A 72,089-nucleotide genomic window follows, 5' to 3' on the forward strand; every position below is an offset into this window, starting at 1 on the left:
TCCGAAACGAAGGCTAAACCGAGTGATGGATGCTATAGGTTTTGAATATCCTGACTACGAGCGGCTGCACAAGGGTGCCGAAGGCCAAAAAAGGAAAAGAGTAGCTAGTGCTCTGAATAAGGACGGTGAAGATCAACCAAAGAAGAAAAAACAAGAGTCTGAAGCGAAAACAGTTGCTCCGAAGAAAAGAAAGGCTTCTATTCCGAAGCAAAAATCAATTGATGAAAAAGAAAGGACTTCTGCGACATCCTCTGCTACTGAAATAGAGGAAATTTTAAAGGTAATGACTAAAACTTTGCCTGTCAAACTAAGTCCATTGGGGCTACATCTGACGAAGGTTTTTCAGAAGGAAAAGGAGCCCACAAAAATGAAGGCACCTAGGACAAAGAGGCAAAGAATCGTTACTGTGACAGAAGTCATTGAAGCAACACCACCAGTAGCTTCAGCTCCGAAGGTGCTGGCTATTGAAAGCATGAAAGCTACTGAAGCTGTACCTTCGGAGGCTGCCGCAGAAGAGGCCAGAGCCGAAGATGCCAAATCCGAAGATATTAATTTAGAAAGCATGGCTACTGATATAGACAAAATGCTACTAAACATGGCCGAGGAAGAAGCTGCCGCAGCCACCGAAGAGACTACGGCCGCAAAACCCGAGAAAGAAGAAATGACCGAAGGTACTTCGGAAGATGAAGCTTTTGACTTTCAAAACTTAGTTGGCCAAGAGCTGACAAAAGCTGAAAAAGAAGAACTAAAAGAATATGCTATATCTTGCGGGTATCGGCCGGGAGCGCTTCTCTTCGGTGGCATTGATGATGAAAGGTTGGGCTGCATACGAGATCAGACCGGCGCGAAAGTTATCGGTACTCTATCAAAGAGTATCGATTTCCCGAAGCTCGAAGCAGATATCAGTCGCTACCGACGACAACACATTGTCGGTAGCTTATTTTATTCCAATTTTAAGGTAAACAACTTTTGTCTAACTTTTATTATTTGTAATAACATAAATTTTTTCTAACGAAGATTATTTGCCCGCAGAGTATGCTGTTGAGCAAGGCTTTAAAAATGCAGCAGGACTTAGAGGATAAAAAGCACGAAGTTATAATTGAGAACTTAGAGAACAAGATAAAAGAGCAATCAGTTGCCATCGAAAAGAAAGACTTCGAGCTTCAAACAACTAAAGGCTTATTAGCGGATGCTGAAGCCAAAATAACAGAATTAAATTCGAAGCTTCTTTCTCAATCAGAAAATTTCGAACAAGAAAAGCTGGAGCTTGATGCAAAACTTGAGGCCGAAGTGCAAAAAAGTTCGGAGCTGAAAGAATCTTTGACAAGCCTTCAAAATAAATGCCTGGAGTTCAGCAATCGATGCATTCAACGACTGAAGCAGGTGTTATATTTTGTTGGAGCCAGCAGCGAGAAGTTCATTCCTTCGGCTGAAGACCTGCCTGGTGCCTTTGAGCATATTGAAGGTGAAATTAATGATCTTGACGAAGTTATAGCCGGGCATGGTGACTTCTGTGCCCTGGTAGCTTCTCGGGGCACAGTTGTTGCCTTTCTGAAGTCTGGCTGTGAACACGAAAAAGTTGTCAATAGACCCAACTTCAGCTTGTCACCAGCAGACTTAGATAACATTCCCAACCTGGCCCGAAGTATTGCGAATAGATTTATAAAATTAGTATGGACAAAGGGTGGACGGAGCAAAGCTGGTGACGAAGCTCGAAGCCACCTTAAGCCGGTAACAAAATCATACCTTATGCTTACCTTTTCCTTTGAATTTTGAATTTAGCTTATAATACTTACATATAGGATGACCAAGCCGAAGCTAAAGCTGCGGAGTAAAAAGACGAAGCTCGAGTAGTCTGTAGAAATAGCTCAAAAAACTCTTGTGTAAAGTATGATGTAATTAAATTTCACTTTGTGGACTTTATCCATACCTTGTATTATAATCTTACCTTTCCGTCAATGTATAAAGTGCTTTGGTGTGGACGAAATTAATATTTTTGAGCCGAACGCGAAAAACCCCTTCCCTTCTTTGCGTACACAGCGAAGCATAAAATCGCCTCTTTTCCCTTTTTTCCGAAGCCTTCTCTTTTAAAGCCGAAGCAAGTATGTATGTTATGATGATGATGATCCTATATATGTCTAAGTGAATGTTTATGAATGCAAATGTATGATGTAATGTATCGTGCAAATGAATGTTCAAAGACACATACGAAACCATAATCACAACTCTTATTCCCTTAGGAATAACAAATCTTTGCCGTTTATTTTTCGATGTATCAGCGCTGACTTTTCGTTGTAAGCCTCCCTTAGGAGCTTCTTCGCCTTTTATTTTGGCGGTATTCGCGTTGACTTTTCGCTATAAGCTCTGCATTCCCTTAGGAACGACTTTTGAGCAGAAAACTTACATTGTGCTCCCTTAGGAACGGCTTTTTGTAGCTTTGTCGTGCTCTGCATCCCCTTAGGGACGTCTTTCAAGCTTCTCCCTGTTTTTCCTTTTTCTCTTTGCACTCTATGGTGCATGCTCAGTTTTTACATTTACATCTTCGGGGGATACTGCTCTTATAGAGCTGATATAAGAAAAAGAGAAATTACATGCTATGGCCCCATTAAAAACCTTTCTCCCCCTTTGGAAAGGAAAAGGGTGTCATAGGAAAGGATAAAAAAGATTACATCAGGCTACACATAATACCGCCGAAGCTCATCCGCATTCCAAGATCTAGAAATGTCGTTGCCGTCCATATCCTTCAACCTATAGGAACCGGGTCTTGACGAAGATACTACCAGAAAAGGTCCTTCCCACTTCAACTGTAGCTTGCCTACTGTATCTGGGTTGGCAACTCTCCGAAGTACCAAGTGTCATGGCTTAATATTTTTTAACCGAACCTTTCTGTCACGCCATTTTATTGTTTTGGCTTGATATTTATTGATATTCTCCATAGCCTGAAGCCTGATCCCTTCTATAGCATCTTTTGCCACAGAATAATCAGCTTCGTCCTCTTCCGAAGCCACTGTTTTTATTGATCCTGCTTTAGCTTCTTATGGGGTTATTGCTTCGTCACTAAACAGCAATTTGAATGGTGTAAAACCTGTTGACCTTGACATTGTTGTGTTGTGGCTCCACACCACCTTGATTAATTCGTTTGGCCACTTCCCTCTGGGCTGGTTGAAGATTAACTTCATTATTCCTGTCATTATAATGCCATTAGCTCTTTCGACAAGTCCATTTGACTCTGGATGCCGAACCGATGCAAAATGGATCTTTGTGCCAATTTGTTCACAAAACTCTCTGAAAGCTTCGGCATCAAACTGTGTTCCATTGTCCACGGTAATAGCCTTCGGCACTCCGAAGCGACACACAATATTTTGCCAGAAAAACTTTTGAACGGTGACCGAAGTTATTGTGGCTAAAGGCTTCGCCTCAATCCACTTAGAAAATATTCTACCGCCACCACAACATATCTTAAATTCCCTTGTGCTGGTGGAAGTGGACCTAGCAAATCAAGGCCCCACCTTTGCAATGGCCAAGTGGGCTGTATTAATTGAGTCAGAGACGAAGGTTGTTTTTGATCTCTTGCACATTTTTGACAACCTTCGCATTTTTGGACTAATTCTGCTGCATCCGAAGCTGCCTTCGGCCAATAAAATCCTTGATGAAAAACTTTACCCAACAAAGGCCTAGATCCGATGTGAGATCCACACAGGCATGCATGTATTTCTTTCATCAGCTCTATACCTTCAGCTCTGGACAAACATTTGAGTAATGGAGAACAGACTCCATGCTTGTATAACTCCCCTTCTATTATTACATATGGACGGGCTCTTGCCGCTATTCTCTTATGGTTAGCTTCGTCATCTGAAAGGAAATTGCCCTGAAGAAAAGACATGATCTCAGTTCTCCAATCTTCGCTATAAACAGGAGATATATTGAGCACTTCTCTTTCGAGAAGGTCAACCGAAGGTGCTTTTATTGTTTCAAAGAATACTTCCGAAGGTAAGGGCAGCCCCTGTGCCGCTGACTTGGCTAGTAGATCAGCGTGCTCATTTTCTCCTCGTGGAATAATCTTGACAGAAAACCCTTCGAAGGAAGCTTCAAGCCTTCGAACTGTATCCAAATATTTCTCAAGCTTCGGATCTCTTGCTTTGCAACTTTTGTCAACATGGCCAAAAATGACTTGGGAATCAGTTTTGAGAACTGCCCTTCTTATCCCCATTGCCTTCAACTTACGAAGCCCCAAAAGCAAAGCTTCATATTCAGCAATATTATTTGTGCAACTGAAATCAAGTTTCACTGCGTAGCATGTTCTGACTTTGGAAGGTGCAATTAAAACGGCAGCTGGACCTGCCCCAAAGGTTCCCCAGGAACCATCGCAGAATAGTGTCCAAGCTTCGGCATATTTACTTGCTTCTTCCTCCTGAGCCCCTGGCGTCCAGTCGGCGATGAAGTCTGCTAGCGCCTGGGACTGAATCGAAGATCTATGCACATAATCAATGCTGAACTTGTTGAGTTCTGTAGCCCACTTTTCAATCCTTCTAGTAGCTTCTCTGTTTCTCATAATATCCTTCAAAGGCTGTGATGAAGGAACAATTATATGGTATGCTTGAAAATAATGTCGAAGCTTCCCGGAGGCCATTAAAACAGCATACAGCACCTTTTCCAATTTTGTATAGTTTTTCTTTGATAAACTGAGAACTTCGGAGACGAAGTATACTGGAGCTTGCTTTTTCAATTGTCCTTCAAGCTTCTCCTGAACAAGCGCCGCACTTACTGCAGAGTGCGAAGCTGCCACATACAACAGTAGAGGAGCCCCTGGCGCTGGTGGAGTTAGAGTTGTTAAATCTATCAAATACTGCTTCAGCTCTTCAAAGGCTTTCTGCTGAGCTGATCCCCATTGAAAAACTTCGGCTGACTTCAGCACTTCAAAGAATGGTAAATTTCTCTCTGCTGATCTGGATATAAATCGATTCAAAGATGCCAGTCTTCCTGTTAGCCGTTGAGCCCCTTTCTTTGTGCTTGGCGGCTCCATCCGAAGGATAGCTTCGATTTTATTTGGATTAGCTTTGATCCCTTTTGTTGAAACCAAACAACCAAGGAATTTCCCCTTCTTTATTCCGAAGACACATTTTTCTGGGTTCAGCTTCAGACCAGCTTGCCTAAAATTATCGAATGTCTCCTGCAGATCAACAATGTGATTTTCTTGCTTCGTGCTTTTTACTATGATATCATCAACATATGCTAGCACGTTTCTGCCTATCTGAGAATGAAGGACCTTTGCTGTCATTCTGCTGAAGCTTCCTCCAGCATTCTTGAGCCCCTCAGGCATCCGAAGGTAACAATATGTACCACTAGGGGTGATGAAGCTGGTTTTTGGCTCATCTTCCTTCTTCATCCAGATTTGATGGTAGCCAGAGTAACAATCTAGTAGACTCATGAGCTCTGACGAAGCTGCTGCATCTACCAGAGAATCTATCCTTGGTAATGGAAATTCATCTTTCGGACAAGCCTTGTTGAGATCAGTAAAATCAATGCACATTCTCCATTTACCATTGGCCTTCTTCACCATAACAGTGTTAGCTAGCCATTCTGGGTAATTTACTTCTCTGATGACTCCAGCGCTGAGGAGCCTTTTCACTTCATTCCGAGCACCTTCGGCTTTGTCATCAGACATCTTCCGAAGCCTCTGCTTTTTGGGTCTGAAGGATGGATCAACATTGAGCGAATGTTCAATAACATCCCTGTTGACACCACAGAGATCATTAGCTGACCATGTGAAGACATCTTTGTTGTTGAACAGAAACCTTATTAGGGTTTTTGTTGGGGGCCTTCGGCTTCCGAAGGTCCTCAAAAACATGATTTGACAATGTTTTCCAAGTGAAATATGTGAACAGGTATCTTCGGAATCGGGCTATGAGTATACAAGAGTATGGTCAGGACGAAGCCTGAGCGAAACGAAAGGCGATTATGACGAAGGATAAGATGATCACGAAGCTGTGCGCAGAAAAGCTTCGGCATGATAGAAGAGAAGGGGAACCGACTTAAAGATGAAAAGGCAAATTAGACCTCGAAGAATTACTATAGAGTTATTGATAAATGTAAAGGGCATTAATGTAATTCTACACGGGTTGCGTCCCTTGCCTATAAATAGATGAACAGTACTCCTGTACTGTTCACGCTGACTTGGCATTCGCTTTTTGCATCACGCCTGTACCTTTAATTTCCGTCAAACCGAAGGTACATTTATAATTTGTTATTCTGGATATGATAATGCAAATAAAAATAAGTTGGTGATAATATCTATATTATTCTTCGTATTTCGCATAATGAATTCTTCCTTATCATCTATTGTGCTTACGAAGGTTTTTTCCTTCATAACCTTCGTCCGGAATTCATTATATCCGAAGGGACATAATGTCTTGAAGGACGAAGGACTTTAATATTTAACACATTTTATGTTGCCTTGTTCTTAACTCTTAGCATTTGAGAACAAGTCCCCAACATTGGCGCCCACCTCCGGTGAACTCACGTCCATTTTTTGAGTTTTGAACACCTTCGGCAAGCATCACCTTCGTCATGCCGCCGAAGAAAGCTTCAGCAACAGGGGCTGCCACTCTGCAGCCGCTGGATCCCAATCAGGACGTCCTTTCTCTTAGGGAGGCCCGAAGCCAGAAGAGGAAGGCTACCAGTCCAACGCCTCCGGAGGACGACTTGGATCAAGAAATCCAAAACTTGGAGATGCTCCATCAACAGGTCCAACGGAAGAAGGAAAAGATGGCTCGTCTAGCTGACCTACAAAGGCAGATAGACGAAGCCTCTGAAGAATTTCGTCATCTTGCTCAAGATGACCAGAACCGAAGGCCTCCGCACAGAGAGCTTCATCAGGAGGGCTTCTACAACGAGGACGACTGGTATGAAGATTTCCATCATGGAAATTTTGCTTTTGATGATACTTCTCCTATGTCAACGGAACTGCAGGCTACACCCTAGCCCTAGTCTTACAAGCCACCCCAGCTCCTCATGTACGACGGTCATTCAGACCCGAAGCAATTCTTGATGAGTTATGAAGCAACCATATCTTCGTATGGTGGCAATACTGCAGTCATGGCAAAGTCTTTCGTCATGGCTGTCAAGAGTGTTGCACAAACCTGGTACTCTTCTCTTCGGCCAGGAACAATCACCTCATGGCAAAAGCTGAAGGACATGCTGATAACCAGCTTCCAAGGGTTTCAAACGAAGCCGGTCACTGCTCAAGCCTTATTCCAGTGCACCCAGGACCACGAAGAATACCTTCAGGCGTATGTCCGAAGGTTCCTGTGTCTGAGGGCACAGGCACCAACAGTGCCTAATGAAATTGTCATTGAGGCCATGATTAAGGGGCTTCGGCCGGGACCTTCAGCTCAATACTTTGCCAGGAAGCCTCCTCAAACTTTGGAGAAGCTGCTCCAAAAGATGGACGAGTATATTCGAGCTGACAATGACTTCCGCCAAAGAAGGGAGGAAGCATACAGGTTCTCTGAAATGACCAGGGGCTTCGGAGGAAGATTCCATCCGAGGCACGTCAGGTCAATTCACAACTCTACTCAGAGTGATGATAGAGGGAATCAACAGCAAAGGCCACAGTACTCCTCGCAAGCTTCGGGGCAGCAGCAAAGCTCTTTCTGGCTGCCAGCTCCAAGGGGCAGAGGCGCCAGGGGCTTCGAAGGAAGATTTGGGGATCAGCCAAGGAAAATTTATTGTCTATTCTGTGGTGAGGACAAGGGCCACACCACCAAGATGTGCCATGTTACCATCCAGAAGCAAAAGGAGATAGCAGAAGCTGCAGCACAACAGAGTCAGCCAAAGCAAGTCATGCATACTGCTTCGTACCATTCGCCTTACATTCCAGAATATGTAGGCAACCACCCTGCAGCTTCTGTTGCTTCGGCAAGCCAACCCCAAGCATCTTGGCAACAGCTTCCACCCCCACCACCAACGCAACGAGGCCAGCAGCCAGAAGGGAGTCAGCACACTCACCTTCAACGGGACTTCAGAGAGGAGTCCGAAGCTCGCACAGTCAATAGCACTATGCCAGAGTCGAAGCATATTTATTGACAAATATACTACCCCGACAGCAGTTTTTCGCATTCAGTATTATTTTCTTTTTAATAAGGAACACTTATGAGAGGCTTAAGTACTTTTTGTCGTTTTTAATCTCTTGTAATAATTTCGCTTTTTACCATAATGAAAATATATCTTCTCCATAGGCTTAAGTTGCCGAAGCATAAGAATTTATGGTGGCAAGGAGGACCTTCGAATTATCAAAAATTTTGTTCTAAGGAACGCAGCATAATTTCTTCAAAGCAGCAAAAAGTCGTTCCTAAGGGAGCGCAGTGTAAGTTTTCTGCTCAAAAGTCGTTCCGAAGGGAATGCAGAGCTTACAGCGAAAAATAAATGCTGATTCCGCTGAAAGTAAAAGGCGAAGAAGCTCCTAAGGGAGGCTTACAGCGAAAAATAAACGTTGATTCCACTGAAAGTAAAAGGCAAAGAAGCTCCTAAGGGAGGCTTACAGCGAAAAATAAACGCTGATTCCGCTGAAGTAAAAGGCGAAGAAGCTCCTAAGGGAGGCTTACAGCGAAAAATAAACGCTGATTCCGCTGAAGTAAAAGGCGAAGAAGCTCCTAAGGGAGGCTTGCAGTGAAAAAACGTCGACCTTCGGCAAATATCATTTTGCATAGCATCACATCATTACATCATTCGCATAGCATAACATCATACATCATATTGCATCAATAACGCAAGAAGGGGGTCTCAGTATTGATATTCGAAAATTGTTTCGTAGAAATAGTGACAAGGCACAAAAAATAGATATTGAAAAGTCATACCTTCGTCAAACTCTGAAATGGAAAGATCTATTGGTTATTGATTTTACGGGGATTGGTTACTGATCTTATGAGAACACGGATATTATTTACGAAGCATGAAAAGAAGGGAAGGTGTTTTTTCGCCAAAGGCTCAAAAACGGTATGTATATGAAGTTTCATGCATCATAAAGAATAGAACCATAAATAGTTAATATATTACATTCAAAATTACAAAATATTACACATGTTTCTCAACAAACATTACATTCTAAATGTTTTTACAACAGCATCTAATCTTCTCTCAGAACTACTTCTGCAGCTTCGTTTAGTAGCTGATCAACAACTTTATCCATGATGGCTTCGGCCATTTTCCTAATTTCGTCATCCCCCTTCGCGTGGGGGCCCGCAGATGGCTCAGCAGCTTCTGAGGGAGGAGAAGATACGGCTATATTACTATTACAATCCGTAAACAAGTTCGAAATCAAAAAATTACAACAGAGCCAAAAACCACTAGTTAGTACCTATTTGCCCTTCGAGCTCCGCACTTTTCTCAGCGGCCTCTGCTACTTTTCTAGCGTCATGGATGCCTTTTTCGCTCTTTCATATAATTTCTTGGGCCATTTCCCGGCCACCGTTGTCCCAGATGTCGGTGAAAAATTTTCCACCGACCAGGCTCGCTTCGGCCGAGGGGTCTTTTATATCTTCGGAGGATAAGGCGGCTTCGGATTGTGCCAAACATTTCACATGGTCACAGCCTTTCCTCTCCAAAATGGTAGCAATCCCCCTGGCACCCGAAAAGGCACATATGTCTCCGCGGCTATTCAAAATTTCTTCAAAGGCTTCAGCTTCGGGGCTGATCCATTCGACTCGGCCTTCGGGGTCACCCCTTATGAAGTTCTCTTCACTCGAAAAAGCGCCAACGCTGGCGAAGCTGGTTCTTACTTTCTTAACACATTCTATAGATTTTTCATAGCATCTTTTCTTAGATGCACGAAGCTCTTCAAGGCTTTTTTCCAAATGGTTTGCCCATTGTTCACTGATTTCTCGTTTTGTTTCTTCAAGTGTGCGTTCCTCTTTAGCTCTGGCTAGTTGTTTTCGGAGATCTTCAATTTCACGCCTCTGAGCCTCAGCTTGAACTTTAAAAGTAGCTTCGTCTTCTTTTATTCTATTTATCAATGAATGCAATATTTTATCTTTTTGGAGACCTTCATTCCTTAGTTCAATTACTTCGGAACGAAGGTTGCTCAGGGCCATAACACACCCTTCATCTTCGGCATCTTTTTGGGCCCTGAGGGCATTACTAAGTATAAGGACCTGCAAAGAAAAATGTGTGTGCGTCAATAAATTTAAGCAAACGAAAAATTTTGGTTTCAAGAAAAAATACAAAAACCTCATTTTTTTCACCTTTAAGCTATTATACGCCAAGCTGTCGACTAGCTCGTTTTTCGATAGCACCGAGAGCCCGTCTTCTAGTATTGGGAATCTGAAGCTCTTGCTCATCTCCTGACAGACAGAAATCTCCTTGCTGTCAGGGAGACAATACAAAAAGTCTTCTTCTCCACTGCCGTTGAATATCAACGCCCCCTTTGGATATTTCAATTTTTGGGCGTAAAACTGGGCCTCTTGCTTTTCTTTTTTAGTCAATTTTTTCCCCGAAGCATGACGTAAAATATAATCGAAGGCTTTGGAGGATGCTTCGGGGGCGGTAGTACCAGTTTCTTCAGCCGAAATTTGTTCTGCTATTTCTGTTTCTTCGGTTTCCAAGGATTTCACCTTGGTGGGCTCTGAAGGCCCAGCTTCAGTCTCAGATTGATGTTTTGAAGCTTCGTCATCGAATGCTTCAATATGCACTTCGGAAGTTTCAACAATTTTCTTCGGAGTTGTGCTTGAAGATTTTATTGTCTCCAAAACATCCAGCACATTAACCATTCTTTTTCTCTTTGGGGTCGTCATTGGCATTGGCATTGGCACCTCAATTTTTGCTGAAGGACTTAGGATTTCCGATGTCTTTGTTTCTTCAGCCCTCGGTTCTTCTACTTTTTCCGTCGCCGACACTTCGGCCAGCCCTTCAATATTCGGCAGGGGAGTTGGTTCTTTAGCTTCAGTGGTCGAAGAGGTCTCACCGGCAAACTCAGGCACTGTGGCCGGTTCAATATAACGTGGCCGGTGTGTGAGAACCTTTACCCTTTTGCTCTTTGGCGCTGGCTCGCTAGGAGCGGCTGAAGCAACTTCCTTCGCAGAAGATATATTCTTTCTTTTTTGACCCCGCGTTGGATAACGGTAGTCGGGGTAGAAAAACCCAATTGCATCAAATACTCGGTTGAGTCTCTTCTTCTTTCGGCCTCCGAAGGCCGCTGATAGTGCAGTGTCTTCAGCCTTCGAGTATAATCCAAGCAATTCATCACTTATGGCTTCAATACTTTTTAGCCAGTCATCATCTGGCTCGACGAATTTATCTCCATATTGGAATGTATATTTTAGCCTAACTAATCCACCTTCGTCAGTTTCTCTAACGGTCTCCTTCGGCATTTCCCACTTTTCTACAAGTGGCCATATTCTGAAGGCAATGTGTTCTTGGACCAAATCCCTTGTCCCAATAAAAGAGCAAACCACGCCGAAGGCTCTCTGGCATTCTTCGGCTGCTTCATTCATTTCCACCTTCGGCCTCCGAAGGCCGAAGCATTGCCAGATAGGGCGCATAATGATATCTTTAATATCTTCCTGTGTTTTCAAGTCATTCTTCACATAAAACCATTCCGTCATCCAATCGCCGGGCCACCTCTTTCGAAAGGTTGGCACGGGACATCTTGACCCAGACCGAGCGCCGAAGCTGTAGCAGCCAAAATTATTGTGATACTGCTCTTTACCCCAGGGTTTTGTCTCATACAATAGCTCATGTATGTTGCAGAAACTTTTTGCATTTGGTTCTAAACCTTGGCTCCTCACGGCCTAGACGAAGATGCCCATCCTTATGATTGCTTCGGAAGTAAGTTGATGAAGGCAGATTTCAAACATCTTCAGTACTTCCACGACAAAACTGCTCAAGGGAAACCACAGTCCAGCCTTTAAGAAGCTTTGGAATATCACGACTTCATTCTCCTCGAGAGTCGGACAAGTTTTCTCTCCTTCGTCAGCCCTCACAATAGACAAGTGCCAAAAATATCTACCCCTCATATTTGACAAGATGGCTTTGTTTAATACTTGATTTACCAAAAACTGCATGGCTTGGTCGCCAAGGTCGATCTTCGGAATCTTCACCACCGCTATCCACATCATAACTGTCACTGTCACCAGTGTCTTCAGATAAACCCTCCAAAATCTCCCTAGTGATCTTCTCTGTATTGGTCTTCGCTATTGATTGAAGAAAGCCGAGATGCATCTCCTCAGAAAGGCTCAGCTTCGATTCAGCAACAGCTTTCTTATCTTCAGACATCTTCGCAAATGCTGAGAAAATGCTCTCGAAACCGAAGCTTAAAAATTTAAAAAGCCAAGCAAGTGTTGTTGCGCACAGGCTAAAAGTCGAGTGAGCAAGAGCAGATGGCAAGAAAGCGTGCCAAATAAACTCGCGGTGAGCTCTTATTTATACACCTAGTGCGTTGAAAACTGGAGGGTCCCGCTTGTCAATGACTGTTGCTATTCTAGCAAAGGGAAGGTGTTTTTTTAGACCTTCGGTTTAAGGCCTTCGTCCATGTCGCAATATGAATTTATCATTCTAACAAATTAATATTGCGAGGGGCTACTGTTGGGGGCCTTCGACTTCCGAAGGTCCTCAAAAACATGATTTGACAATGTTTTCCAAGTGAAATATGTGAACAGGTATCTTCGGAATCGGGCTATGAGTATACAAGAGTATGGTCAGGATGAAGCCTGAGCGAGACGAAAGGCGATTATGACGAAGGATAAGATGATCACGAAGCTGTGCGCAGAAAAGCTTCGGCATGATAGCAGAGAAGGGGAACCGACTTAAAGATGAAAAGACAAATTAGACCTCGAAGAATTACTATAGAGTTATTGATAAATGTAAAGGGCATTAATGTAATTCTACACGGGCTGCGTCCCTTGCCTATAAATAGATGAACAGTACTCCTGTACTGTTCACGCTGACTTGGCATTCGCTTTTTGCATCACGCATGTACCTTTACTTTTCGTCAAACCGAAGGTACATTTATAATTTGTTATTCTGGATATGATAATGCAAATAAAAATAAGTTGGTGATAATATCTATATTATTCTTCGTATTTCGCATAATGAATTCTTCCTTATCATCTATTGTGCTTACGAAGGTTTTTCCCTTCATAACCTTCGTCCGGAATTCATTATATCCGAAGGGACATAATGCCTTGAAGGACGAAGGACTTTAATATTTAACACATTTTATGTTGCCTTGTTCTTAACTCTTAGCATTTGAGAACAAGTCCCCAACAGTTTTCTCCTGCTCTTCAGACAATTGAGATCCCAATAGCACCTTCTGCTCTGCTATATCATCACATAAAAGCATGGGCTTCGGCTGATCAGCCGAAGCAGCCTTCTCCCTTCTGTACTTGTATTGCTCACAAGCTTCGGCTCCATCTATGTTATGGATTGCTTTTGAATCTGTCCAGTTTCCTTCGGCCTTTCTGGCAGCTTCTTGACTTCCATGAATAGCAATAGGCCCTTGATCCGAAGGTATCTTCATGCAAAGATATGCTAGGTGAAGAATTGCTTCGAAAGCATTGAGTGTCCCATGACCAATGATTGCGTTGTAAGGGTATTCCATGTCAACGATATCAAACACAACTTGTTCAGTCCTTGTATTGTTGATAAATCCGAAAGTCACTGGCATCGTGATCTTGCCAAGTGCTACAATCTGCCTTCCTCTGAAGCCACAAAGGGGATGTGTAGCATCATGGATCTTATCTTCGGGCTCTTGCATCTGTCTGAAGGCCTTAGCAAATATAATATCTGTTGCACTTCATGTGTCAACCAAAACATTGTGGACCAGAAATCCTTTGATAACACAAGAAATAACCATAGCATCGTTGTGAGGGTAATCCTTGAGCTGAAGGTTCTCTTGGGAGAAAGTAATCGGGATGTGGGACCATCTTGACTTGATGAAGGGTCCTTGCACCCTGACATGCTGTACCCTTCTCTGTGCCTCCTTCTTCTGCTTCTTGTTGGCTGGCTCTGAGCATGAACTGCCTGTTATCGGGAGTACCAGCTTCGGAGCCGAAGCAGCTCCAGCGTGGTTGTTGAACGAAGCCATCAGCTCAAACAAGTGGAAGTGAGTTCACCGGAGGTGGGCGCCAATGTTGGGGACTTGTTCTCAAATGCTTCGAATCAAGAACAAGGCAACATAAAATGTTAAATAATAATGTCCTTCGCCCGCTGAAGCATTATCTCCCCAAGGATCTAATGAACTTCGGACGAAGGCTACGGGCAGGATACCACGAAGGTCATACCTTCGTGATCAAATATAAAACAATCCGAGATAAAATATAAAATATTAAACATTAGAGAAAGATCTATTGAAAACAAATGATATTATTCATCTATCTTATAATATGAACCTAAATATTAAAACATAATATTCAGGCACGTTTATACCTTCGCCTTGGCAGAAAGTAATAATTCCAGCGTAATGTGTTAGCGGTTACAGGATTGCCTGAACAGTGTCGGGGTACTGTTCACCTATTTATAGGCACAGGGTGCAGCCTGTGTAAAATTACATTTATATCCTTTACAATCGACTACAATAATGACACAAAACATCATGGGTTTTTAAGTCAATCCATCTTTAAGTCGGTTCGGCCCTTCGTCTTGAAATTTGTCATTGTGCCGAAGCTCTATAGGTGATAGCTTCGGCGCTTGCTCCTGAGAAGATCTTCCGAAGGTGTTCTCTTTCTTTAGGATCTTCGGCTACGAAGCATACCCCCAACAAAGACCTTCGGAGACAACTAGCCAAAGCTAAAGAGAACTGCGCGCTCGCACAGGCTAATCAAGAAATCAACGAATATTGGAAAAAATATCTAGAGAAAAATGTTAAAGAACTTCGCAAATCCAAGGAAAGGTGCTTTGAGAAATCCTTGGATTGCGTGAAGAAATTAAAAGCTAGCTTCGCCAAAGTGGGTGCCTACTCTGCTGAAGGAATCTTCATACGAGGCGACACCGAAGGCGTTATTGAATGGATAAGTGGAGAGGCCGAAGCCTTCGAAGAAATTTTGAGTGATCACGGGGACGTTGCACGTTTTCTGGTGCACGGGGAATTTTAGCCATCTTGGAGAAGGCCGGATGTGATCATATTAAAGCCATAGCCCAGGCTGAAGCTGCCTTCTCCATAGATGACACGTAGGATCCTTCAGCCAAAGCAACCTTAATGGGCGGGAAATTTTACAATGATGTCTGGGTGAATGGTGGCCGAGAGATGGCCCATGAGATTATAAAAAAGAGTGAAAAAGACACCCATGACGCCCGAGGAGAAGCAAAACAAGCTGAAGAGGCTGCAGAACGCGAAAGGCGTATATGTATTATTTTTTGGTTTTTTAGCTTCGGTACTTGTTTTTTGGCTTCGAACTAATCAATTTTACCTACTAGAGCAGAACTATCTCCGCCACCGGAACCGTACAATCCCCTAGCTGATCCGGAAACGAAGGAAGCGCTGGACATTATAAACATGGCGAACTCCATTATTGACGAAGTTGTCAACAAAATTTTAAACAAAGTTGCGGAAAAAGTTCTCAGAGAAGAATAAACTTCATTGTAAAAATATTTTGAAATGGTTGATGTATGAGACAATAGAATGGACATTAAGCTTCTATTGTAACAGGACTGTAATGTTTGATGTATGTAACTTTGAATCGAATATGCAAATTATTGTAATTTATTTCTTTGCGATGCATGAAACTTACATACATACCGTTTTTGAGCCTTCGGCGAAAAAACACCTTCCCTTCTTTTCATGCTTCGTAAAGAAAGAGATCCCTTCTTGTGACAAGGATGATAAAACTGTATTTCCCGAAGCTTACTTCGGGACTTAGCACATTTTCATTTTGACGAAGCATTTGCCGAAGATCGGCTCCGTATTCGATTCTTGTGTCATTGATGCAATATGATGTATGATGTGATGTTATGCGAAATGATGTGATGATATGATGCAAAATGATGAGGATGCCGAAGACACACCCACACGCCCACACTGGAACACACAAGCTCTGCATCCCCTTAGGAACGAATTTTGAGCTTCTTCACCTTCTATTTCGGTGATATAAGTTCTGCATCCCCTTAGGAACGACTTTTGAACTTCTTCGCCTTCTTTTTCTGCGGTATAAGTTCTGCATCCTCTTAGGAACGACTTTTGAACTTCTTCGCCTTATATTTCGGCGGTATTTGGCTCTGCATTCCCTTTGGAACGACTTTTGAGCAGAAAACTTATGCTGCGCTCCCTTAGGAATGGCTTTTTGTAGCTTCGTCAATTTTGGCTCTGCATTCCCTTACGAACGACTTTTGAGCACGAAACTTACGCTACGCTCCCTTAGGAACGACTTTTGTAGCTTCATTTATGTTGGCTATGCATTCCCTTAGGAACGACTTTTGAGCTTCGTAAATCTGTGAAGAATATATATTTCATTCTAATAGAAGCAATATAATTACAAGAAATTAAAACTAACCTTTCATTGCTTATTATTCAAAAAGTAAAATAGCCTAGAAGGTAAAAGTATTTCAGAAGCAGGATATTGCTCAGTATATGTGTTTTGATTCTGGTGCAGTACTATTGACTGTACGAGCTTCGGACTCCTCCCTAAAGTCACGTTGTTGTTGGGAATGCTGGCGCCCTTCTGGCTGCTGGCTTCGAGAATAGGTAGGCTGCAGTGGTGGTGGCGGTGGAAGCTGAGGCCAAGAAGCTTGTGAATGGCTAGCCGAAGCAACAGAAGCTCCAGGTTGGTTGCCCACATATTCTGGTATGTAAGGAGAGTGGCACGAAGCAGTATGTAAAACCTGCTTCGGCTGATTATGTCGAGCTTCTGCTTCGGCAATCTCTTTTTGCTTCAGAATAGTGATCTGGCACGTTTTTGTAGTGTGGCCCTTGTCCTCACCATAGAATAAGCAATAGATTTTCCTGGGTTGATCCCCATATCTTCCTCCGAAGCCCCTACCGCTTCTGCCCCTTGGAGCTGGTGGCCTGAAGAAGCTTTGCTGCTGTCCCGAAGATTGTGAGGTGTGCTGTGGCCTCTGAAGTTGGCTTCCTCTATCATCATTTTGGCTGGAGCTGTGGATTGATCTGACATGCCTAGGGTGGATTCTCCCTCCGAAGCCCCTAGTCATCTCAGAAAATCTATAGGCTTCCTCCCTTCTTTGTCGGAAATCGTTATCATCCCGAATGTACTCATCCATTTTCTGAAGCAGCTTCTCTAGAGTCTGGGGGGTTTCCTGGCGAAGTATTGGGCCGTAGGTCCTGGCTGAAGACCCTTGGTCATGGCCTCAATGACGATTTCATTGGGCACTATGGGCGCTTGTGCTCTCAGTCGCAAGAACCTTCGGACAAACGCCTGAAGGTATTCCTCATGGTCTTGTGTACACTGGAACAAGGCCTGAGCTATGACTGACTTCGTCTAAAAACCTTGAAAACTGGTAACCAGCATGTCCTTGAGCTTCTACCATGACGTGATTGTCCCTGGCTAAAGAGAAGAGTACCTTGTCTAGGCCACATTTCGGACTGCCATGACGAAGGACTTTGCTAGGACAGTTGCGTTGCCTCCATATGAGGATATTGTTGCCTCATAGCTCATCAAGAATTGCTTTGGGTTCGAGTGCCCATCGTACATGGGTAGCTGAGGTGGCTTGTAGGATTGTGGCCATGGGATAGCCTGCAATTCTGCTGCCAGGGGAGAAGCATCATCAAAAGTAAATCTACCATGATTAAAATCATCGTATCATTCATCTTTGTTGAATGAGCCCTCTTGACGAAGCTCCCTGTGTTGGGGCCTTCGGTCATGATCATCTTGAGTAAGATGACACACTTCCTCAGTAGCTTCATCGATCTTCTTCTGAAGGTCGGCCAGCCGAGCCATCTTCTCCTTTTTCCTTTGCACCTGCTGGTGAATGATTTCTAGGTCCCTGATCTCCTGGTCCAACTCCTCCTCCTGAAGTGTTGGACTGGTGGCCTTCCTCTTTTGGCTTCTGCCCTCTCGGAGAGAGAGAGAGTCTCTTGGTTTGTGTCCAGTGGCTGCAGTGCAGCCCCTAGCGCTGTTATCTTCTTCGGCGGCATGACGAAGGTTGATGCTTTGCCGAAGACTATGGAAGTGAGTACACCGGAGGTGGGCACCAATGTTGGGGACTTGTTCTCAAATGCTATGAGTTAAGAACAAGGCAACACAAAAAGAGGTTAATGGTTAATGCCCTTCGTCCTTCGAAACATTATTTCCCTTAGGATATAATGATCTTTGGACGAAGGTCATGAAGGACGTACCTTCATCATCATAGTATATGTTAATGAAAGAAGAAGCATACAAAACATGAGAGATAACATGAATAAACATATGACATCATCAATATCTCTTTATTATATCACCATGGATAAACAAGAACAATATTGAATTACATTTGTACCTTCGGCTTGATAGAAGGCAAAAGTCCAAGCGTGACGCACGAGCGAATACAAGTCAGTGTGAACAGTACGGGGGTAATGTTCATCTATTTATAGGCACAGGGCGCAGCCTGTCTAAAATTACATTCATGCCCTTTATGTTTACTATTGACTTAAGGACAATCCAACGAGGACTAGATAGCCTTTCCCCTTTAAGTCGGTTCCTTTTTCTGCCGCTGAGCCGAAGCTCCCTTGTGCATAGCTTCGGAGCTGCATCAACCTTCGTCTCGACCATGCTTTTCATATTATGTATAGTTTTATTCTGAGTCCGAAGGTACCTGTACATATATTACACTTGGGAAACATTGTTAAATCATGTTTTTGAGGACCTTCGGAAGACGAAGGCCCCCAACAGTTCCCTTGCCGGCTGCGCTAGGGAAAGTGATTACCAGGAAGTGATCATCCTTGTATGTCGATTTGCTCCCATTCTTGCTCCTGGTCCTTCATTTTTTGTCAGATGCTCCCTTCTTTTCTTCTTTCCGTCTAGCACGTATGTGCCGCACAAGTCTGTGAGGGCCCCGACCTTGGTGGTCAGAACGGTGTCTCCATCTCCCTAGGCCTTCGGGTTGCGATTGTCGGGTGTTGCCCCTTCCAGCTCCCAAGGGTGTCCCCTCGGGCGATGAGTCACCTTCCTCCCCCATGGCAGTGGCACCGTTGTCACAGGCGTTCCACGGGCGGCGAGCGCGACCATCCCTAAGGTGGTTCTCATCGACTCATCGTCGTCTGTCTCTGCCCTAGTGGAACTCCTGGCGGTGAGCATAGTTGCCCCTGGTGTGTCCTCACCAGGGGATCGTCTGCTCTGCCCCCGCCTCTTCCTGCTCTTGCACCCCCACCGATCGTCGTCGCAGTCGAGGGCAGCTTAGAGGTGGGGCAGCCAGCCCTTGGGTCCGTCGGCCTTCGAGAGCAAACAACATCGGCCATGGTTGCCAGTTGGGTCGCATTGCCCGCACGGCTTGTGGAGGGTAGCGAAGCGAAGGCGGAGGAGTGGAGGCGACTCAAGTCGGCCTCAGTCCGAGTTAACATGGCCCTAGAAACTGTGAAGCGCATGCTTAGTGGTTTCGGGGATGTGATCTCGACTGCTTGAGCATCGGTGACGGGGGACTTTGACCCCTTAGGGTGGGTAAGTATTTCCTTTGTGGTCGCTCTTTCCATGATCTTTTGTTTATCCATATTGTTTGTATGGTCTCTTTATACAGCGCCTTCTTGCTCAAGCGAAGGCTAAGGTGGTGGCCCTGCGAACGACTCAGGTGGAGGCGAGGCAACTCTGCACGAGTGTCGCCCACGCCAGAGAGGAAGAGCGCGAGCTTTACGACCTCTGCTTCGAGATCTGTTGCCTTCAAGGCAAGGCATCTTCCTTGCACGCGGAGTGCTATAGAGCTCGTGGTGACTTGGATCTCCTTAAGGATGATGGCTCCCGACTCAAGATGGCGCTCCACAGAGTGAAGTTTCACATCGAGCTGGCTGAATCGTCATTGCAGGAGGTGGAGGTTCACCTGGTGCAGGCTGGCTCGGAGCTTGCAAGGGAGCACGATGCGACCGAAGGTCCACCCCTTTCTTACCCTTCATGTCTCGACCATCTGCCGCCCTTGATTGCTTCATGCTTTTCCTCTCGCAGAGCTCCACAAGATGCTCGTTCAAGCGTGGGATGCGAAGGTTGTGGTGGATGAGGTGAGGGCAGTGGCCATAGAGAAAATGCGTGAGCTCTTGCTCGCCTACGAAAATGTCGTTGCTTCTGGGCGCCGGGCGGACACCCTTGTTTCGGAGAGGAACTTCGAACTCCAAGAGCTTCGTATGGTTGCTAGCATGGTGTGCGCCCACCTCTCCCCTCCACCATCGACCAAAGCTCCCCTGATTGATCGCCTGCGGGAGCTGCCCGACCATGTGGAGCGCTTTGTCACCGAAGGCATTTGCCGAGGTGGTGGCATCGCTCTTGGCTGAATGGTTTTTCACTTTGATGAGATCGACGCCTCCATCGTCGCCGAGGGTTACTCCATCGAGGAGCTAGACGTCATCGAGGAGCAAGTCCGCCCCTTCACCTAGTTGATTGCGAGCCGAGTTGACGTTAGGTTCCTCCTGACCGACCCCTGACCAAGGAGCCTCCCACCTGTGGTCCATCTTCCTCTATTAAGATGATGACTCCTATGATTCTTGTACCGAACCTCTATGTGGTGCCTTCGCATTTATAGGAACACCTGTTTTCTATGTTTCTATGTGTCTCGGTGTGGACAAGGTGTAGACAATAGTTTCAATGCACATTCTCAACTTTCATTGATTTTCGTGCGAATGTAAATTACTACGCCTTGCCTAGATGGGGTAGCTTTTTATCGAACTCTATAACTGGGAAGCCCTTGCGCTTCGCACCTGTACCGCCCTATCCGCTGACCCTCACGCTTGGGGACGTTAGTGATGTTTGGGATCATCTTAGAGTCTCCTCCTCACTCCTTGGGTTTGGCAGCATCAAGGCCAACCACAGTCGCGTCGGTGGTGCCCGGACTGTCACCTCCCTAGTATTCAACAAGCGTCGAGACCAGCTCAGAGTTGTAACGCTCATAGGCGTACACCACCTTGAACAAAGAGGTGACTGTGATGACTCCGCGTAGCCATGGTATCTTCAGCTTCAGGTATGTGTAGTTGGGCACAACTATGAACTTGGCGTAGCATGGTCTCCTAAGGATAGCGTTGTAGCATCCTGGGAAATCCACCACTTCAAACTATAGCCTTTTGGTGCGGAAGTTTGCGAGGTCCCTGAATGTGACAGGTAGGGTGATCCGCCCGAGGGGTAGGCCTGATGGCCTGTGATGACGCCATGAAATGACACCAAGATGGGGCCCATCGCTGAGCGTGGGATGCCCAAACCATCAAAAGTCTTGATGTACATGATGTTGAGACCGCTTCCCCCGTCCATCAACACCTTGGTGAGACACTTTGACCCCATGATCAGCTCAACGATGAGGGGGTACATCCCAGGATGTGGGATCATGTTGGGGTGGTCATGGTGGTCGAAGACAATCGAGAATTCTGACCACCATAGGTATCGCGGGACGGCGGGCTCTGCGGCAAATACCTCTTGTCGGGCCACCTTGCGACAGCGTCGATCACCATATGCATCTCCCCCGCCAAAGATCATTAGTCATCCCGTGGTTTCGTGGAACTCTTTTGTGGGGGCTTCTTGTTTGGCCAGCTTTGTCGGCTCTTCCTGCTTCACCTTTTTGGCCGGCGGCTTGGATATGAAGTGCATCAGAAGTTCGCACTCCAAGAGTTTGTTACGGACGGGAAAGTAGTGATTTTCACACGACGAATCCATCAACTTATGGAAATGGTCGTTGTTGTTCTTCGCTGGCGGCCTGAGCGGCCCATCCATGGTAGTGACTTCTCCTTCCCCGATGCGTGTGGGGCAATAATTCCTCCAGCGTCTGTTGGGGTGCCACCGTCGATCCCTTCTCTCACCATTGGGCTCACCGGCGTCGTGTGAGTTTTTTTACTTTTGGAAAATTGCCCCCACCACATCTTCCCCATCAGCAAACTTGGTCACAATGTCAAAGAGGTCGGCGGCTGTCTTCGGTCGCCCCCGTCTGAGCTCATGGAGTAGGGCTCGTTGGTGGTGCTGTAGGTGAAGGCACTCACCACATCAACGTCGGTGGTATCGGGGAGTTTGTTTCCTTTTTTGGAGAACCTGTAGATGTAGTCCCAAAAGCTCCCAGGGCGCTTGTAGCTACCCTAGAAGTTCCCGACGAACACTCTACGGAGGTCGGCCCAATCATGCATGGTGTCGGCCGGCAGGTGCTCGAGACAAGCCCTTGCCCCTTTCACAAGATGGACAAGAAGGAACTGGATGACCAACTAGTTGTCCTTGATCCCCGCCATGCGGCATGTGAGTCAGTAGTTTTCCAGCCACACACGCGGGATTTGTGGAGCCGTCCTACTTGGTGATGTTGGTCGGCGCGTGTACCTTCGGGGGGAAACTGTGCTTTCCGGATCTCGCGCCTGAAGGCGCGTGGTCCCGCCCTAGGTGGGCTGGGGCTACATGAGCGCCTTTTTCGCGTGGCTACTCGACCTCTTCTTGTTCCCGAAGCCTGTTATTGAGGATTTGCCAGGCATCACAAATGCCTCTGTTGCAATGCTTTATGTGGACGCGTGTCGGAGTAGACTGGGAGGCATGTGCCCCCTGCTCTAGGATGAACCCATGTGGGTGCCACGGCTCCTCGTGCCGGAGTGTTGCCACTGATTGACCTTGGCTTGTTGTATCGCTACTCACTCCACCAGGTAGCGGAGGTTCCGATACATCACCTTTGCCTTAGGCTCGCCTGGCTCAGGGATCGACCGGAGCATCATGGCTGCCGCAACCATGTTTTGCCCGGGGTTGAGGAAGTACTGGGCACCATCACTGCTTTATGTGATCTGGTCACAGGTCTTCCTCGCCTGAGGCTTTTTAGCTTCGAGGCATTTCTGCTCAATGTTGTCATAAACCTGGTCGAACCTCTCGATTAGTGTGTCGAGTTCCTCCTGTTGTTGTCGGAGGGTGGCTTCACGGGCGAGGATGCGTGCCTGATGCTGGCGCTGGTATTCCTCCTCTTGGATGGGGGATCCCGAGTTCCCCCTTTGTTGTTGCCTCATGGTGGCTTGGCCATGAAGCAGGCTCTTTCTTGCACCTCGTCAAAGTCCAAGCGGGCTCCGTTGAGGCAATGCTCGAGTCCTCCTCAAGGGTTATGGTGGGACCGCGTCCGCCCGCCATTTAATGGCAATGGCGGATGCATTGTGGCGCCGCTTGAGGGTGGCATCGCGTCTCTTGAGGCACCGTTTCTTCGCCTTGGTTCGGGTGGAACGCCTGGGCCCTGGGCCTGTGGCATTGGCATCGTTGTGGCTAACGAGGCAGAGTTCGCCAGTCTCCTGGGCAAGCAAATCGAGGGAGTCATAGGCGATCTAGATCTCAGGAGAAAAAGTCTCGCTCCTAGTGGATGATGAGTAGCTGGCCATCAGAGTGAAAGAAGTCGCTTTGGCACGTTTGCAGTCCCCTACCTAGCGCGCCAACTGTCGTGGTTTTGGAAACTGAGGGACAATAGATTTGTGTTTGGTGGCAATGCAAGTGTGGACTCACTCTGAATGGTGGATCACGGTTTATACTAGTTCAGGCATTCACCCTATTCAAGTGTACTGCTAATCGTAGTATTGCTCTATGGTGTGTTACAACTGGTGTGCTTGTGTGAAGAAATAAAGTTGCCCAACCCTTTTATAGCACAAGGGTCGACTTCAGAATGGGAACTCGTATTCTACTGGGAGGAAGCTCGGCTTGCTGCCTCTGGATGGCGTAGTCCTCCTGACATCGTCTGTAGGGTCGTGTGTTGTCGTACCCCTAGTATGGTGTTCCATCTTGTCCATTTGGTAGACAAGTCCCTGTAGCTTGCTCGACGTCAGCGTTACGGTACCTAGTGGGTCCCACAAAGTGGGCTTATGGTAAGGTTCAAGGCCGTGTCCGGTACTGCTTCATCTTCCGTCATACTTCTTGCGTCAATATCAAACATGCGTAGGTATCCGCTCGATATGGGGTATTGTCTCGTCCTTTTTGGTGTATGGGTAACTGTAGAGACTCCAGTGCTAAGGTCTCCATGACTGTAGTTGATTGGGCCTACAAGTTAGTGAGGGTATATCCACAGGATCACATGGGGGTGTTCCATCGTGTCTGCTTGAGGCCTTTTGGTACTGTAGGTTCGGTCCAGTCATGGTTTGGTGACATTGCGTCTTGTCACGGAGGTCGTGCGGCGACAGCATTGGCCTGAGTTCATTCCTTGCGGATCCGCTTGGCAGAGGTTTGTTCATTCACCCACCTCGCATACTTGCTCGATGGGGGCTTGGTCATTCGCCCTGCCTTGCAGACTTGCTCAGCAGGGACTGGGTCGGTCGTCCTGCCTCGCAGACTTGCTCGGTGTGGGTTCATTCGTTCGCCCTGCCTCACAGAATTGCTCGGTGGGGGCTCGCTCGTTCATCTCGTCTCGCAGACTTGCTTGGTGGGAGCTTGGTAATTCGCCCAGCCTCGCATACTTGCTCGGTGGGGGCTTGGTCGTTCGCCCCGCCTTGCAGACTTGCTCGGTAGGGGCTCATTCGTTTGCCCTGCCTCACAGAATTGCTTGGCGGGGGCTCGGTCGTTCGCCTCGCAGAATTGCTTGATGGGGGCTTGGTCCTTCGCCCCGCCTCGCAAACTTACTCGGCGGGGACTTGGTCGATAAATGGGCCAGAGAGAGGTTTATGGGCCTCACCTTAGGTACCTCTTTCCTGGGTACCCAACAAGCCCATCTTGAGTCATCGTTGCTGAGCCCAACACAAGGGACAAGGTGCTTCGAGTTCCCAAGACAGGCTGCACACGGCCAAAGGAACTCGACGACGCCTATACCCAAACACCGGCACACAAGGCAGAAGACTATGGTGCTCCATCATTGCTCGCCTCGACACACCTTACGCGAGGCAACTCCGATTCTTCATCAACGAGCTTGGAGCCACAACACCGAGAGCAAGCAGACGCACGGAGTGCCAAGGGCCCAAGCAACCGTGGGCAAATCATCAACACACGCCGCATAACCCTTGAACCAACTAGATCAACAAAAACCAGCCAGTTAGATTCAGACTTCAAAACATGCCACACAACGCTTTTGCTCTACTCCACGCGCACCGCGTCGGCGGTCCCTATAGCCTTGCTCAAGTCATTGTTGCCGAGCTTAGCGCCGAGGCTAAGTAGCTCCGACTTCCTACACCAGACTACAAACCAGCTCCTACAAACAAAACCAACAATACTCGGAAGAGTCCACTAGGCGTCATCATATCATTGCGAAGCCAAGTCGCACCTCGTCAATAAAGCTGCTCCGACTTCGCCGCAGCACACATCACCAAACAAGTCAGACGACGCAATCATCCAAAGCGACGTCTCCAAGGAAGGGTGTGACGTATGACGGCGGCGTCGCCCGACCCGAAGGTCAGGGATTACACCATGGAAGATAGCACGCTATGCAAAGGGATAGGGATAGTTCTTCCAAGAAAGTAAACAGCGCCCCATGGCATCGTCATCATCGGCCTGGAGAGCGAGCAAAGCTTTTGGCCACGGCCACACGTCCCGATGCACATGGATGAGCAGGGTTGTAGATAAAATATACGACACGCATAGGATACTGGAAGTAAATTCCATTAAAACTCTGTGGATGTCTAGTATAGCAGTTTTAGGTGCATGTCTCATTGCTTTGTTGTTACATGCATTTATAACAAATGTATACACCAAACGAGACCTTATTAAAATGGAATTCAATTTCAAGGATCTAACGGTGTGTCACTCGAAATTTCCTTCGGGCTTGGAGCATGAAAACTCTAGATGCTTAAATTACTCACGTATGCCATCCAAGTTCCGTAACTCATAAATTAGCAGTTTCGTATGTGGTTAATAATTCCAGGGAGATGAAATTGTTGGTTTTCGCATTATTTTGTGAAAACAGACTGTTTTGGAATCTAGATCATAAAAATTGTTCTCGGTTCTGCGAAAATGCAAGTATAAATCATCGGCCCCTTCTACTCACTTAACCTAGCCCAGTGGAAACGTACTGTTCTTGCGGCCTATGCCCATCATCGGTCGGCAACGGCAATTAATCGCGTAGAGCAGTTTATCCATGACTGCAGCACACAGGCGAACAACAATATATGCCTGAAGACCAAAGAAACTATGCCGGGCTACAGTTTGTGTCCATGCATTTTAGTTTGTATTAGACGTACAGGTTGTAGCAGGATAAAATATGGGCGATGATGATCCTATCTCATTACATGTAAACAGAACATCAAAATGCATACATCCAAGAACAAGATCCGGTCCTAAAGCACGTGAGAAGGAGGAGGCCGAGAACGATTGAAGCTTGACGAGAGGTCCTAGTCCTACATCCTACTGAGTCTCTCTTCATACGATGGGATGCATGCATCTTCCATTGCTCCTGCTCCAACAGCTTCCCCTCCTCCTCCCTGATGGTTTGGATGTTGCGCCGACGCTTGACTCCATCGGCTTCTTGGTAACTCTCCCGTAGCTTGCGTTTTGTAGCCTCCATCTTCTCGCTCTCGGTGACGGCCGGCTTATTGGTCTCACTCATGTTCTTCTGTTGATTCGATAGAATTGCTGCGGTCGGAAGCGTCTTCGTTGGATGCTGCTTCTTGTGTTCGTCGGCGGTGGGAAGCATCTTTGCTGGTGGTACGTGCGACCTCTTGTTGTGTACCTCGTCGTCGGCGGCGGGAAGCCTCTTCGCTGGTGGTACGTTCGACTTCTTGTCGTGTACCTCGGCGGCGGTGGCGGCGTGAAGCATCTTTGCTGGTGGTACGCGTGGCTTCTTGTTGTCGACGGCAGCAGCGGGAAGCATCTTGGCAGACGGTACGTGCAGCTTCTTCTCGTCGACGGCAGCGCGCGGGAGCGGGATCTTATCAGCACAGAGATTGTCGAGCTTCTTCTTCACCGCTACAGCAGTGGCGCGGGAGGCTTCGATGGCCACCCTCCACCCGCGCACGACGTCGCGCGCGAGGCTCCGGATCCGGAACGACCCGTGGCTGCCGAGGGCGCCGACGGTCCTTGCCAGGTCTGTGGACGCCAGCAGGTCGTGTGGGACGGGCGCGACCAGCAGCGTCTTGAGGGATTCGACCATGACGTCGTCGAGCGCGGCACAGAGCTGCTCGGCCACGCCGTCATCCGTGGCGCCGCGGAGCAGCACGACGATTTCGCCACGCACGTCCCGAAACTCGGAGCGCGGGTAGCCGCATGCCTCAATCACGCCGTCGATCGCCTCGAAAGCGCCGAAGAAAGGCCTCCACCTCCGCAGGGGAAGCCCGCTCTGCTCGTCGGCCATGGTAGCGACGGCGGAAGGCGGATGCGGGCAGGCCGGCGGCGGGTAGGGTCAGCGGATGCGAGCAAGCGCGGCGCGGCGTAAGCGAACGGTGGACGAGCGGAACGGGTGCGCGCAGAACTGCAGACTGGATTGGGAGACTTGGCGTCGCTTATTTATATATAGAAGAAGCCGACGGAGTCCGACTCGAGTTTTTGTGCATGTAACGGCAAAAGGCTGTTCTGTTTTGTTTTCGCGCTAATCTGCAGAACAAGCTCCAGCCTCCAGATTCTCTACGCGTGGACAGTTTTTCATCCAACGGCAAAGGCTGTTCTGTTTTCGCTTTGGAGCCGCAGGCAGCCACACGCACGGCTCGATGGCCATGAAGCTTGCGATTCTGGCCTGGCTTCTTGGCAAATGAACCTTCGTCAGCATCTGTGCCCGCCGCACGCTGTTCGTCGGTTCACTGACCATCCAATTAATCATATTTATTATAAAGTATTGTATATAAAATCATGCCAACTCAATTCCAAGACACGGGAAAACTTATGAAATCACTGAAGTGATTTGTTTTATCTTCATTTATTTTATATATTTCTATTAGTCATTTAGATGTGACATTTTATTGCCAGTGTAGTCTATTTATCATATTTTCCAATTTTTTATAACCTTTTCAAAGTTTCAAAGTTCTAGATAATTTTAAAAAAACAGCTAGAAAATTGTTATCGGTCTGGTCTGTTAATGAGAAACCAGATCTGTTTTCGACAGGTTTTGTAATGCCTGCCGCCACCCAAACCATGTACCTCAACGGCCGATCAAGTATTTTTTTTTTCTCTTTTGGAATTCTTTGTAACTACAGACTTAGAATGAAACTCTCGAATTCTTTTTACGATAATAGAGTTGAATCCATTTTGGTCACGCACTTCGTAGTCGATGGCTCTCCATGCTATGTTGTGTTTGGCGACAACGGTGCCCGGCATTAAGAAGAGGACAAGCGTGTCGAGGCCACTGCCGGCCCGGGCGGCGAGACGCTCCGGAGGGCGAAGGAGAACGGCGACCACCCGTAGCCGTAGCCGTAGCCATAGCCTCGTAAGAGCCCAAGAACGGGCCCCTAGCCGTATTCGCCTTCCAGAGGCGGCGCCACCGGTGACGGGTTGTTGTAGAGGTTCGTCCTGCACGTGCATCGGACATGGTAACATTTTGCATCAGCAAACGCAACTTGCATGCATGTCAGCTGATTCCAGTTACATATGTCTCGTCCTACGCTAGATTCTTGCAGACGGTTGAGAATTTCAGTCTGAACTAGTGAGCTGAACTTTCGGGAAAGATGTAGTAAAAGGATCTAGCTACGTCAGACAGATTATTTATTACAGTGACTAATTAAAATTTAGTTCACTAGCCTCGATACCGAAGATGCTACGTACTCTGGCTACAGTTTGCGTCTACGCATTTTGATCAGTTGTATTTGACGAGCATGAAATTCACTTGCTTTAGTTTCGAAACCAGTATATGAATCATTTTTTAGCACGTCGAGTGTTATTTGTCAACGCGTCGTCTCTGCCTATATATATATATATATATATATATATATATATATATATATATATATATATATATATATATATATATATATATATATATATATATATATATATATATATATATATATATATATATATCTCTATCTCTATCTCTACTACTTATTAAGTAAGCAATAGTAGTCTGCCATTGACTTGTTCTGCCTTTGACCTGTTCTGCCATGGCTCTGGTTCTGCCCCCACAGGTCGTACACGCAGGTGTCCAGCAAAAATTCTTATGCATGCGCGAGTTGAAACTGACCACCAGTTCAGCCACCATTTGAAACTAATCAGTTCAGCCACCGCGCCAAAGCTTATAAGCCGCTCCATGTCTCCTTTACTAGCCAATATGGTACTAAAGTTTTGCAAGACAATACAACAATACAGCAGTGCAGGCGTTTTGGGCTGCTTTTTTGGTGCGGCCCATACTCCAATTAGGTTTGGGCGGCCCATGGTCGCGCGCACAGCAGTCGTTTCTTCCTCCGTCCGCACGATGGAGCGCTCAACCGTCCGTTCCGGCCGCCCCTCGGTCAGCTCCACGACGGCACGACCTCAGCTCTCCAACCTGGGCCTCGGCTACTCCATCGCCATCGCGCTCGGCTTCCTCATCCTGTTTGCCTCCTTCCTGCTGGCTTTCTACTTCTGCTTCGGCCGCGGCGGGGACTACTGGGCCGGGGAAGCAGTCACCACGGCGTCCAGCTCTGGCCACCTCTCCATCACCGTCCCGCGCGTGCTCTTCGTCGCGGAGGGGTCCGAGTCCCCCGAAGACGACGCTTACCCCTCCTCCTCCGCCGCCGCGGCCTGCTCCCCCGTCGGGCTCGACGCGGCCGCCATCGCTTCCTACCCCAAGGTCGCCTTCTCCAGCAAGGCCGCCGAGGCTGACGCCATGTGCTCCATCTGCCTCAGCGAGTACAGGGACGGCGAGACGCTGCGCGTGATGCCCGAGTGCAGGCACGGCTTCCACGTCGCGTGCCTCGACGCCTGACTGAGCCGGAGCGCGTCCTGCCCCGTCTGCAGGTCCTCTCAGGTCCTTCCCCGTTTTCTCTCCTTGGCAGTTTTTGGTTCCTGAATTCTGCACTGTCAAACCCAAGCTATACATAAACAACTGATGGCTCAATATGCTAAGCAATTCTTTACATTGGGTATAATCAATATAGGGGCATTATGGAATATTAATTATTTTGGTTATATTTGATTGTTTGGAAATATTGTTGTTCTTTACATTCAGGGCTTGGTTGAGCGTATGTTTAGTGACAAAAAAGCATTGATCAGAGAAGCTTCAAATGTCCAAGTCATCCTCTTTCAGGGGAACATTTGCAGGTAGAGGATGGACTGCTTAATGGTTCTATTTACCAGCGCATTTGGCAGTTCTATTTGTCAGAGGCAAATGTGGGTGATTTCTCATATCTACTTGCTATACATCTTGTCAAAGCACTGCTAATAGAAGAAGGGGACCATCTTATGTCAAAAAAAGAAGGGGGCTATCTAAGAATTATATGGTCAATTACACCTAGCATCCAGTTTTACACAATTGGTCCTTGACATTATCTAAGTCACCTAATTGGACATGAAGGCGAGGGGTCCATCTTCCATATTATAAAGGAACTAGGTAAGTTTACTTCCACAAATGGTTGTTGTACTTATGATTTTGCTAACCTTATCTACTCGAGTATAGTCATGTCATCCTTTACTCGTCAACCTGTAACATATCTAATCTAACTACTATAGGATGGGTCGTTAACTTAATGCTAGAGAGAGCAATGGCAATAATGAGTATTTTTTTTCTCAGCAAGCATGAGGCTCACTGATGCTGGTGATGGTCAGGTTTGATCCATATTATCTTAGTTGAGCTAGCATAACCATTTTCATTGGAGACACTTTGATATTACTTACGCCTTTTATGCTACAATTATTTTAGTATAATGTAGCACACATGGAGGATATTGTTCGGTTGATCTCCAAATATCTTCATCTGTTAAAGGAAGTCAGTTAGTGGATATTTAATGAGGTAATGGAAAGGGCCATGGTTTACATATCACGAGAAGCAAATGGTAAGTCAGAAGACCTGAAATATGTAACTAACTTGGACAAATTGCAAGAGGAGACTGGTGGTAGGAGCTTACAAAAGCAATCAAAGCCTTAGAGGGCTTGATGGAAGCAAATAGGGACTTTGAAGAACTAAAAGTATGTGTTCCAGTCTATATAATGTTTATTTTTCTTAGATTTTCATGTACGTACTTCTTTTGGGCACAAATCAAACCAGCTCCTGAACTGCTAGATGAGCTGTGCATTGTGGTTCGTTATAGCTGAAGCACATTTCATGAATAAGGTATAAAATTGATCATTCTATTTCATTCTATTTCCAGTCTGTAAGATATTGAGTTTTCAGGATGGTTATGCCTTGCTTTCTAGGTTGAAGCCTTATCGAGTGTAAACCATAAAAATCTTATGAACCTTGTGGGTTATTGTGAAGATGAAAACCCTTCATCTGGATGATGGTCTTCGAGTATGTTTCAAATGGATCACTATTCGAGCGATTGCATGGTAAGTTTAATTGTGGGGTTACCTTTATCTATTTTGATGTGTACATCACATGGTACTGCGAATCCGAAACACCCTGGTTAACCGCTATTAACAATTTTCAATTTATTGGTATTTTCAATTTATATCTTGAAATAGCATATATCTAAACCTAAGTGTCGGTAATTTGATATGACACGAACTAAACTCCAGTCTGATTATAAATCTAATTACACAGATGAAGACTAAAATAGAAGACATATTTATTAAACATATATTTAATATATAAAATTAATATTCAAACATTTGATATGACATCAACTAAACTTCAGTCTAGGGAACCAAACACCAGCTAACAAGCAGAGTAGTTGCACAGACGATGTTCTTTTCTGGTCACATGCATGGAAGCGCGTGCACAAACTGGCCTAGGTTTCCAGTGAGATGGGATGTCGTCCACCTAAAATTAGGGGATTTGTTTTTATTTTATTGGTATTTGCTTTTGTGGTCTCTTAGTTATTTTGGTTCATAATTTTCAAAAATCAATGGCCACGATTTGTTCGAGATATTACTTTTTATGGGGTATCAGACCCTAGCAAGGCTCATTTAATTATTTACTTATTTGTTTTAGGTTACTCGGCTGATACCAGATGCAAAAGGAACATCATGCAATCAACGGCTTGAGAGAATTAGTGGAACACAACATACTTACATTTTACGAGTTCCCTTCAGAAATGAAAACGGGATACTTAAGAAATGGATATCAAGATTTGATGTGTGGCCATATCTGGAAACATTTGCTGAGCTTCTTTTAATGAAAAAAATCTGAGGAAAGTACCTTATGACTTCATGGTACAATGTAAAATCTGTGAATAGTTAGTTAGGAGACGATATTTGATACCCCCTCAATTTCAAATTGTAATTCAGTTTTTTTTTCTAGATTTGTAGTTTTACTATGTAACTCAGTGAAAATTATATACCTAGAAAGCAAGACAACTTACAACTTGTAATGGAGAGAGTACATATTAAGAAAAGGTCCAACACTCAAAAGGTAAGAATCCAAATTATTTCCAGTAGAGTTGCATGAAAAAGCAACATTTCTGCCTTTGCAAGTGTTGATTTCTTATATGCAAATTTTCTGTGTACCGGTTCTTTTTTTATATGACATTTTCTACTTCAATGGTCTTCCCCATTTGACAAAAGCTGTATTTTCCTTTTTTATATAGGATGCTGCTGGTGAAATTGCTGCTGAATTACAAGGTACTCCAGACTTCATAATTGGAAACTACAGTGATGGAAATCTTGTGGCATCGTTGCTATCTTACAAGATGGGAATTACCCATGTATGCCCTGTTAATCATACTTGAGGTCTTACATTTGTTTCGTTACTAACCATATATGCATGGTCCTTGCAGTGCAACATTGCTCATGCTCTGGAAAAGACTAAGTATCCAGATTCAGACATATTTTGGAAGAATTTTGATGAGAAGTACCATTTCTCCTGTCAGTTCACTACTGATATAATTGCTATGAACAATGCTGATTTTATCATCACCAGCACATACCAAGAAATTGCTGGAAGGTTTTTATTCTGTTTCCGTCTTGTTGGCCACTGTAGATTTCTTCTGGGACTTAGCATTCACCAATTAATTTGCATGCACACTGAATCATGTTTACCTCGCTCATGCATATACTGTTCTGATGTTAAGTTACTGTATTGATTGTAATTATGGTAACATGCAATCCATGCTTTTTCATGCATTAATCTTGCATGGACTGTGATCACATATGGATAATAGCTATTCTTAATTTTCTACAAGACGCTCATATATATACTTATTCTAATTTTTTTCTCAGCAAAAATATTGTTGGACAGTATGAGAGTCATATTGCCTTTACTCCGAGTTGTCCATGGGATCGATGTCTTCGATCCAAAGTTCAATATAGTCTCTCCTGGAGCTGACATGTCCATATACTTTCCACATACCGAGAAGGCCAAGCGACTCACCTCTCCATGGTTCAATCGAAAATTTGATTTATGACCCGGAGCAAAACGATGAACACATGTGAGTACTTTCTGCTATCCTGCCTGGTCCTTTGAGGCCTTTTGGGTTGTGACATGGACGTCCTTCGCAGTATTCTCTTCTAATTCGATTCGAGCTTGGAAATTTCTGCTGATGATATTGTTATCACTAATTCGCAGTGGGCATCTGGATGACCGGTCAAAGCCCATCCTCTTCTCCATGGCAAGACTCGACAGGGTGAAGGACATAACAGGGCTGGTCGAAGCTTTTGCTAAGTGCGCTAAGCTGAGGGAGCTGGCAAACCTTGTTGTCGTTGCCGGGTACAATGATGTCAAGAAGTCCAAGGACAGGGAAGAGATCGCGGAGATAGAGAAGATGCATGAACTCATCAAGACCCACAAATTGTTCAGGCAGTTCCGCTGGATCTCTGCCCAGACAAACAGGGCCCGTAACGGTGAGCTCTATCGCTACATCGTTGATACCCATGGTGCTTTCGTACAGGTGTATATATATGGCTCTGGATTACAATCTAGATTATATAGAGGTTTCATTCCATACCTGGCATATGTATGGTCCGGTCGTTGTCCAGCAACAGCGGCTTACGTACCGACTTTAATCTTGGCATGTTAACTACAACCGACCTTCTATGAAGCGTTCGGTCTCACTGATATAGCTGAATATTTGATTTAATATGTAGGCAATGTGATACTGTCCATACTACAGTAATGAGTTGTTTTATGTATTGCTAATACTTAACATAACTACCTCACATGTCTGATCTATTAATATGTGCATTGTATATGGTTTTTCTTTGCTATGTCCACATTCAGTTTTTTTTTAAAATCTCATGAAATGAGACAATTAGTGTGGACATAGGATTGTATTTTGTTGGTTCTTGTTCTGATCTCCAGATATATTCTTGAACCATCCTTTTCCCCTTGTTAATAATTTCTATTTAGAGTCATTAATCTGGGACACCTGTAACATTATCAAGTTACTCCTTGTGCTGATGACTTTCTGTATTTTGATTTTTGCATGCTTAATGATATTGGTGTTACTCTAATGACTAGAAAATGGCATCGGATTTCCTGGGTACTTCTAGATTTGGGTTGATGCGACTTGGTTTGTCTATACAATTTATGTATGGATAGGATACCAAATGTATTAAGAAACCTTTTCTCATAGCAGTACCGTGGTATTATGTGTTTCCGTTGCAACGCACGGGCACTCAGCTAGTATATATATATATATATATATATATATGGCACTTCTTATATATGTCTCTTCAACGAGCAATGGTGCACGTACGCACAGATAATTTCTCTTGGACAGGTAGTAGCAAGACGATATTTTTTGTCATTATACATAAATAGGAGATATAACTGACATAAAAATACACAAATAATGGTCACTCTCAAGAACAAGATCCGACCCAAAAGCACGTGAGGAGGAGGAGGCCGAGCTCGAGAACGGCTGACGCCTGACGAGGTCCAAGTCCTAAATCCTAATGTGCTTCTCTTCAAACGATGGGACGCGCATGCATCTTGCATTGCTCCTGCTCCAACAGCTTCCCCTCCTCCTCCCTGATGGTCTGGATGCTGCGCCGACGCTTGACTCTATCGGCTTCTTGGTAACCCTCTTGTAGCATACGTTTAGTAGCCTCCATCTTCTCGCTCTCGGCGACAGCCGACTTCTTGCTCTCACTCATGTTCTTCTATTGGTGATAGAATTGCTGTGGTCGGAAGCGTCTTCTTGTTCTGTACCTCGACAGCGGTGGCGGTGGGAAGCATGGCTTCTTGTTGTGTACCTCAGCAGCAGCGGGAAGCATCTTCTTCTCGTTGACGGCAGCGCGCGGGAGCGGATCTGATCAGAAGAGAGATTGTCGAGCTTCTTCTTCTTCACCGCTGCAGCAGTGGCGAAGGAGGCTTCGACGGCCACCCTCCACCTACGCACGTCGTCGCGCGCGAGGCTCTGGATCCGGAACACCTTGTTATATAGAGAGCTTAGCTAACCGTTGACAGTTGCCACGCACGAGAATAGATAGAGACGATAGATGGATGAGATACCGGCAGGCATCGATCTAGACACGGGGACATGCATACGTTAGCTCCACGAGCCTTGTGCATGCATGAGTATTGAGTAGTATAGTCTGTTTCGGACCAGCCAGTGAAACTTAAAAAGTTATACATGCATGGATTAATTAGCCTAATTAAGTTTAACGGCCAAAGCCCAAATAAAATACCATGCACGATACGTTTTCCGTCGCATGACGCCATTCTTCAAGTAAGCAATTATAGTGATGAAATAAATACTTATTCAAATATCAATTTTTTACTACGAACAAATATAATATAGAATCCACTATGTAAATTTGTATTCTTATTTTTGGCATTTACTTTGTAAAGAGTTATAAAAGGTACGACTTAAATTTATCATATCTCTTCTCAAATGATAAATATAAACAAATACAAAGTCATATACAAATACAAATATTTTTTCACCTTTTTCATTGCACGGAGCAAATAACATATAAAATAATTTATACAACATTTTATTCTTGTTTGTAATAATGTTTTTGATAGCATAAGAAAAAATCAACAACAAATTTTATACGGATCTTTTTAAAATATTAAATTGTCATAATAATTTAGATATCCAATTTCATCCCTAGATAATCATGATATGCTCTCGCGCTCGCAATGTCATCCTTTTCTATGCCTATGCGTTGCGCCACCGATGTTGTGTCGCTGCTAGCAACTGACTTGCACTTGTGCATGCCTAAATACTGCCTAGTTGTTGTGATATATGTTGCTTGGTGTGGCCATAGAAATTATAACTAGCAACATACTATATGTTATTATAAATATATAATAATGTGCTAGACTGGCCCCTCCTAACCAAAATTCCTGGCTGCACCACTATGTACAAAGAGGCCACCCAGCCTGGCTCAGCACACCAGGCACAGTTAGAAAATCGGGTCATGCCTTTCAAGCCCGTGTGCTTGTTGCGTTGCACAGGTTCAGCCCGTTGCAGGCCTAAACGGGCCGGGCCGACTCGATAAGCACAGAAAAAGTGGACAAAGCACGCTAGTGAGTATGATTCAGTACAAAAAAGCGGGACTAACGGATCAAGTGCTAAACGGGCCGGTCCAGGCTAGCCCGATGGGATTAGTTTTCTCTGTGGACCTGACCCACTTATTCGTGTTGGACCAGCCTAGGCTCTTATAAAGTGGGCCAGGCCGAGCTTGTATCGGGCCACAAAACGGGTTTCGGGTCGAGTATCGAGCTCCACGCTTCATGTACATCTATAGTTCCTCCCTACGGCGTGCTTCAGTTCCGCCCTTGGTTGTTATCTGAGCCTATAGACAGTGGCAGATCCAGGATTGGATCAAAGGAGGGGCTATAATTTAAAGCATGTTTGGCGGAGCCACCAGCGGCCATCTTGAGGGTGAGTGCCACGACGACGTCCTCGGCCTGATGTACTAGCGTGCTGCAGCAGGCCTGCCATGGTGCTGCTTGCAGCCCATTGCGTTGGGCACATGCGCGTTGCTAACTGTTAGATGTGCATTGGCCGTGCGCGCTGGCTCATGATTGCGTCCTGTATGGTGCCATGGATTTGTACTGCTGAAGCATGGACGGGATCCAGCGTGGATGCGCACGCTACCACCTAGCGTGCTCGTGGCACGGATGGAGGCCAAATACATGTGCTGAATGACACGATCAGAAAGAAGGTTGTGGCCTATCTTAGTTAACCTTTATATGCTATATTTATGTTATAATATACTCCCACGTTCTAAAGTAGTTGTCCTTTTAGCTCTTGGTTTTTATGTATATATTCAAATGGATGATGATGAATCTAGACACATATATAAAACACATGTATCAATCAAAAATTGTATAAACCTACTAATTCTCTAAAATGACGAATAATATTTTAAGACAGATGAGTATGTATTATTAGGACACGTCATAAAATAGATGTTATAGGGGGCAACCGGGGCTACAGCCCCGGCAGCCCCCTCCTAGATCCGCCCCTGCCTATAGATATCCATATGGGCTAGGTCCAACAGGTGACTCGAGGCCCAGCATGCTGATGACCCAGTGCCCGCCTGGCTCGGCCCACTGGCCAACGTGCTCGTGTCGGCCCGGCCAGTTGAGCGTGTCGTGTCTGGGCCAGGGGAGCGGCACAACTTGTTTGGCCTAGCTCGGTCTCAGCTTGATCACTCGTGTGTATACACACCACCCCGGTCCCCTGGTCACTTGCCCACATCCTAAACCTAATCTGCCCCAACTCAACTTCCTCGCTCCCCCGAGGCTCCGCCGCATCGACGCATGTAAAATTATACATATATTTTACATATATTATTGAATATTCAATGTATAAAAATTGTTATGTACTATTTTGAAGTTTATAAGATGACAAATATAAAATATAGCCAAAACACTTACTTGTTACCTGATACCACTAAAAATATATTCTAACATTATGTGATACAAACTCATCGCTTATATCATTGAGATCAATCTCATCCACATTCTTTTCGATGCATTGACACGCCAAACCATCTAACCTCTCTTTAGTCATTGTTGACCTTAAATAGTTCACAAAAATATTTCAATTTTAAAAAGCTTCTCTCCGCCGATGCAACCATCATGTGTATAGTAAATAATACTCTCTATGTATCAAAATAGAATTCATTTTGCTTCTTTAGTGGATTCATATAATACTTGGTGTATATGTTACATATATGTGTCTACATTAATCATCATCTAGTTGAATATAGACATAAAAATTAAGAGCTAAAACAAATACTATTTTGGAATGGAAGGAGTATTCGATAAGTAATTGAGACATTAGTTTAACAATCTAAACGAGATTGATCGATAGTGCGTCGCTCTTTGCGTATTTGTGTTTAGGATAGATAGGATTGACGGGAAAAAGTACTAGTGTCCAGTGGCTAGAGGGCCCTCTATTTTTTGGGCCCGGTACGTCCACACCCCTCAGGCCTCAGGTATGACCCTGACATGAACCCTAATCGACTAATCTGGATTTCTGTTTGTTGTTTGTTGCGTGTAGGTATCGGTCACGTGCTGGTGTCTGTTTGAATAAGTCCACAAACTAGCTAACTATAGAAGGTAACAGGCGGCTAGCGCCATTAGCGGTGGTAGGGCGTAGATTGCGGCAGTGGTTGGGATGACAACCATCAATTATGATTATGCCGGGATTGCCTCGTCTCCTATTCCCATGTACGTACTCGTACAGACGCTTGTATTTTTCTTTATATAGAGAGTCCACTGCGTGTTTGAGTCCACTGCGTGTTTGTGTCAACAGAGAAAAGCAGCCCTTCAGCAGCAACAAATACTATTTTGTGTACTGCGTGTTTGTGTAAGTTTACCTCCCACCGATCGGCGTTCTAACAGTGTCGCGCAGTCGTCGAGGAGCTAGTCGACGTTAAGGTCCTCGCCATGGATCTTGGTCCAGCCGTCAAGGAGGAAGAACACCGGTTCTAGACATTTAACAAGGAGGATGATGTCCGTGCTTTGTTTGGTGTCGATGCCGGCATTGATCTAGACAGGCATATGGGACGAGGAAATGTATACAGTATAGGCACCATGACCCTTCTGTGTATGCATGAGTATTGAGTAGTATAATTTTCTTTGAACTGGTATTTGTTTCGAACCAGACAGCCGAGGAGGAGGGTTGCATGCATGTGCCCGTATCAACGATGATCAAGCGAAGACTGAAGAACTACTGCCGGGGTCTGCGGTCTGCTGCATCTATGATTTTAGTGCTATATGTACGCAGCGGCAGTATGTCCGTCGAGTTCCTCTCTACAGCGTGCTCTGGCTCCGCCGGTGGCTCCACATAGCCCCATATGGTGCTCGACTAGTCGTCCATGCATGCTCGCGTGTAGGAAGCGTAGCAAGAGAGAGGACAACCCAACACCAGAGCCACAGGCCAGAGGCTACCACCACTACCGCCACCAGCTAGCCTATGTGTGCAGCATACTAGCATATGAATGCATGGACTCGTGGATTTTTGTTAAATAAATGGTCTCCACCAACAACCAAATGATGTGGTTTATGTCAAGAAAATTTGTATGGGTTAAATAACAGAAGAATTACGCTCATGATAAATGGACATATGGCCAACAATTTTGACTGAAAACGGCCAAAACGTGAGTTTTCGTTAGTATCAAAAGCTAACACATAGATTTTTGACCGATAAATGGTTTCCACAAAAATAAAATAATACGGCTTATGTCAACAAAACATGTGTAGGGTAAGTAATGGGACCCTCCTGTCACTCACGATCAATGGGCATATGACCAGCATTTTTGGCCGAAAGCAGCCAAATCATGAGTTTTGGTTTAAATCGAAGACTAGCACATATGAATTTTTTACTGATAAATGATGTCCACCAAAAACAAAACAATATAGTTTATGTCAAGGTAACATGTGTGGGGTAGGTAATAGGAGGCTCCCACTCACAATCAATGGGCATATGACCAACATTTTTGGTCGAAAACGGCCACAAGCGTGAGTTTTCGTTAATACTGAAAGCTAACGCTATGGATTTTTGACCGCTAAATGGTGTCCACCTGAATCTAAATAATGTGGTTTATGTCAAGGAAACTTGTGTGGGGTAATTAATAGGAGTCTCTCACTCACGATCTATGTAACACCTGAAATTCTATTCTGGGATTTTTAAAAAATCAAGGAATAAGACAATCAAAGAGTCTATTAATAATATTTTTCAAGCTACATCTCCTAAGCTAAACTAGAGGTTTTTTCATAAAGACCTCACAAAAGTACGCATACATGATTTTAGTTAATCTTTCTTTTAGATATACATATATTATATATTTATTGATTTATAAGTACCTTTTAAAAGGGATTAAGTTAAATCATATCTTTATAGGAACAATACAATAGAAATATTATTTTATCCAAAATAAATTATTTATGCGTGAATTGCATAGCTAGAAGCATTTGCTCAAATAGGATAATAAATAAATATATTAATAAAATATTGTTGCATTCAGATTGGAGTCTGATTGTGCATTTTAAATAAATTTGAAAAGCTAAGACCTGAATTGGGTTTGAAATTGATTTTGGTGGAATCTAGTTGGAATTTAAAAAAAATGGAATAGAAAACAAGACAAAAAAATATAAAGGAAAAAAGAAAAGGGATTTTACCTGCCCTAACTAGGTCGAAACCTGCTCCCTGTCCCATCCTGGCACCGCGCCGACCCAACTACGCTGCCCACCTTGACAGCACCATGCCTCATGCTACCTCCATGCGGGACCCGCTTCACAGTCTCATAGAGTCCCTGTCCGAGCACACACTTGTCGTGTGGACTACTGACTCGTGGGCCCGGGATGTCGGGTTTGTCTCCCACAAACCTACACTGACAACCCAGGACCTCGCTGAGGTGGCTTGTAGGATTGTGGCTTCTAGGATTGTGGCCATGGGATAGCCTGCAATTCTGCTGCCAGGGGAGAAGCATCATTAAAAGTAAATCTACCATGATTAAAATCATCGTACCATTCATCTTCGTTGAATGAGCCCTCTTGACGAAGCTCCCTGTGTTGGGGCCTTCGGTCATGATCATCTTGAGTAAGATGACGCACTTCCTCAGTAGCTTCATCGATCTTCTTCTGAAGGTCGGCCAGCCAAGCCATCTTCTCCTTTTTCCTTTGCACCTGCTGGTGAATGATTTCTAGGTCCCTGATCTCCTGGTCCAACTCCTCCTCCTGAAGTGTTGGACTGGTGGCCTTCCTCTTTTGGCTTCTGCCCTCTCGGAGAGAGAGAGAGAGTCTCTTGGTTTGTGTCCAGTGGCTGCAGTGCAGCCCCTGGCGCTGTTATCTTCTTCGGCGGCATGACGAAGGTTGATGCTTTGCCGAAGACTATGGAAGTGAGTACACCGGAGGTGGGCGCCAATGTTGGGGACTTGTTCTCAAATGCTATGAGTTAAGAACAAGGCAACACAAAAAGAGGTTAATGGTTAATGCCCTTCGTCCTTCGAAACATTATTTCCCTTAGGATATAATGATCTTTGGACGAAGGTCATGAAGGACGTACCTTCATCATCATAGTATATGTTAATGAAAGAAGAAGCATACAAAACATGAGAGATAACATGAATAAACATATGACATCATCAATATCTCTTTATTATATCACCATGGATAAACAAGAACAATATTGAATTACATTTGTACCTTCGGCTTGATAGAAGGCAAAAGTCCAAGCGTGACGCACGAGCGAATACAAGTCAGTGTGAACAGTACGGGGGTATTGTTCATCTATTTATAGGCACAGGTCGCAGCCTGTCTAAAATTACATTCATGCCCTTTATGTTTAATATTGACTTAAGGACAATCCAACGAGGACTAGATAGCCTTTCCCCTTTAAGTCAGTTCCTTTTTCTACCGCTGAGCCGAAGCTCCCTTGTGCATAGCTTCGGAGCTGCATCAACCTTCGTCTCGACCATGCTTTTCATATTATGTATAGTTTTATTCTGAGTCCGAAGGTACCTGTACATATATTACACTTGGGAAACATTGTTAAATCATGTTTTTGAGGACCTTCGGAAGACGAAGGCCCCCAACAGTTCCCTTGCCGGCTGCGCTAGGGAAAGTGATTTTTGACCGCTAAATCGTTGTCTGTCTCTGCCCTAGTGGAACTCCTGGCGGTGAGCATAGTTGCCCCTGGTGTGTCCTCACCAGGGGATCGTCTGCTCTGCCCCCGCCTCTTCCTGCTCTTGCACCGCCACCGATCGTCGTCGCAGTCGAGGGCAGCTTAGAGGTGGGGCAGCCAGCCCTCGGGTCCGTCGGCCTTCAAGAGCAAACAACACCGGCCATGGTTGCCAGCTGGGTCGCATTGCCCGCACGGCTTGTGGAGGGTAGCGAAGCGGAGGCGGAGGAGTGGAGGCGACTCAAGTCGGCCTCAGTCCGAGTTAACACGGCCCTAGAAACTGTGAAGCGCATGCTTAGTGGTTTCGGGGATGTGATCTCGACTGCTTGAGCATCGGTGACGGGGGACTTTGACCCCTTAGGGTGGGTAAGTATTTCCTTTGTGGTCGCTCTTTCCATGATCTTTTGTTTATCCATATTGTTTGTATGGTCTCTTTATCCAGCGCCTTCTTGCTCAAGCGAAGGCTAAGGTGGTGGCCCTGCGAACGACTCAGGTGGAGGCGAGGCAACTCTGCACGAGTGTCGCCCGCGCCAGAGAGGAAGAGCGCGAGCTTTACGACCTCTGCTTCGAGAGCTGTTGCCTTCAAGGCAAGGCATCTTCCTTGCACGCGGAGTGCTACAGAGCTCGTGGTGACTTGGATCTCCTTAAGGATGATGGCTCCCGACTCAAGATGGCGCTCCACAGAGTGAAGTCTCACATCGAGCTGGCTGAATCATCATTGCAGGAGGTGGAGGTTCACCTGGTGCAGGATGGCTCGGAGCTTGCAAGGGAGCACGACGCGACCGAAGGTCCACCCCTTTCTTACCCTTCATGTCTCGACCATCTGTCGCCCTTGATTGCTTCATGCTTTTCCTCCCGCAGAGCTCCACAAGATGCTCGTTCAAGCGTGGGATGCGAAGGTTGTGGTGGATGAGGTGAGGGCAGCGGCCATAGAGAAAATGCGCGAGCTCTTGCTCGCCTACAAAAATGTCGTTGCTTCTGGGCACCGGGCGGACACCCTTGTTTCGGAGAGGAACTCCGAACTCCAAGAGCTTCGTATGGTTGCTAGCATGGTGTGCGCCCACCTCTCCCCTCCACCATCGACCAAAGCTCCCCTGATTGATCGCCTGCGGGAGCTGCCCGACCATGTGGAGCGCTTTGTCACCGAAGGCATTTGCCGAGGTGGTGGCATCGCTCTTGGCTGAATGGTTTTTCACTTTGATGAGATCGACGCCTCCATCGTCGCCGAGGGTTACTCCATCGACCGAAGTGACGAGGAGCTAGACGTCATCGAGGAGCAAGTCCGCCCCTTCACCTAGTTGATTGCAAGCCGAGTTGACGTTAGGTTCCTCCTGACCGACCCCTGACCAAGGAGCCTCCCACATGTGGTCCATCTTCCTCTATTTAGATGATGACTCCTATGATTCTTGTACCGAACCTCTATGTGGTGCCTTTGCATTTATAGGAACACTTGTTTTCTATGTTTCTATGTGTCTCGGTGTGGACAAGGTGTAGACAATAGTTTCAATGCACATTCTCAACTTTCATTGATTTTCGTGCGAATGTAAATTACTACACCTTGCCTAGATGGGGTAGCTTTTTATCGAACTCTATAACTGGGAAGCCCTTGTGCTTCGCACCTGTACCGCCCTATCCGCTGACCCTCACGCTTGGGGACGTTAGTGATGTTTGGGATCATCTTAGCGTCTCCTCCTCACTCCTTGGGTTTGGCGGCATCAAGGCCAACCACAGTCGCGTCGGTGGTGCCCGGACTGTCACCTCCCTAGTATTCAACAAGCGTCGAGACCAGCTCAGAGTTGTAACGCTCATAGGCGTACACCACCTTGAACAAAGAGGTGACTGTGATGACTCCGCGTAGCCATGGTATCTTCAGCTTCAGGTATGTGTAGTTGGGCACAACTATGAACTTGGCATAGCATGGTCTCCTAAGGATAGCGTTGTAGCATCCTGGGAAATCCACCACTTCAAACTATAGCCTTTTGGCGCGGAAGTTTGCGAGGTCCCCGAATGTGACAGGTAGGGTGATCCGCCCGAGGGGTAGGCCTGATGGCCTGTGATGATGCCATGAAATGACACCAAGATGGGGCCCATCGCTGAGCGTGGGATGCCCAAACCATCAAAAGTCTTGATGTACATGATGTTGAGACCGCTTCCCCCGTCCATCAACACCTTGGTGAGACACTTTGACCCCATGATCAGCTCAACGATGAGGGGGTACATCCCGGGATGTGGGATCATGTTGGGGTGGTCATGGTGGTCGAAGACAATCGAGAATTCTGACCACCATAGGTATCGCGGGACGGCGGGCTCTGCGGCAAATACCTCTTGTCGGGCCACCTTGCGATAGCGTCGATCACCATATGCATCTCCCCCGCCAAAGATCATTAGTCATCCCGTGGTTTCGTGGAACTCTTTTGTGGGGGCTTCTTGTTTGGCCAGCTTTGTCGGCTCTTCCTGCTTCACCTTTTTGGCCGGCGGCTTGGATATGAAGTGCTTCTGAAGTTTGCACTCCAAGAGTTTGTGACGGACGGGATAGTAGTGATTTTCACACGGCGAATCCATCAACTTATGGAAATGGTCGTAGATTTAGTCCCAAAAGCTCCCAGGGCGCTTGTAGCTACCCTAGAAGTTCCCGACGAACACTCTACGGAGGTCGGCTCAATCATGCATGGTGTCGGCCGGCAGGTGCTCGAGACAAGCCCTTGCCCCTTTCACAAGATGGACAAGAAGGAACTGGATGACCAACTAGTTGTCCTTGATCCCCGCCATGCGGCACGTGAGTTAGTAGTCTTCCAGCCACACACGCGGGATTTGTGGAGCCGTCCTACTTGGTGATGTTGGTCGGCGCGTGTACCTTCGGGGGGAAACAGTGCTTTCCGGATCTCGCGCCCGAAGGCGCGTGGTCCCGCCCTAGGTGGGCTGGGGCTACATGAGCGCCTTTTTCGCGTGGCTACTCGACCTCTTCTTGTTCCCAAAGCCTGTTATTGAGGATTTGCCAGGCATCACAAATGCCTCTGTTGCAATGCTTTATGTGGACGCGTGTCGGAGTAGACTGGGAGGCATGTGCCCCCTGCTCTAGGATGAACCCATGTGGGTGCCACGGCTCCTCGTGCCGGAGTGTTGCCACTGATTGACCTCGGCTTGTTGTATCGCTACTCACTCCACCAGGTAGTGGAGGTTCCGATACATCGCCTTTGCCTTAGGCTCGCCTAGCTCAGGGATCGACCGGAGCATCATGGCTGCCGCAGCCATGTTTTGCCCGGGGTTGAGGAAGTACTGGGCACCATCACTGCTTTATGTGATCTGGTCACAGGTCTTCCTCGCCTGAGGCTTTTTAGCTTCGAGGCATTTCTGCTCAATGTTGTCATAAACCTGGTCGAACCTCTCGATTAGTGTGTCGAGCTCCTCCTGTTGTTGTCGGAGGGTGGCTTCACGGGCGAGGATGCGTGCCTGATGCTGGCGCTGGTATTCCTCCTCTTGGATGGGGGATCCCGAGTTCGCCCTTTGTTGTTGCCTCATGGTGGCTTGGCCATGAAGCATGCTCTTTCTTGCACCTCGTCAAAGTCCAAGCGGGCTCCGTTGAGGCAATGCTCGAGTCCTCCTCAAGGGTTATGGTGGGACCGCGTCTGCCCGCCATTTAATGGCAATGGCGGATGCATTGTGGCACCGCTTGAGGGCAGCATCGCGTCTCTTGAGGCACCGTTTCTTCGCCTTGGTTCGGGTGGAACGCCTGGGCCCTGGGCCTATGGCATTGGCATCGTTGTGGCTAACGAGGCAGAGTTCGCCAGTCTCCCGGGCAAGCAAATCGAGGGAGTCATAGGCGATCCAGATCTCGGGAGAAAAAGTCTCACTCCTAGTGGATGATGAGTAGCTGGCCATCAGAGTGAAAGAAGTCGCTTTGGCACGTTTGCAGTCCCCTACCTAGCGCGCCAACTGTCGTGGTTTTGGAAACCGAGGGACAATAGATTTGTGTTTGGTGGCGATGCAAGTGTGGACTCACTCTGAATGGTGGATCACGGTTTATACTAGTTCAGGCATTCACCCTATTCAAGTGTACCGCTAATCGTAGTATTGCTCTATGGTGTGTTACAACTGGTCTGCTTGTGTGAAGAAATAAAGTTGCCCAACCCTTTTATAGCACAAGGGTCGACTTTACAATGGGAACTCGTATTCTACTGGGAGGGAGCTCGGCTTGCTGCCTCTCGATGGCGTAGTCCTCCTGACATCGTCTGTAGGGTCGTGTGTTGTCGTACCCCTAGTATGGTGTTCCATCTTGTCCATTTGGTAGACAAGTCCCTGTAGCTTGCTCGACGTCAGCGTTACGGTACCTAGTGGGTCCCACAAAGTGGGCTTATGGTAAGGTTCAAGGTCGTGTCCGGTACTGCTTCATCTTCCGTCATACTCCTTGCGTCAATATCAAACATGCGTAGGTATCCACTCGATATGGGGTATTGTCTCGTCCTTTTTGGTGTATGGGTAACTGTAGTGACTCCAGTGCTAAGGTCTCCATGACTGTAGTTGATTGGGCCCACAAGTTAGTGAGGGTATATCCACAAGAACACATGGGGGTGTTCCATCGTGTCTGCTTGAGGCCTTTTGGTACTGTAGGTTCGGTCCAGTCATGATTTGGTGACATTGCGTCTTGTCACGGAGGTCGTGCGCCGACAGCGTTGGCCTGTGTTCGTTCCTTGCGGATCCGCTTGGCAGAGGTTTGTTCGTTCACCCACCTCGCATACTTGCTCGATGGGGGCTTGGTCATTCGCCCTGCCTTGCAGACTTGCTCAGCAGGGACTGGGTCGGTCGTCCTGCCTCGCAGACTTGATCGGTGTGGGCTCATTCGTTCGCCCTGCCTCACAGAATTGCTCGGTGGGGGCTCGCTCGTTCGTCTCGTCTCGCAGACTTGCTTGGTGGGAGCTTGGTAATTCGCCCAGCCTCGCATACTTGCTCGGTGGGGGCTTGGTCGTTCGCCCCGCCTTGCAGACTTGCTCGGTAGGGGCTCATTCGTTTGCCCTGCCTCACATAATTGCTTGGCGGGGGCTCGGTTGTTCGCCTCGTAGAATTGCTTGATGGGGGCTTGGTCCTTCGCCCCGCCTCGCAAACTTGCTCGGCGAGGACTTGGTCGATAAATGGGCCAGAGAGAGGTTTATGGGCCTCACCTTAGGTACCCCTTTCCTGGGTACCCAACAAGCCCATCTTGAGTCATCGTTGCTGAGCCCAACACAAGGGACAAGGTGCTTCGAGTTCCCAAGACAAGCTGCACACGGCCAAAGGAACTCGACGACGCCTATACCCAAACACCGGCACACAAGGCAGAAGACTATGGTGCTCCATCATTGCTCGCCTCGACACACCTTACGCGAGGCAACTCCGATTCTTCATCAACGAGCTTGTAGCCACAACACCGAGAGCAAGCAGACGCACGGAGTGCCAAGGGCCCAAGCAACCGTGGGCAAATCATCAACACACGCCGCATAACCCTCGAACCAACTAGATCAACAAAAACCAGCCAGTTAGATTCAGACTTCAAAACATGCCACACAACGCTTTTGCTCTACTCCACGCGCACCGCGTCGGCGGTCCCTATAGCCTTGCTCAAGTCATCGTTGCCGAGCTTAGCGCCGAGGCTAAGTAGCTCCGACTTCCTACACCAGACTACAAACCAGCTCCTACAAACAAAACCAACAATACTCGGAAGAGTCCACTAGGCGTCATCATATCATTGCGAAGCCAAGTCGCACCTCGTCAATAAAGCTGCTCCGACTTCGCCGCAGCACACATCACCAAACAAGTCAGACGACGCAATCATCCAAAGCGACGTCTCCAAGGAAGGGTGTGACGTATGGCGGCGGCGTCGCCCGACCCGAAGGTCAGGGATTACACCATGTAAGATAGCACGCTATGCAAAGGGACAGGGATAGTTCTTCCAAGAAAGTAAACAGCGCCCCATGGCATCGTCATCATCGGCCTGGAGAGCGAGCAAAGCTTTTGGCCACGGCCACACGTCCCGATGCACATGGATGAGCAGGGTTGTAGATAAAATATACGACACGCATAGGATACTGGAAGTAAATTCCATTAAAACTCTGTGGATGTCCAGTATAGCATTTTAGGTGCATGTCTCATTGCTTTGTTGTTACATGCATTTATAACAAATGTATACACCAAACGAGACCTTATTAAAATGGAATTCAATTTCAAGGATCCAACGGTGTGTCACTCGAAATTTCCTTCGGGCTTGGAGCATGAAAACTCTAGATGCTTAAATTACTCACGTATGCCATCCAAGTTCCCTAACTCATAAATTAGCAGTTTCGTATGGTTAATAATTCCAGGGAGACGAAATTGTTGGTTTCGCATTATTTTGTGAAAACAGACTGTTTTGGAATCTAGATCATAAAAATTGTTCTCGGTTCTGCGAAAATGCAAGTATAAATCATCGGCCCCTTCTACTCACTTAACCTAGCCCAGTGGAAACGTACTGTTCTTGTGGCCTATGCCCATCATCGGTCGGCAACGGCAATTAATCGCGTAGAGCAGTTTATCCATGACTGCAGCACACAGGCGAACAACAATATATGCCTGAAGACCAAAGAAACTATACAGGGCTACAGTTTGTGTCCATGCATTTCAGTTTGTATTAGACGTACAGGTTGTAGCAGGATAAAATATGGGCGATGATGATCCTATCTCATTACATGTAAACAGAACATCAAAATGCATACATCCAAGAACAAGATCCGGTCCTAAAGCACGTGAGAAGGAGGAGGCCGAGAACGACTGAAGCTTGACGAGGTCCTAGTCCTACATCCTACTGAGCCTCTCTTCATACGATGGGATGCATGTATCTTCCATTGCTCCTGCTCCAACAGCTTCCCCTCCTCCTCCCTGATGGTTTGGATGTTGCGCCGACGCTTGACTCCATCGGCTTCTTGGTAACTCTCCCGTAGCTTGCGTTTTGTAGCCTCCATCTTCTCGCTCTCGGTGACGGCCGGCTTATTGGTCTCACTCATGTTCTTCTGTTGATTCGATAGAATTGCTGCGGTCGGAAGCGTCTTCGTTGGATGCTGCTTCTTGTGTTCGTCGGCGGTGGGAAGCATCTTTGCTGGTGGTACGTGCGACCTCTTGTTGTGTACCTCGTCGTCGGCGGCGGGAAGCCTCTTCGCTGGTGGTACGTTCGACTTCTTGTCGTGTACCTCGGCGGCGGTGGCGGCGTGAAGCATCTTTGCTGGTGGTACGCGCGGCTTCTTGTTGTCGACGGCAGCAGCGGGAAGCATCTTGGCAGACGGTACGTGCAGCTTCTTCTCGTCGACGGCAGCGCGCGGGAGCGGGATCTTATCAGCACAGAGATTGTCGAGCTTCTTCTTCACCGCTACAGCAGTGGCGCGGGAGGCTTCGATGGCCACCCTCCACCCGCGCACGACGTCGCGCGCGAGGCTCCGGATCCGGAACGACCCGTGGCTGCCGAGGGCGCCGACGGTCCTTGCCAGGTCTGTGGACGCCAGCAGGTCGTGTGGGACGGGCGCGACCAGCAGCGTCTTGAGGGATTCGACCATGACGTCGTCGAGCGCGGCACAGAGCTGCTCGGCCACGCCGTCATCCGTGGCGCCGCGGAGCAGCACGACGATTTCGCCACGCACGTCCCGAAACTCGGAGCGCGGGTAGCCGCATGCCTCAATCACGCCGTCGATCGCCTCGAAAGCGCCGAAGAAAGGCCTCCACCTCCGCAGGGGAAGCCCGCTCTGCTCGTCGGCCATGGTAGCGACGGCGGAAGGCGGATGCGGGCAGGCCGGCGGCGGGCAGGGTCAGCGGATGCGAGCAAGCGCGGCGCGGCGTAAGCGAACGGTGGACAAGCGGAACGGGTGCGCGCAGAACTGCAGACTGGATTGGGAGACTTGGCGTCGCTTATTTATATATAGAAGAAGCCGACGGAGTCCGACTCGAGTTTTTGCGCTAATCTGCAGAACAAGCTCCAGATTCTCTACGCGTGGACAGTTTTTCATCCAACGGCAAAGGCTGTTCTGTTTTCGCTTTGGAGCCGCAGGCAGCCACACGCACGGCTCGATGGCCAATTGGCCATGAAGCTTGCGATTCTGGCCTGGCTTCTTGGCAAATGAACCTTCGTCAGCATCTGTGCCCGCCGCACGCTGTTCGTCGGTTCACTGACCATCCAATTAATCATATTTATTATAAAGTATTGTATATGAAATCATGCCAACTCAATTCCAAGACACGGGAAAACTTATGAAATCACTGAAGTGATTTGTTTTATCTTCATTTATTTTATATATTTCTATTGGTTATTTAGATGTGACATTTTATTGCCAGTGTAGTCTATTTATCATATTTTCCAATTTTTTATAACCTTTTCAAAGTTTCAAAGTTCTAGATAATTTAAAAAAAACAGCTAGGAAATCGTTATCGGTCTGGTCCGTTAATGAGAAACTAGATCTATTTTCGACAGGTTTTGTAATGCCTGCCACCACCCAAACCGTGTACCTCAACGGCCGATCAAGTATTTTTTTCTCTTTTGAAATTCTTTGTAACTACAGACTTAGAATGAACCTCTCGAATTCTTTTTACGATAATACAGTTGAATCCATTTTGATCACGCACTTCGTAGTCGATGGCTCTCCATGCCATGTTGTGTTTGGCGATGACGGCGCCCAGCATTAAGAAGAGGACAAGCGTGTCGAGGCCACTGCCGACCCGGACGGCGGGACGCTCCGGAGGGCGAAGGAGAACGACGACCACCCGTAGCCTAGCCATAGCCTCGTAAGCGCCCAAGAACGGGCACCCTAGCCGTTTTCACCTCCCAGAGGCAGCGCCACCGACGGCGAGTTGATGTAGATGTTCGTCCTACACGTGCATCGGACATAGTAACATTTTGCATCAGCAAACGCAACTTGCATGCATGTCAGCTGATTCCAGTTGCATGTCTCGTCCTACGCTAGATTCTTGCAGACGGTTGAGAATTTCAGTCTAAACTAGTGAGCTGAACTTTCGGGAAAGATGTAGTAAAAGGATCTAGCTACGTTAGACAGATTACATATTACAGTGACTAATTAAAATTCAGTTCACTCTACAATGCCTGAAGACCGAAGATGCTACGTACTCTGGCTACATTTTGCGTCTACGCATTTCGATCAGTTGTATTTGACGAGCATGGAATTCACTTGCTTTAGTTTCGAATCCAGTATATGAATCCTTTTTAGCACGTCGAGTGTTATCTGTCGACGCGTCATCTCTGCCTAGAAATATATATATATATATATAGTATATGTGTTTAGAGCCCTGGGCTCTGTTTAACTACAGGAAGCCCCGACCACCTACCGACCAGGTGCGCAGACCGCACCGGAACCTTTTTGGCTTACTGTACCTAACTGCTTACGCCAAATTATAATACGAGTTATGCTGATATGTGTATCAGTTTGTGCAAATATAGTCTGCTCACGATCCGGGTATCTGGGCCAGCCTAAGCGCAAATTTGGTTCAGCCCAACCAACATGCCAATCGAAAATCACCCCTTACCCCTAAAACTTCGCCTCAATTTGTGGGAAAAACTTCTCCCTTCGCCATAGCCGAGATCCAGATTTGCCCCCATCTCCTATCACCTCAAGAAACCAGCCACGAGGCCCCTGCTCCGGTCGTCAAGGCCTAGGCGGAGGCAGAAGCGGCGACGGCCCATTCTCTGTTGGCGCCCACCAACCTGCCCCGGCGCGAGGAGTAGCTCCACTAGATGGTCCTGCACATTATCCGGTGGCGGCCATGGACGACACGCGTGGAGAACTTGACCCGCCTACTCTCGCCCACCCTCGACGCGCTGCTGGTCCATGGTGTCATCCCCGAGGCCGCATCCGCAGGACGCGCCGACCTCGCGCTCCAGTTCTTTTGTCCTGATGACTGACGTAACCAGGTTTAATAAGGCCCAGCAACCTCTCCAAAGGCAATTGCTTCCTCAACCTTTCAGCCAATGTGATCTATATTTTCTTTTCTAATTTCATTTTTGTTTCTCTAATTTCATTTCCCCTTGAAGTTATTTTGCATATTCATTAATGTTTATTCTAGGGTTTGTATATCCATGGCTGCTATTGTAGTTTTGTATTTTTTAGATTAATATAACCTGCCACAGGTCTAGATCAAATCAATTTTGTGGCGGAGTGCACCCACCACCATCGATACTTGGATTAATGGCATAAACACTTAATTAACAGGTACTTCCACTATTCTCTTGTTAGCCTGTTTGATTGTTCCAGTGGATTTGTTTGGCAAATTGAACAGGGATTTGTTTGGCTTCCAAATGGTTTGTTGGTCCTAAAATAGTCAGAATCACATGACAACTGTGCTAGAGATAATTGTTAGGATTTCTTGGCAAGCGAGGCCGGAGTTTGGTAGTTTTAATAAAATTTCCTTTTGATTTCATGATATGTTTTGAAGATCAAAACTTATACAAATTCGTAAACTGCTGATAGTGATCCCTTTTCTGATTTCTGCATATGCTGACTGAACTACGCATAAAACAGGGCATTAAGATGATCCTTTCAGTAATAGGCCTTTTTAGGTAGTAAAGGAAACGTTTGTGCTCTGGTTTCTGCAAGAGGTTTGCATATAAATATTTTTTCTATTGCAGTCTAGGCTCCAACCTTTGGTTGATAAACACTCTCACCATAAGTAACGAAGGAATAAGAATAAATGATGGGAGATACAAGAATCTGAAAATGAATAAATGATGTGACAGGTTGTAGGAGAGCAGCATGAGCTAAGTGAATGCATAACTCTACTATTATATTATATCATTCCTCTCAATCCATGTCTTTTAACTGGTGAATCATTTAGGTTTCTGTTTGATTTACTTATGCTTGTTCTAACGTGTCTTTAGGCCTTATACAGGCTTACATAGATTTGTTTTAACAAGAGCTGGGCAGTGATGCTTCCATTTCGAACCACGACCTAGCTAAAGGATAATGGTTCCAAGTGTCTGAAGTACCGAAAACAGGGCTAGCTCCTCGTTTTTTGTCATGTCAAAACAATCGTGTATGATTGCAACAATATTGGCAAAATATCGTTGTACTTTATATTTTGATATATTGTGAACAAAACAAGTGCCCTCTGAGACCATCGTGATTTATGCATTTTCAAACTAAATTTTATGACACTTCTTGTTGTGTTTTATGCTTCCATTAAAAAACAGTCTTACTGAGTTTTACGCCAAATTTATGACACTTTTTGATGTGTTTTACAACAATCTCTTGCGAAGTGAGATTGTGCGCGTGTTTTACACTAGATTTCATACTCATTTACGTTGTTTTAGCTCACGTTTTACGCTGAAATCATTCGAGCCAGAACCCGCGCACGATCGGCTGCACGCGATTTTCACGCCGTAATTTTGGGCCTCGTTTGCTGTTATAAAAAAGATATAGGATTTACGCTAAATTTTGTACTCATTTACGCTGTTTTAGAACACGTTTTACGCTGGAATCCACCCGAGCCAGAACCCGTGCACGATCGGCTGCACGCGATTTTCACACCGTAATTTTGGGCCCCATTTGCTGTAACAAAATAGATATAGGATTTACGCTAAATTTCGTACTCATTTACATTGCTTTAGCTCACGTTTTATGTTAGAATCCGCCCGAGCCAGAACCCGTGCACGATCGGCTGCACGTGATTTTCACGCCGTAATTTTAGGCCATGTTTGCTGTTACAAAACAGATATAGGATTTACGCTAAATTCCGTACTCATTTACTCTGTTTTAGCTCACGTTTTACGCTGGAATCCGCCCGAGCCAGAACCCTCGCACGATCGGATGCATGCGATTTTTCACGCCGTAATTTTGGGCTCCGTTTGCTGTTACAAAACAGATATAGGATTTACGCTAAATTTCGTACTCATTTACGTTGTTTTAGCTCACGTTTTACGCTGGAATCTGCCCGAGCCAGAACCAGCACATGATCGGGCGCACTTGGGCATACCTAACTGGGGCTTCCCATAATAATGGAAGCCTAGGGCTTATATATATAGTATATCTATTAAGAGCCCTGGGCTCTATTTAACTGTGGAGAGCCCCGACCATCAACACCCCAAATCCGTTTAAGCCCACGTCCGCTCACTTTTTATGCAAGCGAACCGATTTAGCGTAAACCGAAAACCAATTTAGCGTAAACAGAGTAACACCCCCGAACCCTCGTTCCAGAAAAAGCGACTTAGGCCCACTTTCCACGTGGTCAACCACCTCTTCCATAGTCAAAACATGTTTACGCTATTTCAATCTCCTGTTTATGCACAATATCGATTTAGCATAAATACTTCATCCGAACCCACGTTCTAGAAATACAGGATTAGGCCCACTACCCCACTTTCCACGCGGTCAAACAATTCTATACCCTAACTCCCCGCGCGGTCAACCTTCGTGGCCAACTCGCCGCGATTCTTCAAGCATCGCTAGGGCGATTCGTCTTCCTCCCCTCCCGCCAGTGCGATTTGCCTTCCTCCGCCCCCGCACGCCCTCAACTCTAATCGTCGCCGCCGTTGATAGTGTCATCGAGCCGCCCGCTGCTATCAATCCTTCTTTGTTGGCTCATGCAGAAGCTAGACCCCAGAGACATGACTCTTCGTATTGGTCCAGACAAAGAACTCAAAATCACCAAGCAGACTGTCCATCTGATATTGGGTCTTCCAAATTCGGGTGGTGGGAAGCCACTAAATATTGATGAAGCGAACACTGCGGCAACCCTTCGGTCCTCCTTGAGTATTAGCAAGGATGAATTTGTGATTTCAAAGCTACAGGACAGACTGAGGCTAGGCAACGATGATGAGCTTTCAATCAGATGTTTTTTTATTCTCTTCAACCGGCTGCTTTTCCCAACAGCTAGCTGGTCGATTTCTTACAATGAGGTTCTACTGACAAAAGAATTGGAGCGGTTCCCTCAAATTGATTGGTGCCATCTTATTTTTAGTGACCTATGTGAAGCTGCCCAGAAATGGCACAATAGGAGCACTAATAATGTCTCGGCGACGATATACGGGTGTTCCATCATTGTTCTTGTAAGTTTCATACTTAATATGGCAAATCTTTTATTAGATTAATCAATTGCAATCTAAAAATACATACATATATTATGTTTTTACGTTCATTTGCATATGACTCACATGATATATATATATATGTTATGTAGCTGTATTATTTGGACCACTTGCACCATGTTGCAGCTCCCAACAACAAAAGTGGCACTCCGCGCATCAAGTATTTTAACAAGAATATCGTAAGGGTGCTATCAATGGCTGATAAGCGTAAGCCTCGTCAGGATGGCGAACCATTTGGTTTTTGTCCTATGAGTATTCAATTCTTCTATCATAATTTTAGCTTAATGCACATTTTTTCGATACTATATTGTTGTTTGTAGTGTTTCCATTTTGCACAATACAAGGCGTCATCTATAATAGGTGTCATCAATCAGATTTTTTTTGTTTTTTACAACAATGTTATTTATGACTATTTTTAAATCCAATGATTTTAGTAGTCATATCATGATCTCAATTCATGGTACGAGTCAATCCATATACATAATTCTTAATTTTCATTCGGTTTCATCAGTTTCAGAGCAGCAGTGAGACTTGTTTGTCTCAAAATCAGCTTCTATTGGTCAGCTTGAGGTTAGATCACATACCCACTCTGTTCTTTGTGTGTCTGTTTCTTTACCATACTTATTCTATCATTATTATATTTTTTACTTCTGTCTACAATGAGGCCAGAAACAGTTGAGGCAGACCCAAATGAACATGGTCGACTTCCCAACATAAACATCCAACTGCCTCTTATGCAAGACCTGATGGCAACTAAGATCTAGATGTTTCTTGTACATTAGCGCTCCAAGTTCCAAGCTAAGTTGATTGATTATGACTCAGAGGTTGGCAAAATAGTTGCCACTATGAAGCAATGTCTGAATAATATTGGTACGAAGCAGTCCAAGCTAGCTGCTACATTTGGAAAGTTGATTGACGAGGTTCTTCGGGGTGAGTCATATAGTTCAGACATTGAACATAATGTGACACAATCTTGCAAGAAATCTGTTCCAAGTCAGCTATCATTTTCATCATATATGTATACTTCATGCAAATATATTATGCACTAATCCATAGTTTTCAATGTGTTGAACGAGCCTCCCAATTTGGTGACCAACTTGTATCTGAACCATTGATGACACCCACCCAGATGGAGTCGCAGATGACTCCTAGTCAAGTGGAAAAGCTAGTTACCAGACAGCAGGAAGTGCGACGAGTCTTTGAGAGTTGCCCTGATGAATCTGTTACACCTAATACTGTTAGTATTTAAGCTTGACTTATATATATTATCTGTCTTGATAGCGTTCATTTGATGTTTACATATTATGATTAACGAATACTTCACCTTTTTGTGCAGCAAGGTCAAGTAGTGCCAGGTGGCATAGTTGACCATGACTCTGGCTCAGTCTTTGACAAGACTCCTATTGGAAGTGTTTGTGCCTCAGGCATCTTCCTATCCAAATTAGAATGTGCTCGCGCTCTTCGGACCTACTTGTGTTCTAAGGTCATTGAATTGGACAGGTACATACTTGTAAATTTGTTTTACCTGGCATACTGTCTAATTTTTATTTATTCTAATTGATCAACATTGTGGCAATGGTATAGATACTGTCAAGTTTTATTCAATGTTTGAAGGCAATAAATCATTCTTCCCATTTAGTAGATTAAATTCAATGTTTATACACTGTTAAGTATTTGCAGATATATTATGTAATTATGTATCTCATATATACAAATAACAGTTGTTTCCGTTGTTGTATGTTCAATCTTTTCATTTGTAGAAATATAATTGACTTTGGTGATGAGAGCACCTAGAGGGGGGTGAATAGGTGATCCTGTAGAACTTAAAAAACTTAAGCCACAGAACTTGGTTAATTGTTAGCACAGTAATTTGCCAAGTGGCTAGAGAAGGATCTCAACACAACACAATAACCAAGAGATATCAATCACAGAGATGGCACGATGGTTATCCCGTGGTTCGGCCAAGACCAACGCTTGCCTACTCCACGTTGTGGCGTCCCAACGGACGAGGGTTGCAATCAACCCCTCTCAAGCGGTACAAAGACCAACTTGAATACCATGGTGTTGCTTTGCTTTTCTTAATCCCGTTTGCGAGGAATCTCCACAAGTTGGAGCCTCTCGCCCTTACAAAAGATGTTCACAAAGAATCACGGAGCAAGGGAGGGATTAGCAACTCACACACGACACAAAGATCACAGCGAATACGCACACACAAAACCCAGACTTGAGCTCAAGAGACTAGCACACTAGAACGGAGCTCAAATCACTAGAATGTCGAATAAGTGCGCAAGAATGAAGTGTGAGTGATCAACAATGCTCAAAGGATGCTTGGTGTTCTCCTCCATGCGCCTAGGGGTCCCTTTTATAGCCCCAAGGCAGCTAGGAGCCGTTGAGAGCAATCAGGGAAGGCAATTCTTGCCTTCTGTCGTCTGGCGCACCGGACAGTCCGGTGCACACCGGACACTGTCCAGTGCCCGATTTCCTTCCTTAAATAGCGAAGCCGACCGTTGGCAGCCTGAGAGCCGTTGGCGCACCGGACATGTCCGGTGCACACCGGACAGTCCGGTGCCATCTTCTAGCCGTTGGCTCGGCCACGTGTCCCGCGCAGATTGCGCGGCCGACCGTTGGCCCGGCCGACCGTTGGCTCACCGGACAGTCCGGTGAATTTTAGCCGTACGCCGCCGGTGAATTCCCGAGAGCAGCCACTTCGCCCGAGCCAGCCTGGCGCACCGGACACTGTCCGGTGCACCACCGGACAGTCCGGTGCTCCCAGACTTAGTAGATTCTTGGCTGCTCGAGCCAAGACATTTCCAATTGGATTTTTCCTGTTTCCAGCACTTAGACACAATACATTAGTCCATAAAACAATGTACTAAGTCTGAGAAACATACCTTTATCCTTGATTTGTACTTTGTCCACCTCTTTACACTTAGGCACTTGTGTTGGACACTAAATCACCAAAATACTTAGAAATGGCCCAAGGGCACATTTCCCTTTCAATCTCCCCCTTTTTGGTGATTTATGCCAACACAACATAAAGCAAGTAGAACAAGTTCAAAATCAATTCAAACTAGAACTCAAAATTGTTTTGATTCATTTTGACATATATGGATCACTCTATGCCACCACTTGGTTTGTTTCAAACTCAAATTTCTATCTCTAAGTCAAACACATATGTTAAGACATAAAGAGAGTCATTCCAAGAGAAATTGATTCAAGATTTCAAAAACTCCCCCTTTTTCCCATAATCAATACTTCTCCCCACAAGAAGCCAACTTTTGACAAGAGAGACAACAAAAGAGTTTTGACAAACCAAAAGCTCTATTCTACTGTTTTCAAAATCTCTCAAGTGGTAGCTGATCCATTTATCGCTTTGGCCTTTATTTTCTCCCCCTTTGGCATCAAGCACCAAAACGGGATCAATCTTGGCCCTTTAACCCCATTGCCTCACCAAAATCTTCAAATAAGAACACAAAGGCAATAAGAGTATAAAGATGAACTTGGAAAAGTTACTCTTATCATCGGAGTGCAGTGGAAGTCTTGCATGGTCCAAGTCCACCTTTTCCCTTTCAATTCTCCTTGGAGACTAAAACAACCCAACTCAAGTACATGGTTAGTCTCAAAGGGTCAAGTTGTAGCACAGCTCCCCCTAAATATGTGCATCACTTGCAAACAGGACTTGTGAGGTCCAGGGAGTGTTTGTACAACTTGAGCACCACAATAAGCAACAAAATGCAGAATGAACATGATCAAAGGCATAAACACATGTATGCTACATTTCAATCCAAGTTCCGCGAATCTAAGATATTGAGCTCACTACGCAGCCTGCAAAAGGTCTTCTCATCTAGAGGCTTGGTAAAGATATCGGCTAGCTGGTTCTCGGTGCTAACATGAAACACTTTGATATCCCCCTTTTGCTGGTGGTCTCTCAAAAAGTGATGCCGGGTGTCAATGTGCTTTGTGCGGCTGTGCTCAACAGGATTTTCGCTATTCGGATAGCACTCTCATTATCACATAGGAGTGGGACTTTGCTTAGATTGTAGCCAAAGTCCCTGAGGGTTTGCCTCATCCAAAGTAGTTGCGCACAACACTGTCCTGCGGCAACGTACTCGGCCTCAGCGGTGGATAGGGCAACGGAGGTTTGTTTCTTAGAGTTCCATGACACCAGGGACCTTCCTAAGAATTGGCACGTCCCCGATGTACTCTTCCTATCGACCTTTCATCCGGCATAGTCGGAATCTGAGTACCCAATCAAGTCAAAGTTAGACCCCTTTGGATACCAGATCCCGAAGCAAGGCGTAGCGACTAAATATCGAAGAATTCGCTTCACAGCCACTAAGTGACACTCCTTAGGATCGGATTGAAATCTAGCACACATGCATACGCTAAGCATAATATCCGGTCTACTAGCACATAAATAAAGCAAAGAACCTATCATGGACCGGTATGCTTTTTGATCAACGGACTTACCTCCTTTGTTGAGGTCGGTGTGTCCGTCGGTTCCCATCGGCGTCTTTGCGGGCTTGGCGTCCTTCATCCCAAACCTCTTTAGCAAATCTTGTGTGTACTTCGTTTGGGAGATGAAGGTGCCGTCCTTGAGTTGCTTCACTTGGAACCCAAGGAAGTAGTTCAACTCGCCCATCATCGACATCTCGAATTTCTGCGTCATTACCCTGCTAAACTCTTCACAAGACTTTTGGTTAGTAGAACCAAATATTATGTCATCGACATAAATTTGGCACACAAAAAGATCACCATCGCAAGTCTTAGTAAAAAGAGTTGGATCGGCTTTCCCAACCTTGAAAGCATTAGCAATTAAAAAGTGTCTAAGGCATTCATACCATGCTCTTGGGGCTTGCTTAAGTCCATAGAGCGCCTTAGAGAGCTTACACACGTGGTCGGGGTACCGTTCATCCTCGAAGCCAGGGGGTTGCTCCACGTACACCTCCTCCTTGATCGGCCCGTTGAGGAAAGCGCTCTTCACATACATTTGGTACAACCTGAAAGAATGGTGAGCGACATATGCTAGCAAGATACGAATTGATTCTAGCCTAGCCACAGGAGCAAAGGTCTCCTCAAAGTCCAAACCTGCGACTTGGGCATAACCTTTTGCCACAAGTCGAGCCTTGTTCCTCGTCACCACCCCGTGCTCGTCCTGTTTGTTGCGGAACACCCACTTGGTTCCCACAACATTTTGCTTGGGACGAGGCACCAGTGTCCAAACTTCATTGCGCTTGAAATTGTTGAGTTCCTCCTGCATGGCCAACACCCAGTCCGGATCTAGCAAGGCCTCTTCTACCTTGAAAGGCTCAATAGAAGAGACAAAAGAGTAATGCTCACAAAAATTAACTAATCTTGAACGAGTAGTTACTCCCTTGCTAATATCACCCAATATCTGGTCGACGGGATGATCCCTTTGAATCGTCGCTCGAACTTGGGTTGGAGGTGCCTGAGGTGCTTCTTCCTCTTGAACATCCTGTGCTCCCCCTTGATCATGCGCCTCCACTTGAGGTACCTGTTCGTCATCTTGGGTTGGGGGATGCACCATAGTTGAGGAAGACGGTTGATCTTGCTCCAAATGTTCCTGAGGCCGTACATCTCCAATCGCCATGGTGCGTATCGCGGCCGTTGGAACGTCTTCTTCATCTACATCATCAAGATCAACAACTTGCTCTCTTGGAGAGCCATTAGTCTCATCAAATACAACGTCACTAGAGACTTCAACCAAACCCGATGATTTGTTGAAGACCCTATACGCCTTTGTATTTGAATCATAACCTAATAAAAACCCTTCTACGGCTTTGGGAGCAAATTTGGAATTCCTACCCTTCTTCACTAGAATGTAGCATTTACTCCCAAATACACGAAAGTACGATACATTGGGTTTGTTACCAGTTAGCAGCTCATATGAAGTCTTCTTGAGGAGGCGGTGAAGGTAGACCCTGTTGATGGCGTGGCAAGCCGTGTTCACGGCTTCCGACCAAAAGCACTCGGGGGTCTTGAACTCTCCAAGCATAGTCCTCGCCATATCTATCAGCGTCCTGTTCTTCCTCTCTACCACACCATTTTGCTGAGGTGTGTAGGGAGCGGAGAACTCGTGCTTGATCCCCTCCTCCTCAAGGAACTCCTCCACTTGAAGGTTCTTGAATTCGGACCCGTTGTCGCTCCTTATCTTCCTCACCTTGAGCTCAAACTCATTTTGAGCTCTCCTTAGGAAGCGCTTGAGGGTCCCTTGGGTTTCAGACTTATCCTGCAAAAAGAACACCCAAGTGAAACGGGAAAAGTCATCAACAATAACTAGACCATACTTACTTCCTCCTATGCTCAGATAGGCGACGGGTCCGAAGAGGTCCATATGTAGCAGCTCCAGGGGTCTTGATGTTGTCATCACATTTTTGGTGTGATGAGAGCCTCCCACCTGTTTCCCTGCTTGACAAGCTGCACAAGGTCTATCTTTTTCGAAATGAACATTGGTTAGACCTATCACGTGTTCTCCCTTTAGAAGCTTGTGGAGGTTCTTCATCCAAACATGTGCTAAGAGGCGATGCCACAACCAGCCCATGCAAGTCTTAGCCATTAAGCATGCATCTAGACCGGCCTCTTCTTTTGCAAAATCAACTAAGTAAAGTTTGCCGTCTAGTACACCCTTAAAAGCTAGTGAACCATCACATCTTCTAAAGACAGACACATCTACATTTGTAAATAAACAATTATATCCCATATTACATAATTGACTAACCGATAGTAAATTATATCCAAGAGACTCTACTAAAAACACATTAGAGATAGAGTGCTCATTGGAGATTGCAATTTTACCTAGCCCTTTTACCTTGCCTTGATTCCCATCACCGAATATTATTGAATCTTGGGAATCTTTGTTTTTGACGTAGGAGGTGAACATCTTCTTCTCCCCCGTCATATGGTTTGTGCATCCGCTGTCAATAATCCAGCTTGAACCCCCGGATGCATAAACCTGCAAGGCAAATTTAGGCTTGGGTCTTAGGTACCCAACTCATGTTGGGTCCTACAAGGTTAGTGCAAATATCCTTAGGGACCCAAATGCAAGTTTTGTCTCCCTTGCATCTTGCCCCTAATTTTCTAGCAACTATCTTCCTACCCTTTCTACAAATAGCAAAAGAAGCATTTAAAGCATGATATATTGTAGAGGGTTCATTAACTTTCCTAGGAATATTAACAACATTTCTCCTAGGCATATTATGAACAACATTTCTCCTACTATTATACATAAAGGCATGGTTCTTTTGCACACTACTAGCCATAGGGGCCTTCCCTTTCTCCTTGGCGGAGATGGGAGCCTTATGGCTTGTCAAGTTCTTGGCTTCCCTCTTGTAGCCAAGTCCATCCTTAATTGAGGGGTGTCTACCAATCGTGTAGGCATCCCTTGCAAATTTTAGCTTGTCAAATTCATTCTTGCTAGTCTTAAGTTGGGCATTAAGACTAGCTAATTCCTTATTTAATTTGGAAATTGAAACTAAATGATCACTACAAGCATCAATGTCAAAATCTTTACACCTATTACAAGTTTCAACAATTTCTACACAAGAATTAGATTTACTAGCTACTTCTAGTTTAGCATTTAAATCATCATTAAAACTTTTTAACTTAGCAATAGTTTCATGACAAGAAGATAATTCACTAGAGAGCATTTCATTCCTCTTAATTTCTAGAGCAAGAGACTTTTGTGTTTCTACAAATTTATCATGTTCTTCATACAACAAATCCTCTTGCTTTTCTAAAAGCATATTCTTATCATTCAAGGCATCAATTAATTCATTAATCTTGTCTACCTTGGTTCTATCTAATCCCTTGAATAAGCATGAGTAATCTATCTCATCATCATCACTAGACTCATCCTCACTTGAAGAAGTATAAGTACTAGTATTATGAGTGCTTACTTTCTTCTCCCTTGCCATGAGGCAAGTGTGACGCTCGTTGCGGAAGAGGGATGACTTGTTGAAGGCGGTGGCGGCGAGTCCTTCATTGTCGGAGTCGGAGGAGGAGCAATCCGAATCCCACTCCTTTCCGATATGTGCCTCGCCCTTGGCCTTCTTGTAATGCTTCCTCTTCTCCCTCTTGTTCCCTTGGTCCTGATCACTATCATTGTCGGGACAGTTAGCAATAAAATGACCAAGCTTACCGCATTTGAAGCATGAGCGCTTCCCCTTGGCTTTGGTCTTGCTTGGCTGTCCTTTGCGACCTTTAAGCGCCGTCTTGAAGCGCTTAATGATGAGGGCCATCTCCTCATCATTGAGCCCGGCCGCCTCAACTTGCGCCACCTTACTTGGTAGCGCCTCCTTGCTCCTTGTTGCCTTGAGAGCAATGGGTTGAGGCTCATGAATAGGACCGTTCAACGTGTCGTCCACGTATCTCGCCTCCTTGATCATCATTCGCCCGCTTACGAACTTCCCAAGAACTTCTTCGGGCGACATCTTGGTGTACCTGGGATTTTCACGAATATTGTTCACCAAATGAGGATCAAGAACGGTAAAGGACCTTAGCATTAGGCGGACGACGTCGTGGTCCGTCCATCGCGTGCTCCCGTAGCTCCTTATTTTGTTGATAAGGGTCTTGAGCCGGTTGTATGTTTGGGTTGGCTCCTCGCCCCTTATCATCGCGAACCGTCCAAGCTCGCCCTGCACCAACTCCATTTTGGTGAGCAAGGTGACGTCGTTCCCCTCATGAGAGATCTTGAGGGTGTCCCAGATCTGCTTGGCATTGTCCAAGCCGCTCACCTTGTGATACTCGTCCCTGCACAAAGAGGCTAGCAACACAGTAGTAGCTTGTGCATTTTTATGAATCTGTTCATTAATAAACAAAGGGCTATCCGAGCTATCAAATTTCATTCCACTTTCCACAATCTCCCAAATGCTTGGATGGAGAGAAAACAGGTGAGTACGCATTTTGTGGCTCCAAAATCCGTAGTCCTCTCCATCAAAGTGAGGGGGCTTGCCAAGTGGAATGGGGAGCAATTGAGCATTAGAGCTATGCGGAATGCGCGAATAATCGAAAGAAAAGTTTGAGTTAACCGTCTTTCGTCTATCGTAGTCGTCGTCGTCTTTTTAGGAGGAGGAAGATTCGTCGCTGTCGTAGTAGACAATTTCCTTGATGCGCCTTGTCTTCTTCTTCCTCCCGTCTTTTCTTTTGTGGCCCGAGCCTGAGTCGGTGGGCCTGTCATCGTTGGGCTCGTTGACGAAGGACTCCTTCTCCTTGTCGTTGATCACCATCCCCTTGCCCTTAGGATCCATCTCTTCGGGCAGTTAGTCCCTTTATTGAAGAGAACGGCTCCGATACCAATTGAGAGCACCTAGAGGGGGGGTGAATAGGTGATCCTGTAGAACTTAAAAAACTTAAGCCACAGAACTTGGTTAATTGTTAGCACAGTAATTTGCCAAGTGGCTAGAGAAGGATCTCAACACAACACAATAACCAAGAGATATCAATCACAGAGATGGCACGGTGGTTATCCCGTGGTTCGGCCAAGACCAACGCTTGCCTACTCCACGTTGTGGCGTCCCAACGGACGAGGGTTGCAATCAACCCCTCTCAAGCGGTCCAAAGACCAACTTGAATACCACGGTGTTGCTTTGCTTTTCTTAATCCCGTTTGCGAGGAATCTCCACAGCTTGGAGCCTCTCGCCCTTACAAAAGATGTTCACAAAGAATCACGGAGCAAGGGAGGGATTAGCAACTCACACACGACACAAAGATCACAGCGAATACGCACACACAAAACCCAGACTTGAGCTCAAGAGACTAGCACACTAGAACGGAGCTCAAATCACTAGAATGTCGAATAAGTGCGCAAGAATGAAGTGTGAGTGATCAACAATGCTCAAAGGATGCTTGGTGTTCTCCTCCATGCGCCTAGGGGTCCCTTTTATAGCCCCAAGGCAGCTAGGAGCCATTGAGAGCAATCAGGGAAGGCAATTCTTGCCTTCTGTCGTCTGGCGCACCGGACAGTCCGGTGCACACCGGACACTGTCCGGTGCCTGATTTCCTTCCTTAAATAGCGAAGCCGACCGTTGGCAGCCTGAGAGCCGTTGGCGCACCGGACATGTCCGGTGCACACCGGACAGTCCGGTGCCATCTTCTAGTTGTTGGCTCGGCCACGTGTCCCGCGTAGATTGCGCGGCCGACCGTTGGCTCGGCCGACCGTTGGCTCACCGGACAGTCCGGTGCACACCGGACAGTCCGGTGAATTTTAGCCGTACGCCGCCGGTGAATTCCCGAGAGCAGCCACTTCGCTCGAGCCAGCCTGGCGCACCGGACAGTCCGGTGCTCCCAGACTTAGCAGATTCTTGGCTGCTCGAGCCAAGACATTTCCAATTGGATTTTTACTGTTTCCAGCACTTAGACACAATACATTAGTCCATAAAACAATGTACTAAGTCTGAGAAACATACCTTTATCCTTGATTTGTACTTTGTCCACCTCTTTACACTTAGGCACTTGTGTTGGACACTAAATCACCAAAATACTTAGAAATGGCCCAAGGGCACATTTCCCTTTCAGGTGAACATCGTGCCAATTGTCGTAACATACAACAATCCTTTGCTGATGGCGCGTGTATCGACAATGTGTTTATGCAATGCTTCATTGAGTGTGTCTGCGATGACTGTTCTAAACATATTCCTCCATTGAATGCTCACCAGCTCATACTAGATGTTAATGTTGGGGTATGACTTCTACCTTTATACCACTTTTATTTAATGCATAGCATATGGAAAATACATAATACTACTCTATCCTATTAGGCTATATTGAACTTTGAGGAGCAGGAGCAACATAGTAAGTCTCCTCGTCCATTTGACCCTTCAATTTTGGAGAGTTACCTCTTGAAGACACTGCCTTCCTTCAAGCAGCTGGATTCAGGGTGGGCGTTCGGGTTACCCGAAAATTTTGGGTCGGGTAATTCGGGTATTTAAAATTTCGGGTTTTGAGAATCGATACCCAAAATTACAACGGGTTTTACAATACCCGAAAATTCGGGTACCCAAAATTTCGGGTTCGGGTATTCCCGAACTACCCGAACTGTTGTGTTGGCTTCATAAAAACATATACACCCTATTAAATTAGTATAAAAATATAGTTTGAATAATGATATACATGGACATATAAAACACAAGCAATCTACAATCACAAGTTATCTACACAAGCAATCTACACATAATTATAGATGTACAAATTAATAATTAAACATGACATGAGTATATGACACATGAAAGTTCGGGTATTTTGGGTATTTCGGGTACCCAATTGTGATACCCGAATTACCCGAAATAAATTCGGGTTTTGCAAGTTGCTACCCGAAATTCCCGAACAAAATTCGGGTTTCGGGTATTTCGGGTTCGGGTTTTCCGGTTTCGGGTTACGGGTTTTTCGCCCAGCCCTAAGCTGGATGAGTACAAATTAGTAAATTTCTGTTCCCTGACCCATCACACTGTCACTGCATTTTGCTGCATTTAAATTTCAATCACATCATGCATATCAACCATAGTGTATTCAACATTTTTTATTTCTGTTTTTACATGCAGATAATGGTACCCATGCTACGCTCTGGACATTGGACCTTGTATGTTGTTAATCTTCAGATTGGACGCATACATGTGTTAGATTCCAACCCATATGGACCAGAGATGGGTGGGACTATCTGGAAGAATTACCATTGTATACCTATGGATATGGGTGATAGGAAGGTTCATGGGCCAGGTTAATAATGAGTAGGCTCAATCTAGCCATACAAAATGCTCATTGTGGCTAATGAGGCAGAGTTCGCCAGTCTCCTGGGCAAGGAAATCGAGGGAGTCGTAGGTGATCTAGATCCTAGGAGAAAAAGTCTCGCTCCCAGTGGATGATGAGTAGCTGGCCATCAGAGCGAAAGAAGACGCTTTGGCACGTTTGCAGTCCCCTACCTAGCGCGCCAATTGTCGTGGTTTTGGAAACCGAGGGGCAATAGATTTGTGTTTGGTGGCGATGCAAGTGTGGACTCACGGAGATTCAAACAAGGAACTGAGGCACAAGGTTTATACTGGTTCAGGCATTCACCCTAGTCCAATGTACTGCTGATTGTAGTATTGCTCTATGGTGTGTTACAACTGGTGTGCTTCTATGAAGAAAGAAAGTTGCCCAACCCTTTTATAGCTCAAGGGTGGACTTTACAGTGGGAACTCGTATTCTACTGGGAGGGAGCTTGGCTTGCTGCCTTTGGATGGCGTAGTCCTCCTGACATCGTCTGTAGGGTCGTGCGTTGTCGTACCCCTAGTATGGCGTTCCATCTTGTCCATTTGGTATACAAATCCCTATAGCTTGCTCGACGTCAGCGTTACGGTACCTAGTGGGTCCCACAAAGTGGGCTTATGGTAAGGTTCAAGGTCGTGTCCGGTACTGCTTCATCTTCCGTCATACCCCTTGCGTCATTATAAAACATGCATAGGTATCCACCCGATATGGGGTATTGTCTCGTCCTTTTTGGTGTATGGGTCATTGTAGAGACTCTGGTGCTGAGGTCTCCGCGACTGGAGTTGATCGGCCCCACAAGTCAGTGAGGGTATATCCACGGGATTACATGGGGGTGTTCCATCGTGTCTGCTTAAGGCCTTTTGGTACTGTAGGTACGATCTAGTCATGGTTTGGTGACGTTGCGTTTTGTCGCGGAGGTCGTGGGCCGACAACGTTGGCCCGGATTCGTTCCTTGCAGATCTGCTTGGAAGAGGTTTGTTCGTTCGCCCACCTCGCATACTTGCTCGGTTGGGGCTTGGTCGTTCGCCCTGCCTTGCAGATTTGCTCGGCAGGGACTGGGTCGGTCGCCCTGCCTCGAAGACTTGCTCGGCGGGGGCTCATTCATTCGCCCTACCTCATAGAATTGCTCGGCGGGGGCTCGCTCGTTCGCTTTGTCTCGCAGACTTGCTTGGTGGGAGCTTGGTCATTCGCCCCACTTCGCATACTTGCTCGGCGTGGGCTTGGTCGTTTGCCCCGGCTTTCAGACTTGCTCGGCAAGGGCTCATTCGTTCGCCCTGCCTCATAGAATTGCTCGGCGGGGGCTCGGTCGTTTGCCTCACGGACTTGCTTGGTGGGGCTTGGTCATTCGCCCTGCCTCGCAGACTTGCTTAGTGAGGACTTAGTCGGTAAATGGGCTAGAGAGAGGTTTATGGGCCTCGCCTTAGGTACCCCTTTTCTGTGTACTCGACAAGCCCATCGTGAGTCATCATTGCTGAGCTCAACACAAGGGACAATGAGCTTCAACTTCCCAACACAGGGTGCACACGGCCAAAGGAAATCGACGACGCCTATACCCAAACACCGGCACACAAGGCAGAAGATTGTGGTGCTCCATCATTGCTCGCCTCGACATACCTTACACGAGGCAACTCCAATTCATCAACAACGAGCTTGGAGCCACAACACCGAGCACCGGGAGCAAGCAGACGCACGGAGTGCAAGGGTCCAAGCAACCGTGGGCGATTGGATTGGGACATCAACACATGCCGCATAACCCTCGAACCAACTAGATCAACAAAAACCAGTCAGTTGGATTCAGACATCAAAACATGCCACACAACACATTTGCTCTACTCCACTCGCACCTCGTCGGCGGTCCCTATAGCCTTGCTCAAGTCATCATTGCCAAGCTTAGCGCCAAGGCTAAGTAGCTCCGACTTCCTACACCAGACTACAAACCAACTCCTACAAACAAAACCAACAATACTCGGAAGAGTTCACTAGGCGTCATCATATCATTGCGAAGCCAAGTTGCACCTCGTCAACAAAGCAGCTCCGACTTCGCCACAACACACATCACCAAACAAGTCGGACGACACAATCCTCCAAAGCGACGCCTCCAAGGAAGGGTGTGACGTATGGCGTCGTGGTCGCCTGACCTAAAGGTCAAGGATTACACCATCAAAGATAGCACACTATGCAAAGGGACGGGGATAGTTTGATAGATGCTTCCAAGAAAGTAAACAACGCCCCCACGTCATTGTCATCATCGCCCACGACCACCTGTCCCGATGCACACGGATGAGCAGGGTTGTAGATGAAATATACGACACACATAGGATACTAGAAGTAAATTCCATTAAAACTCTGTGGATGTCCGGTGTAGCTGTTTTAGGTGCATGTATCATTGCTTTGTTGTTACATGCATTGATAACAAATGTATATATCAAACGAGGCCTTATTAAAGTGGAATTCAATTTCAAGGATCCAACGGTGTGTCACTTGAAATTTCCTTTGGGCTTGCATGAAAACTCTAGATGCTTAAATTAGCAGTTCTGTATGCTTAATACTTCCAGGGAGACGAAATTGTTGGTTTTCACATTATTTTGTGAAAACATACTGTTTCTCTGGAATCTGGATCATAAAAATTGTTCTCAGTTCTCGTGTAGAGCAGTTTATCCATGACTGAAGCACACAGACGAACAACAACATATGCTTGAAGACCGAAGAAACTACGTCGGGCTACAGTTTGTGTCTACGCATTTCAGTTGTATTAGACGTACATGTTGTAGCAGGATAAAATATGCTATGTCCTGGCGATGATGATCCTATCTCATTATATGTAAACAGAACATCAAAATGCACAAATAATAGTCATGCAAGAACAAGATCCGGCTCTAAAGCACGTGAGAAGGAGGAGGCCTAGAACGACTGAAGCTTGACGAGGTCTTATTCCTACATCCTACTGGACCTCTCTTCATACGATGGGACGCATGCATCTTCCATTGCTCCTGCTCCAACAGCTTCCCCTCCTCCTCCCTGATGGTCTGGATGTTGCGCCGACGCTTGACTCCATCGGCTTCTTGGTAACTCTCCTGTAGCTTGCGTTTTGTAGCCTCCATCTTCTCGCTCTCGGTGACGACCGGCTTCTTGGTCTCACTCACGTTCTTCTGTTGATTCGATAGAATTGTTGCAGTCGGAAGCGTCTTCGTTGGCGGTACATAATGCTGCTTCTTATGTTCCTCGGCGGTGGGAAGCATCTTTGCTGGTGGTACTTGTAGCCTCTTGCTGTGCACCTCGGCGGCGGCGGCAGGAAGCGTCTTTGCTCGTGGTACGTATGGCTTCTTGTTGTGTACCTCGACAGCGGCGGCGATGGGAAGCATCTTTGCTGGTGGTACGTGCGGCTTCTTGTTGTGTACCTCAGCAGCAGCGGGAAGCATCTTCTTCTCGTCGACGGCAGCGCCCGGGAGCGGGATCTTATCAGCACAGAGATTGTCGAGCTTCTTCTTCACCGCTACGGCAGTGGCGCGGGTGGCTTCAATGGCCACCCTCCACCCGCGCACGACGTCGCGCGCGAGGCTCCGGATCCGGAACGACCCGTGGTTGCCGAGGGCGCCGACGGTCCTTGCCAGGTCGGTGGACGCCAGCAGGTCGTGCGGGACGGGCGCGACCAGCAGCGTCTTGAGGGATTCGACCATGACGTCGTCGAGCGCGGCACAGAGCTGCTCGGCCACGCCGTCATCCGTGGCGCCGCGGAGCAGCACGACGATTTCGCCACGCACGTCCCGAAACTCGGAGCGCGGGTAGCCGCATGCCTCAATCACGCCGTCGATCGCCTCGAAAGCGCCGAAGAAAGGCCTCCACCTCCGCAGGGGAAGCCCGCTCTGCTCGTCGGCCATGGTAGCGACGGCGGAAGGCGGATGCGGGCAGGCCGGCGGCGGGCAGGGTCAGCGGATGCGAGCAAGCGCGGCGCGGCGTAAGCGAACGGTGGACAAGCGGAACGGGTGCGCGCAGAACTGCAGACTGGATTGGGAGACTTGGCGTCGCTTATTTATATATAGAAGAAGCCGACGGAGTCCGACTCGAGTTTTTGCGCTAATCTGCAGAACAAGCTCCAGATTCTCTACGCGTGGACAGTTTTTCATCCAACGGCAAAGGCTGTTCTGTTTTCGCTTTGGAGCCGCAGGCAGCCACACGCACGGCTCGAAAGGCTGTTCGTCGGTTCACTGACCATCCAATTAATCATATTTATTATAAAGTATTGTATATGAAATCATGCCAACTCAATTCCAAGACACGGGAAAACTTATGAAATCACTGAAGTGATTTGTTTTATCTTCATTTATTTTATATATTTCTATTGGTTATTTAGATGTGACATTTTATTGCCAGTGTAGTCTATTTATCATATTTTCCAATTTTTTATAACCTTTTCAAAGTTTCAAAGTTCTAGATAATTTAAAAAAAACAGCTAGAAAATCGTTATCGGTCTGGTCCGTTAATGAGAAACTAGATCTGTTTTCGACAGGTTTTGTAATGCCTGCCACCACCCAAACCGTGTACCTCAACGGCCGATCAAGTATTTTTTTCTCTTTTGAAATTCTTTGTAACTACAGACTTAGAATGAACCTCTCGAATTCTTTTTACGATAATACAGTTGAATCCATTTTGATCACGCACTTCGTAGTCGATGGCTCTCCATGCCATGTTGTGTTTGGCGATGACAGCGCCCAGCATTAAGAAGAGGACAAGCGTGTCGAGGCCACTGCCGACCCGGACGGCGGGACGCTCCGGAGGGCGAAGGAGAACGGCGACCACCCGTAGCCTAGCCATAGCCTCGTAAGCGCCCAAGAACGGGCACCCTAGCCATTTTCACCTCCCAGAGGCAGCGCCACCGACGGCGAGTTGATGTAGATGTTCGTCCTACACGTGCATCGGACATAGTAACATTTTGCATCAGCAAACGCAACTTGCATGCATGTCAGCTGATTCCAGTTGCATGTCTCGTCCTACGCTAGATTCTTGCAGACGGTTGAGAATTTCAGTCTAAACTAGTGAGCTGAACTTTCGGAAAAGATGTAGTAAAAGGATCTAGCTACGTTAGATAGATTACATATTACAGTGACTAATTAAAATTCAGTTCACTCTACAATGCCTGAAGACCGA

The 72,089-nt window shown here is 46.3% G+C and overlaps 2 protein-coding genes and 3 pseudogenes across 2 annotated transcripts; 2 read left to right on the plus strand and 3 right to left on the minus strand.

Moving 5' to 3' along the window:
* Positions 1–26,296: 26,296 nt before the first annotated feature.
* On the minus strand, positions 26,297–27,759 carry LOC103631202 (uncharacterized; annotated as a pseudogene).
* A 1,249-nt stretch (positions 27,760–29,008) lies between these two features.
* On the plus strand, positions 29,009–29,931 carry LOC109940473 (RING-H2 finger protein ATL67-like; annotated as a pseudogene).
* A 2,457-nt stretch (positions 29,932–32,388) lies between these two features.
* On the plus strand, positions 32,389–34,048 carry LOC103631203 (sucrose synthase 4-like; annotated as a pseudogene).
* A 14,798-nt stretch (positions 34,049–48,846) lies between these two features.
* Positions 48,847–49,857, minus strand: LOC103629596 (uncharacterized). Its single transcript, XM_035959995.1, has 2 exons — positions 49,297–49,857; positions 48,847–49,236 (listed from the first exon to the last, which is right to left on the minus strand). The coding sequence occupies exons 1-2, from the start codon at positions 49,855–49,857 to the stop codon at positions 48,847–48,849; spliced, it is 951 nt and encodes a 316-aa protein (XP_035815888.1).
* Positions 49,858–69,820: 19,963 nt separating this feature from the next.
* On the minus strand, positions 69,821–70,822 carry LOC103631205 (uncharacterized). Its single transcript, XM_023300333.2, has 2 exons — positions 70,226–70,822; positions 69,821–70,183 (listed from the first exon to the last, which is right to left on the minus strand). Exons 1-2 carry the CDS (start codon positions 70,820–70,822, stop codon positions 69,821–69,823), a joined length of 960 nt encoding a protein of 319 aa, XP_023156101.1.
* Between the last annotated feature and the right edge of the window lie 1,267 nt (positions 70,823–72,089).

This window comes from Zea mays, chromosome 6, assembly GCF_902167145.1.
Source record: "Zea mays cultivar B73 chromosome 6, Zm-B73-REFERENCE-NAM-5.0, whole genome shotgun sequence".
NCBI classification, from domain to species: Eukaryota; Viridiplantae; Streptophyta; class Magnoliopsida; order Poales; family Poaceae; genus Zea; species Zea mays.

What these genes read in the sequence shown, in the direction of transcription:
- LOC103629596 (XM_035959995.1), bottom strand. Translation starts at nt 49,857, where the DNA reads ATGGCCGACGAGCAGAGCGGGCTTCCCCTGCGGAGGTGGAGGCCTTTC. An exon ending in ACGCCGCCACCGCCGCCGAG is followed by an intron (nt 49,237 to 49,296) that starts GTACACGACAAG and finishes GCCGACGACGAG; the next exon opens with GTACACAACAAGAGGTCGCA.
- LOC103631205 (XM_023300333.2), bottom strand. Translation starts at nt 70,822, where the DNA reads ATGGCCGACGAGCAGAGCGGGCTTCCCCTGCGGAGGTGGAGGCCTTTC. An exon ending in AGACGCTTCCTGCCGCCGCC is followed by an intron (nt 70,184 to 70,225) that starts GCCGAGGTGCAC and finishes CCACCAGCAAAG; the next exon opens with ATGCTTCCCACCGCCGAGGA.